We start from the raw sequence: 72,089 nt of genomic DNA, 5'->3' as shown, positions 1-72,089 counted from the left end.
GAGAAGATATATTTTTTTAAAATAAAATTGTGTTGCATGATTATTCCAATAATTTTTTTCATTAATATATTTTGAAAAGGGACATGACATTTTGTCATGCTTTTTGAAGACACAAAAATTAAAAACAGTACAGAGGAAATACATAACAGTGCAAGAGGTCTTTCATTATTTGACTTTGGGTCTGAATTATTTTTATTTTATTATAGTAAGCATTCTTATTAATACAGCTACTAAAATTTTTTACATAAAAGAATTTTGGGGAAAACATACATGGGTTTAAGATGAAAAAAATACTTCCCTCATGTATTTAATAGGTAGACATTCACAAGTTCAAATAATATGTTTTTTCCTAAATTAAAGCCTTTTTTTTTTTAGTTTTTGGATCAGTTAAAATATACGCTTACTTTTCTTGTCTCATTGATTTTTGGATGTCTGTCATACAACTTCAAAAAATAATGTGGTATGATTTCAGGACTGTAGTCCGGTGAAGTTTACAAATTAGAAGTGATCTGTTTGTATTACAGTTATTGAACACTAGGAAGAAATATCTTCTTTGACATATTAATGAAGTGGGGTGAGAGAAGACAACTGCAGGATTGAACTGGGCTTGGCTGAAGAAAGAGGAGGTCAGGAAGGAATTATGATGATTAAAAAGTAAAAATTATGTTGAAAAATCAACTGAAAAACTGATTTTTCATTAAAGAAAAAAAAGAACATCCCAATCTTAATCTCCTCTCCTTATTAAGACATCCATCAAACCCACGATCTTCCCAAGAGTCAGATGCAGAAGACTGGCTTCTCTGTCTGGAACAACACTTACGTGCCAGGGCATGATACAAAATTTCCTGGATTGCAAGACCTGTTTCTCAGATCATATGTATGTAACGGCACGTGGCATGGATGCCTTGTTTTCCTCTCTAAGAAAACCAGAGCATGTGGTCATGACAGCCCACTGCTTATGTAGTTTTAATTCAGATAGAGTCAGAACATAGCTGGACTGCATCTAGGGATGGAGGCAGCTGGAGCTGGGAAACTGGCAATACTCCTGAATCCTGCCATCCATACAGTTACAGTTAATAAGCTTGGATTCACTGTTTTTTGGCTGTAAATCTGGATTATGGCCAATCACTGTGCCAAAGCTAACCAATAAATGACATGAAGTAAGTTTCTGCCACTTAGACTGCATCACGCTGTTTGCTTTGGTTCCTTACAGAGAATCCTAGATCTCTCAGATGAGTTTCAGTGCTATTCTCAGTTGCAAGTCTTGTTTTGGTGATAAACTCCTCAACAATTACATTTACTAGAATCAATGATAATTTCCTCAAAGACTTACACTCTTGGCTTTTTTGGGCATGTTATCCAGTTATCTTATCATTAAAAAAATAAATAACTTTCCATTGAGGAACAAATCCCCCCACTCTTTGTTGTCAGAATCTGCAGCAGAAATGTATCTTACAAAATTACCAATTTCAAGTAAAGCACAACTGCAACTAGATTTAAAATGTTTATCAGCTTTTGCTTCCATGGATGAAAATCTTAATCTTCCCAGTAACTCATAATTTCTTATTAATATTGAACATTCAAATTAAGTATTTTTTCTTACCTTTCCTCAGGTATCAAAACTCTATGGTTAGCAAAACAATCTTTGCTAAGATCATTCATAATAAACCAGTGACAATTACTGTAGGAGGCCTTGACAATAACAGAAGTCCTCAAAGTTTGTTTCAAAAGCTCCCCATTGCAAGTGTACAGTTTTAATAACAGCATAAGTGGACTCCCTAGGAAAAGGGTTCAGAATTGTCTTGACTAGTTGTTAGGACACTTAGCTTAGATCTTTCAAAATTACCTATGTCAACAACAGGGAAAAAACTTCATGAAGAAGTAGAAGTCTGGTTCCTCTTTCCTATTGCACACTTGGTGAATCGCAGGCTTTTTCTTTTTCCTGTGATAACTCACACCACCAAACTGAAACTATATGTAGTGAAAGAGGGAACAACCTCATAATGAAGGACTTCAAATATGCATGGATGTTTGTGAAGGGGAAAAAAGCAAAGCTAGCTGTCAAGGCCTGGAGAGCTCTCCATCACTGTAGGAGTTTTCCTCTCGTTGCTCAAGGCCACCTCTTTTAAAAGGCTCTTTGAGATGCCTCAGCCAGATGGGGAGCTCTTGGAGAAAAGCTGGAAGCCTCAGTGAAGGCTCCCTCACCTTCCCTCGTGAGCTGCTCTTTAAGGCTCTCCAGGCTGGTGGGTGTCTGAGTCACATTGCATCTGTATTGCAACCATTTCCATGCTCAGCAATTTACCACATTAATCTTGACCTTAACCCACAGACTGCCTACTCTGGCCTTTGACCTCAGCACCTCGGGCTCACTCTGGTTCCTGTCTCCAAACCTGATCCTGACCCTAACCTGGAGGCTGACTCCCTGGCCGGACTTCAGCCCTCCCTGTCACCATAACCTTGCTGGGCGGACATACAGCTCTGGGCTGGTCCTGGTCACCATCCTCCTCCCAGCTCGGCTCCTTCACTGGGTGCTGTGGGATGTGGCTGTCATTACAGAGGGCCCAGACCTGCTGGCTCTGTGGCCACCCTTTGCTCCCAGTTCTCTCCCTTGGCTGCACCCTAACCATAAAACCTGTTAGGAAAAGAACCTGGGGGAGTATGTCTTCTGACAATAGGAATTGAGTGTTTAGGGTGTTTCAGCATCCTAAAAGTGGATTCCAGAGAACAGTCCACGCAATCTCAGTGGGGTTCCTCAGATGATGGCCAGTTGACTTCCTAACTTCTCAAGGACAAAAGCTATTACACACGATATTGCCTTGAGAATCCAAGGCAGCGCTTTGGAAAAAAGACTTCAGGTGGATGTAGAGGTTCTTAACACTGGTCATGTTAAACCACTGGTGATCTCTTGGCCAGATGCAGTTTTTATTGTTCAGCATTGTTTACTCCATATTGAGCAGAAATTATGGTAAGGATATGTCCACTTGAGTTTAAGGTGGCAAAAAATCTTGCCATGCCACAGCCAGTTCAAGGGTCGGTGTCACTTCAATACAGAAGTTTTAAGACCCTAATATATTTCTGATCCTTTGCAATTTCACTAGATTCAATAGCAAAGCCTGTAAAGGTATAAATGTTCATAAGAACCTAAGCTCTCTGGAATTTCATGTTATCTTTTATTTTATAAAAATAGTCTCAGAAAATAAATACTCCTACAGTTTATACACCTTCTAAAGTTAATCAGCCATATTCTAACTAGGCATTTCTTTCTCTTCTGTCATGTATGTATGATATGTGTTCAACATTAATGAAGAATATTAATTAGGTCATTAGACTGAGAAGTCTGTTAGAAAGTTAGACAATGCAATGAAAATAACACTTCTCTAAATTAATTTCTCTGCATGAAATATTTTTATAACATGAACCATCATAAGATTCAAAAATAAGGATTTTTTTGTTCATTTCAACCTCAAGTAATACAATTAATTCTGTTATTTTCATAATTTTATGCTCAAGAGATGCCATTTATGAGTTGGGACTGACAAAATGTCTGCCTCTAGTCATCAGTACGCTTTAACTTTTCTGAAGATAAAGTCTTCCTGAAAATTAGATTTGAAAGAAGACACCATTCATGCAAATGTGTGACTGTTGATCATCCTGTTTTTCTGAATACCCTATTCCTAATCCATAACCACAAACTGACTGCATTCTTCTGTGCCTGTCCCTCACCATCTGAGGGAATAGCTTCAGTTTTAATATATAACATCAAGTCATAGACAGGCAAACTTATTCATAATATGCCTGATATAAGCCAGGTCTTACCTTATGAAAATTGTCATCAATTGATACCACAGAAAGTCTTTGCATACAAGACAAATATTACAATTTTTATACAGTTTAGTAAGTTTTAAGAATGTATTTTGGAAGTGTGATCATAATTTAGTTCTGCTTCTGGAATAGGCTTTTAAGGTCAATAAGGGACGATATATTCCAGGGAAAACAGAAATCTCATTTTTCTCCTATGAGATAGCTAGTGATATTTTTGAGAGGGAGGCCTACTTGTTTCATATTAAAGTATGAAATCACCTTGCAATATACACTTTAACTTTCTGGTCACAAGTTATTTTTTCTTTTGCTGTGCATGAGGAGGAAAGGAGGAATCACCACTACACTGAAAAGTGATTCCACAAACAATCTTTCTGATTTCCTGGAAGTACTGTGTACTTGCTTGGACCTGCACCTGACCACTACTCTTCTGAAGCATTTCTAGTGCTCTGTACCATGGTGGCAGGGAATACTTCATCTGGGAAGAATGAATCTTGCTTTACTTACACCAAGGAATGGGCTAAATGAAAATTGAAAAGAAGAGCAGAGAAATAAATGAAGAAGCTTTTTCAAAAAATAAATAATTAAAAAAAAAATTCTATTTATTCTCCCTTTGAAAGAGAGAGAATTTGATGTACTGCAGGGTTTGGTTGCCAAGAGATGAGTAGTCAAAGCTATGAATCTGGGGTTACCTTCTGTTTTAGTCTAAGATGCCAGGGGTTGGCTTGCCGTGAATGTCTATGCTTCCCTCTCTCATCAGTACCCAAACACAAAATAGTGCCTTTCCGCAAGAGACTTGTAACAGCTATGTACCTGAGAGTCTCTTGCATGGTTCACTTCCTCGATTCCACACCTGATTTAGAGACTAGGATGAAGAATGAATTTCTCTGTTTCTCATGAGCTGGCATATCCTAGCCCTGCCAAGCCTTTGGTAGTTTTCACCTTTCCTCATGCCAGATCGTTTGACTTTATCACATCCTGAAGACCTCTTCTATTGCAGAAAGTTTGTGGGTGTCTTAAATGCTCTTTTTTTTTTTTTTTTTTAATGTTCTTTCCCTTCAGCCAAGTTACCAGGCTATTTCATAATACAAAATGGAGATAGAGAATGTTCTTTTGGCTTCCCCTACCGTCTAGTGCAACCCATTGTAACAAGGAAGTAAAAGACTCAGTGTCCTGACTGGCTGAAGGCAAACAGGGTCACTTTGCCAGTGTCAAGTCTGTCTTGAATTCTCAGAAAAGATGAAGAAAAGAATCAGGACTTGCTAACTCCCTGTCTGTAGAAGGAAAGCTACCTTCTATAGGATGTCAAAGATTAGCAGATCTAAGGATCTGACCAGATTGTGGGATTACCACCAAGGCAGAGTAGTTATTTCAAAGTGTTGCCAGTAATAAACACTAGAAAAAATCAGTTTTCTCCACTGTGGCTAATTCTTGGGTCTTTGGCAATAGCAATGGTATGGAAACTATGAATTACGGTGTTTGAAACAATGACAATGAGATTCATACCTCAACCTCACCTGAGACAGAACAAAAGAAAATTTTTGAATGCAAAAGAACTTTCTCTGTGCTGGTAGTAGAGAGTCCTGTCCTGAAGTGCCGGCAGTATTAAGGCTTTTTTATTATTATTATTACCGATTTGTTAACTCCAGGTTTAAAAACTTAACCAATTTTTGTTAAAGTTGCCTTCTGACATCACTATTCTATGTAAAGATTATACTAGAGCAATCTAGGAGTCATAAACTCCTTCTCACTAGAAAATTAAATACACAGCTGCCTTTATGTGTTTACCACCTGAGATTAGGGCAAGGAATTCACGTACCTGGCTCTACATCAAGTGATCAAATATTTTATAGCTAACCAAAGACATTGTGATTTTATAACGTGAGCTTTCAGATTCCTTTCACATTCAGTAATAAAGGAATTACGTTGTAACTGTCCTAAGCCAATCATCTTTCCTGGTCAGTATAGTGTTTAAATAGATGTCATTCTAGATAAAGGAATTTGAACATGGGAAAATCTGCTATGTAACTTACAACTACAAGTGAACACTGTTGATAACAAGATGCATATTTTCTATCTTCACTTTGTTGTACTGTTTTTTGATACGTCTTTGTCAGCTTTCTGTTACGGAAGAAGAAAAGATTAGCTGTAAACCTTCAAAATGATATAAAATGGAAATAAACAGATGTATATTTGTAGTCTTCTATTCCATCACTGTTGTCCATAAAATTCTATGGTTTGGATCTTGTAAAATCCCCATGAACAAAGAAATAATTATCTTATTCACATAACAGTTGTAAAGGGCTTCAAATTGTGGTAAATGTGGAAAATGTATTTTAAGCCAAACCTTCAAGTATGAATTCTTGGGATTCAACCTGAATGCCAGAGCCCTGACCTTTAACACTTCCTAGACCAAATGGGAAACTATAACAAATATGTGTCAAGAGGTGATGACTCTTCTCTCTGTCATCTTAAGAAACTTAGAAGTATATCTGCCCTTCCAAGCATAAGCATTAGTACATCAATAACAAGTGATGTCCAGATGAAGCAAGCAAATCTTTAACTAATTAAGAATTAAGCTGTTTCATATTGCTTACTATTTGGTTAGCTTTCATTTGGCGAATGCTTTCAAGATCTTTCTCCTTCCTAATTTTTCTCATTTTGGAAATGTTATCTCAAAAATAATCATAGAAACCTACTTTTGATCATCATAACATTTGATGTTATGATGATCGTAACTTAGACTTACCAGTTGCTTTTTTAAGAATAAAAAAAAATACATCTGCTTTCAGTCTAGAGGGCTATTAATGGAATACGGATGACTAAGTAAAGAGGTACTTACATATAGAATACAGCCTTGTCTGAACAAACTGTTGGGGAAATCTCTAAGAAAACCCCACAACTGGTTTAAAAAATGTGGAAGTTAAGTCAGTTCAGAAATTTGTATACATTAAATGCACATCTGAAATAGAAAATGTCACTATATTAGTGTGGATAATATATTTTCCTTTTTGTGGGGTTTATATGAAGCTACAGGCGTTTTCCATGCCTAACAGTAATGTAACTCCAATGCTAGTTTTTCTTTTTCCTAGAACTATGTCAAAGAGAGAAGAAAATGGTAAAAAAGAAATACTTGTTTTATTCTTTACAATGTGACAGAAAATGCAACCAAAAGTACTGAAACACTAATGCAGGAAAAAATACAGTAAGTGAATGCTAATGGTCTTTCATTTAATATTGGCAAAGTTAGAGATAGGGATCCACTGCAAGAACACAACGGTTCTTTCAATGCAGAGAATTTATCAGAAAATGCAGCATATCAAACACATGGTGTCAAGTATTTGCTTTAAGACTACAGAGAACCACCCAAAAAATCAATAGCGTTTATAAGCAGTTTACAGATAAATCCTGGAAATAAAATGATCTCGTCTCAGTTAAGCCTCTAATCTATGATTATTGTACCATCAAAACAGGTCTTCCATTTTCCCTGGGTATAACTGGATACAAGCAAATTTGTAACCATGACTGACTCCATTTTGAAAGAATAACAGTCTGCTATCATAAATCACACTGCAACTAAACTTTATTAAGTCATTACAATTTGACTGCTGGTGGGAGAAGCGGAGAGACACAAAAAATGTCATTTTAGGAGTGAAAGGGAGTAAAATAAGCTGAAATTGCATAGAACTACTGTCAATCATGCAGCTACCACTACAGCCATTCTACTGTACTTGCAGAGCTTGAATAGTCTTTTCCTTTTGAGCGGTTAGTAAATCCATCTAATCAGCTTTTTCCTCTCAGTGACAGCTCTCAAGCCTGGCCAACTTCCCTTTTTGCTGACAGTTACAGCTTTTTTGTCTGCTTCTAAGAACAATTTTCCATAAGTGAGAAGCAGACAATGGTTGACGTAGTGTTGACAAATCAATAAAATCTGTATGAGGCCACTTAATCATCACATTCTGCTGGTATACAGAATCATATGTACATATCTTGGCTATCCTAGGAGCATAATTCCATAATAACCAATGTTTATATCTATAAGAGTCCATCTATTATATGTGAAGTAGAAGTTACATATCAACACTCACTGTAGGTTACAAATATCACAGAATCACAGAATGGTAGGGTTGGAAGGGACCTCTGGAGATCATCTAGTCCAACCCCCCTGCCAGAGCAGGGTCACCTAGACCAGGTTGCACAGGAATGCGTCCAGGCGGGTTTTGAATGTCTCCAGAGACGGAGACTCCACCACCTCTCTGGGCAGCCTGTGCCAGTGCTCTGCCACCCTCAAAGTAAAGAAGTTCCTCCTCATGTTGAGGTGGAACTTCCTATGCGCAAGTCTGTGCCTGTTACCTCTTGTCCTGTCACTGGGCACCACTGGAAAAAAAAAAGTAAAATTCTATTACAGATAGTACTTAATGAAACATGTTTAATGACTTCTATGAAGAATGACAAGCTATCTAACAGCACTCTCATATATGTGCATAACACATTAGCTAACAATTTATGTCAGAACTGCTGGCCAGCTAAGATGCCATTTCTTATTTCCTCTACATAAATGTAATTATAGGTATAAAAAAATCATAGCAAGAGATTCATGTTTACAGACTAACTAGAATCACCAAATTAGTGCAGATGTTTGAAATGTTATTAATGGATCATTTACAAACTCTTTTTCTACAGCACAAAAACTATCATCTGCATTTTATGTCCCATTTTAATACCATTATCCCAATGTTCCTCATCAATATCAGTAAGTGCAAGAATACTGTATTTTGTATTTAGAATGTAATTTAAATCTTCTTCCTACTGTAACTTAAAAAAAAAACCCAAACGAAAACCAAACTTATTAATGGCTTCAAAACAACTTACCACGTTTAAAAAAAAAAAAAAAAAAAGAGTCCAACCCTGACTGTCAAGTGTCATAAAATGTTATCGGACAAATCGGTTGGAAAAAGTCTCAACAGCTTTCATTGCTCCTTTTCTTTGTATTGCAATGCCCCCTGCAGGTACAAAAGATTCTGTGTTTCTCCATAGCATTTTCTTTATCTCTTTGAGTGCAGTATCTCACCTGAGAAACACGACTACCAAACCCCTTCCTAATTGCAATCCTAAAATACTGTTTGAATCAAAGAACGAACTTATAAAATAGAAAACGAAGGTAGCGAAAAAAATAGCTTCTATACACTGTATCTTAGATGGGGAAAACTATACGCAGATATAACACAGAGGAAAAAAAAAAAAACCAAAAAACAAAAAAACAACAAAAACCAAACACACCTTACAGAGGTTAGTGAAAACTTGTCTCCTGTCCTGTACTCTGTAGGTCACAAGAGGTTTAAACTGGAGGGAAATATGATGGTCCTCTAATACAATTTGAATACAAAACCTCTGGCCTCCATCTTTAATGAACTGCATGTTGTTATTATTTTTCTTAAATGAACACAAGAAAAAAAGTAAATGAACTCTCTCAGCAAGTTAGATTTTGTGATCTACCCAACCCTGCCAATATATGTTAAGCATGAACACAGACCACTGACTTTATGTGATTACCATTATATCGCAGAACATACTTTGACAAATGGTGGATGCTCATACCTCTTTGACAGGTTTCAGTGCGGGAGCTATGGAGCAGACGATGGAAAAGGCTTCTGACACGCAGGTGGGAGCCTGGTGCCACTCAACAGCAGTTTGCTGGTATGGTTAGAGTGATTACTGGTCTGTTCTAAGTTGTTAAAACTAGGTAAATTGAGGGATTTGTGGACATTGTTCACAGACTAGTAGTTTGATTAAGGAAGCATGTAAGAAAGGCGAGAAAGCAAGGAGATTTCACCGTTGTTGGCAGGTAATATTTGATTACATTAGTTGTTTCACGTTTCCAACTGTGTTAAACTCTGTAAAGATGTTGAGCAGAAGCTCCATGAAGTAGTTACAACATACTCACACCAGATCGGGCATAGCTGAGACAAGAAGGAGTGGATACAAGCGGATACAGATGTTTCTCCATTTTTGTGGAACATACACAGTCTCAAGGTAGGGACACATGAATCTGCAACACCACGGGCAGCACATGAGGGTAACATAGAGGGGTCTACAGGTGTGGTCTCTTGGCTGTCACCCATCCATAAATTTGAAATATGTAACTAAAAATAATAAATTGATGTCTGTACTCTGTGAATTGTTTTCCCAAAGAAGATGCTTTCATATAACTAGTACTAAAGTCAGAGAATAGTAATTCAGTTCTAGCTGAAGCTATGTAAATATATTATAGATTATAAAAAATGAATAACTAATGTTCCAAAATACTTTTGTATTTACAGGTAGTTTCTTCTAAATTTAAATCAACTTGGCCTTCAGCAGCACTGCATTATAACTTTGGATGAGTAGAAGAGTGCGTTCCAGTTCTAAAGCTGTGATTGTAAATTTTTTCCTTCAATTATATGAATAGCTATTGCAGCTGATTAATTAGTAGTGACTGGTGGAGTTGGTCAAATTCTATTTTTTTACCCCTTAGACTTATATTACAGACTTTGGAATTGAAAATACAGGACATTCATAAAACTAGATGACAGAAATCTCATTAAGGAAGTGTCTGTAAACAGATTTATCTCAACCTCAGATTCAGTGATCTCAGGTTACGAAGTGAGGGGCTACAGTACAACTATGGTGAGATATATAAATATATATATACACTGACATATAGATGCACATAAATGCATATATATGGGCATGTCCTTCAGTTCAGAACTATTTCATACCTGTACTAGGCTGTATCTCCACCTTGAAAATCAAACACAAAATGTCCATGTGGAATTCTCTTATCGTTAACCTTTTTGACAGTGACAGATTCAGTAAGGATTTATACTCCAGAAACAGAAGAGCATAAGATTTAGGAAAGGGGGGAGGGGAACAGTTGTCACATGTAAGTACCTTGCCTACCTTCCAGCTTCCTCTAGGATCACCTGCTTTATCTGCTTTTCTACTCACCTTTCTTTTATTTCTGTATTTCTTCCAGTAGGTCTTAAGATGGTAGATGAGGATATTATTACATAGAATCATAGAGGCACAGAATGGTTTGGGTTGGAAGGGACCTTAAAGATCATCTAGTTCCAACCCCCCTGCTATGGGCAGGGACACCTCCCACTAGACCAGGTTACTCAAAGCCCCATCCAGCCTGGCCTTGAACACGTCCAGGGATGGGGCATCCACAGCTTCCCTGGGCAACCTGTTCCAGTGCCTCACCACCCACATAGTGAAAAATTTCTTCCTAATATCTAATCTAAATCTACCCTCTTCCAGTTTAAAACTGTTACCCCTCATCCTATCGCTCCACTCCCTGATAAAGAGTCCCTCCCCATCTTTCCTGTGGGCACCCTTTAGGTACTGGAAGGCCACTATAAGGTCTCCCCAGAGCCTTCTCTTCTCCAGGCTGAATAACACCAACTGTCTCAGCCTGTCTTCATACCATAGGTGCTCCATCCCTCTGATCGTCTTTGTGGTCCTCCTCTAGACTCGCTCCGGCAGGTCATCAACATTTTTCTTTAGGGTCTATAAAGAGGTGGCCATTTGCTACGCATACCTAGTACCCCAGGTTTTGTTGTGTCTTGGGACCAAATTACATACCTTGGTAATCAGTGAGGTTTTTGGCATGACTTAGTCCTTGCAAACTGGATGCCAGCAAATGACATTAAATTAGTTAATTTAACATGTATCACCTATAAGGTTGGTTTTCAATTCAAATCCTAATCAGAATAATTAAAGAAAATAACATACTTGAAGCAGTACATTATTTCCTAAGCAAATACAGAAGGTTAAATCAAAAGAAATTTTTTATTGGCCTGAAGAGAACTGGAAATTCTGGAATGAATTTGCTGCAGACTTGGTTTAACAACCATGTCTCATCTTATGGTTTCTCTAAGTACTCTTACACCATAATATAAAACCACATTAAAAAAACCACAAATACAAAAATTTCAGAATGAGATGTAAAGGCTGCCCAACTATTCTTTCTGTTCAGCGCTGAAGGGACACAGGAGATTAGAAGCAAAGCTTATTTTAATGCTTTTTGTGATTCATGTCACTGAATTTGATTCTTCTGATTGAACTTTAGATATCTACTCAGACAAATACAATGCTAAGCATCTGAAAGGAAGGTGTTTAGTTGAAACTTGTTCAAGGCTCCCTCTGCAGTCTGCAGGATATGGCAACCCATCCTGTGGCAGATGTCTAGAGGTCAATGCCATTGGTTGTTACCTGCAGATATCTATCCCTTTCTCCAGCACAGCAATCCAGGAGAGTAACAGTAAATAACAAGCAAACAGTGTTGGTTTTCAGTGAAAATTTTGAGATATAAAAGTGGGTAAGTGGAATCTTCTCACGCAATAAGAAGAATGTATGAATATAATTAGATATACAGAGCCTTTAGTGTTAAAGAAAATCACTGAATAATCAGAATTAATGGATATACAACAGCTGCATGGAAGGAATTACATTAGGTTTGTAAAAGTTCCATCAGACTAAGAGGACAATGACAATCAGTACATAAAACACAGTTAAAATTGTTGCCTAAGAAATGACCAGCATACATACACTTTTGCTTAGGGAATTACTCATAGAAAAATTGAAAGGAAGATAGCATATTAAAAATTCTTAATCCATAGGAATAAACTACAACTATATTTATTTAAATATTGCAAAGTGAATCATATAGAATAACTACATGTGATCAGGAGCACACAATCATTTCAACCTGTTCCTCTGGAATGTGAAACAGCTTTTTTAAAAAAAAAAATAAATTTTTTTGTTGTTTATTTGTTGGCAGGACTGGATTGTGAGTGATGGAGGAGTTAGAAAGAAGAAAGACTCCCTTTTCAACAGTAACACAGATCTTCTGCAAGTTTTAGGGAACCCCGTAACTATGGGCTTCAGCTTGCAGGGAACTAGATACAGAGAGCAAGAAATCTCTCCCACTTCTGTATATCACTGAAAGTACTCAGAAACTGATGACAACTAAGAATTTATGGGGGAGGTTGAAAGCAAAAGCATGATGAATTTACCGTAGATTAATATCCTTCCATAATCAGTGAATAAAAATGGACCAGAGGCTATGTTTGAGTTTAGCAACTACACGTAATTAACCACAGCACCAATATTTTGCTGTAATTCTGGAAGTCTTTGAAACTAAATCCTTTAATGTTCATGTGGGTGAAAGTGAAACAGGTTCCCTGTGTAGCACTGACAGTATCCAGGTATGTTGTTGCCTAAGATTATAACCGCTTTTGGATAATAAACACTTGCTTAAGGTCTTTAATGATATAAATTAAACTCCAGACTAATTTGGTTGTGTTTGATTTCCCTAACAGTCAAAAGATTGTGTCTGTGTTACTGAAAGAAGAGCTGAAGTAAACAAAATTAGTGACTTTTACTTTCATATGCCTGACTCATGGAGATATGCTTCTCTATTGGTACAGAAAATGATACCGACCATCTTCTTTATTTTCAGAGAAATCCAAAAGCTAGGGCTACGTTCATAGCTTAGGCTAACCTCTGCTTTTACTCTGTAAAACACGTATGACATCAGTGATGGTGTTTGATGTTCAAAGACGAGAGAATAAGGTGAACTTGTAACAAGGGCACTAATAAACTATCAGGACTAAGTTCTGTAAAGTCCTAATGCTTTTCTGAAAAACACTAGAAAAACCTTAATCCAGAGAAGTCATATGTGCTGATTTATGGCTTACAAATAGCTCAAAGGCGGTGCTGTTCCATTAGCTGAAAGAAGAAAGATACCTATATACATTTCTTGAAAAAAACTAGCAGAAAATGCAGCACTTGACGTTCTACTTCTCACACATTCCCCTGGAGTAAACTCCAACAATATTTGTCTGAATTCAGACTGAAGGCATCTATCCATCCATACTGACTGGAAGTGCTAAAAATTAATCAAACACTTAAGATGTTTCACTCTAGCTTTATAAATACTGAATATCAAGATTTGGCAGCTCAACAATAATAACTGGCGTAAGTAGGACTCTTGCTCTATAATGGTGAAATAGCACTGGCATTTTGGAGTGAGTTACTTTATTAAAAATTATAAATCTAGTTCCATAATATCCTTTCCTTGGTTTAATTTAAAATTAGATCTCTTTTTTATTCAAAGTAGAAAAGCACAGAAAGCTGGAACTTCAATAAATGTTATGCATAGGTATCCCCTGTCAGAACATCTGGTGATATAGCCCTAAGGTTTTATTTCTACAATAAAACAGCTTTTCTTCCTACTGCAGTGCAAGGTCCAAGCTGCTATACTCTTACAAACGTGTCACACCCAGATCAATTTCTGACATCAAAAATGAAATAACTGCTATTAATTCTGCTGTTAGTTGATCTTCTTATTAAGAGGTGGTGTGTTGGTTTTTTTGGGTTTTTGTTTTTTTGTTTTTTTGTTTTTATAGATACATATTTAATGTTACAACTGAATCTCAGTTCTGTTTTTCTTCAAAGTTTGGTTTTATTTTGTCTTACAACTTTACAGTACCATGAAAGTTTTTCAGTTCTAGACCACAGAAATTAGGCAGGCAGAGATAAATAGTACAGAAAAGGGAAATACAATGGGAGATATGCAAACCTGCAATCAAATTTATCCCAAGAACATTACCACACAGATTGAACTAGTCCAAGAGCAGGCGAAAATGATAGAGGTTATTCCCGTTTGAGAATATTTGCACCCTCACGTTTTAAGCCAAGCATATGCAAATTTCTTCATCTCGTACAGCTCATAATTACAAGATAAGGATGATCTCCTCCTGGATTCAGCTGATTTGAAAGCATAAATACCCACAAACTGACAAAATATAATCTGTCAATCTTAATTTAAAATTTAATAAATCAGACTCTAAGCAATGATAAGCAAAATCCTTTTTTAGTAAAAAAGCCTGAAGGAAAAAGTCCTAAAATTGCTTTTAGTAAAAAAAGTAATATACAAGAAGAAGAAGATTTTTGCCTCACATAGTTGCAAGAATGTCATGGATTTTTGCTGAATGAACTTCACCTTTTGTAGCACAAAGTCTACGTGGCAACAGGCTGGATTTACAGCATTTCACTCTCTGACAGCTTGCACTTCAAAAGCTTCCAGTTGCATGTAATTATCTGAACGTGGACTGTCATAACTAAAACTAATCAAAACAGTAAATGAGTCATATATATATAGAGAGAGAGACAACTATGAAATTGTAAACAAACAGCAACTGAAAAATTTGATTTTTTTGAGAGGTTTATCTAACTCCTATCAGACCTTCAGTCAGCATATACCCTGATTTAAACAGAGTGGCATCACAGCGTCTGTCCATGAAGGTCTCATCCAGATTGCAACAGTACACGCATTGCCGTCCTTTCTGCAGTGACAACTGCTTTACCTTGTGGTTTTGTTTGGCTGCAAGGGGAAAGAATTATTTTTGCCCTCAGATACTTTAAGGTCAATTAACACTTCTGCAAGCACTAAAGCAAATTAAATGTAGCTGAAGGTTGGGGTTTTTTTATTTTATTTTTACACATTCATGCAAAAATGCAAAGAATGATCATTGTATATAGTATAATTCCAAAGCTATAGTATTATTATTTATTAAAAAAACTGAACTTTACATTGCTTAAGGAAACAGAATGCTTCAAGGGGCCTTCAATACATATTTGAAGGCTGCATACCTATTAAAACATCTTAAAATGTACTTTTCCCTGCCACCTGCACTGACTGATCAAGAGAAAATAAAAATGTAGCTCCTTTCTTCCTCAGGTTCTGTGGATTCCCATGCAGTCAGAGAGAAGTAGAGACAGCCCATCTTCCCATCTTCCAAATCCAGGAGCTATGTTTTCACCTATTCCGTACATGAAAGAGGCACGTAAGCCAAAGTTCCTTATATGTCTCTTTTAAAAATATGTAAAAAGACATTCTTTTATTCCCAACCTGTATAAGATGTTCATTAGGGGTTCTAACACTGCACTGTCATTACTTCTCCTGTGTATTCTGTAAACATATTTACCTGTAACTGGCTGTCACAAATGGGTGATTTAGATGGCTTAAAGAAGCACTGTCAAAGGTATTAGCAAAATTGGTTTTAATATGATGTTGTAAAAGTACGACTTAACAAAGTTCAATGGCAAGTTTCACTCTATTACTGTATGGCAGAATCATTTGAACAATGATTCAAAACTACCAAGGCACAAATCAAGAAGACAAGGATTAAAGTTACCACGACAAAAACTGAAGGTACCAAGGCTCAAATCAGTTACCAAGACAAAATCAAAGTTACCATACTACAAGGTTATGCGCAGTATTGGTCACTTAACAAAGATCTGTCATTGTTAAAAGGCCTCTCTGCCTCGAGAAGCAACTTTGAGAGGCGTCCCAGCTCCAGGGGAGATCATTGCCATGCAGCCAGGCTGCTAAGCCAGGAGAGCTCAAAAAAGGCTCACTTAGCCTGTCACGTTTATGGAATAAAGCGATTCGTAGTCAAATTACATGGGATGGAAAAGGTATGCATGAGACTCCTTGTACACACAACTTGCTTCGTTCCTTAATAAATGAGTCTTGGAAAAGCCACCTGCTATTCATATGTTAATTGCATGATTGGTGTTCCAGGCTTATATGCATCGATGCCCACTGTGTCAGTCTGCTCCTTTGTGGGTTTTCAGGGAACAAATTGAAACCAGAGGAGTTCTTGTCCCATTTACAGGTTAGGCCTTTACACTCCTTGGAGCCTGTACGGAACCACCGCTCGTCTGGTTAAGGGGTCAAGTGCATCTGTCACACCGGCATTTCTCATGAGGATTGTGGTCATGAAGATTGTCATGTATTTTAAAACTAGCAGGATTTATTTGTTCACAGAACAATGGTGACAGAAGAGACTTTTTTGTGTGTTTTGTCACTAACACTTCCAGCAAGGAGAAATGCTTTGTCCAGTAAGGACAAAGAAAATGCATGAAATGAAGTATTTCTGATTAAAGAGTTAGTTTCATGCTTAACTACCTGAACTTATAAGATGCTTTCAACAGTTCATGCTGAAGTTATTCATAAAGTGATTTTCACCCATCTCTAATGATTCCAGAAAAGAATTTGCAGTTTCCGTTCAGTTTTTTTGCTCCAGTTCAACAAATACTCAGGGAAATCTATTCACTGGTTTTTAAATTATAAAAGAATGAATTTAAAATTCAATTTTTACCAATTAACAAATTCACTGAATATCTAAACCATGATCAAAACCAAGAGGATATACCCTAAAGTACAGTTTCTGAAATTATGTTCATTTCTGGAATTTTTTATTATTCTACTGTGATTTCTAGCACTGGACTTTTTTTTGTAACAAACATTTAATAAATTAAATTGCTTGGATATTAGTTTACTATCAAATATGAAAACATTAAAAAAAAAAAAAAAGAGTGAGTGCCAGTAACTTGTAGCAAAATATCCCAATATTAAGACATATTCAGATACCACTCACTTAGAACACATTGATGCCAAAAGTCACCATGGACTATTTAAAAGTTGTCATAAAATAGCAAATTATATTGAATGCATTGTGGTATTTTTAAGTGTGTTTGTAAGGAAAGAAATATTTTTAGTTTGAATTTCACCTGTAAAGAATTCCTTCACTCTGAAATTACTTTGTTATTCCCAAAGTGCTATGGTCTCCCCCATGTTTCCCAGAGGTGACAAGCCCTACCCTGGTATGAGAAGGGTCTGGGCTGAGAAGTGAGAAGTCCTTTCTCTCACAGGCAGACCTCTTTGCTCCTACTTAGGATTCCTGAGAACCAGAGTCAGAGAACCATCATGCGACGGCAGCTCCTGCTGCTTGCTGCCACATGTAGCCTTGATTCAGAGAGACTTGACCCTTTCCCTGCTCTACAGTGGAAAACACTGTGAGGTTGCTTATACAATGCCTATGAGGCCCCTGCAAAGGCTCCTGAGGATACACGGCAAGAGAATACAGTCAGAGAGGTTTGCCATGCAAAGACACAGGAATTTTTCAACAAATTCTTTTTACCTATAGCAGCAGAACCATTCAACGAAGTCTTACCTAGAAAAAATTCTCAGGATGCTATTTCTGGTAGAAGAGCGTGGCCTCCCCCCAGAGTGACTTCATGTTAGACAATGGTCTTCATTCTAAACCCAGCTCTGCCCCATCTGGAACAGATTTCAACTCAGATGAGCTTTTCATCGCTTAGCTATTTCAGGTAGGTGTATTTCCAGAGTTTGTGTTGGAGCTGAGCTATTTAAATGCCTACTGAATTTAATTCATGTATCAAGAAAAAAAATTTTATGGAGATCGGAAACTATGACCAAAGAGGATTTTTTATGTCTAGAATTCACATCTTAGAAATATTTATAAAACACTAGCACTGACAACATAATTCAACTGATGGAAGCAGAGAGTTCTTTTATCCTTTTCATACAAACCTTATTTAGACTGTCACAACTTCATCTTTCCTATATTCCCCAGCAGCAAGCTTTCCACTTGTTTCAGGATATCTTAAGTCAGGCAGAGAACTGGATAACATTTCATCAAACCCCCTGCTTTGTCGGGTTAAAATCTTGATCTCCTGGTAGATAATGTTATCAAAATAATCACGCTTTGTTCAACTTTACCTCCCAGGAAAATTCAGCAAATCTGTCAGAAAATGTTAGCACAGCAGTCATCTTTAGCAAAGATATCCCAGAGAGTGACAGATTCAATTTTCCAATTTTTTTAAAGACATCAGATAGTTTAAAGTAAACATTACTAAACTCTGGATATTTCACAATTTTTTTCTGTCTGGCTTCAGTTCCTCACTTAATTCCTTGAGTCTGGTAACTTATTATTTTGTAGTCATGGTTGGAAAGCAGAGGACACACACAAAACACTCAGCACATGAACTTCATGCAGGTTGCTTTGAATGGCTGAAATTTTACATTTACTTTTGCCTCCTTTTTAAAACTATTTGTTGCATGAATATATTTTATTTAGACACATGTCTATTACAACATTTCCAACTCATTTAAGCAAATGGTTACTATTATAGTGTGGGCATCATGTCAGACTGGTGGTAGAATCCTAAGAAAGAAGTGGTCCTGCAAACAAGTCATATTTATAGCTTTGTTCTATCTCTGTTGTAGAGTACAAATTAAATCTGACCTTGGTGTACTACAGTAATGTAGAAAGATCTTCAATTAGCCAGTGTTTGTCTTATGCAAATGTTGTTCAATAGCTTTTAATGATACTGCTAAGTATCATTACAATAATGTCTTTTGCTCATTTTACAGTGATGGAGATAATTTTAGCTCATAAAGTTTACTGGCATAAAATAGGAAGTGAAATATAGAGTTGAAGGAGCTGTGGAGCTAAAGCAGAACTCGGAACAGACAGATCTGATATTTTTAAAAAATTACCCAAAACCATATGTGCCAAAACAGATCAAAATAAAAACAGGGATTCAGATAATTTTGCCTTCTGTCTCCTTCTGTCTACAGAATGTCTTATTCAGTCTCACTCAGCTCTTTCCTATTGCCCCGCTCAGCAAATTTTCTCTTGCTTTGCATTGAACATGCCACAATTCCTTGCAAACATGTTATTTTTAGATAAGAAGAATGTTTTGTCGTAGTAAATCAACAAATAACATTCTTCTTGCAGTCTACTACTGTCTCAGCCAGAAAAGGAGACATGTAAGTTAAATGTTAGTGATGCTGTAGTTAACAGTATCTGTACAACACATGTACAATAATATAACAAGATCACGTGCGCTTGGGGTGTGTTGCCTGGTGAAAGAGAGGACAAGTCTCTTCAGTCGCTAAATGCCATTCGTGAGCACTTTGAGGCTGTGTTGACCCATCGCATACTGCCTGTATGCAAAGAGGAAGCTGTGTTTTCACAATGAGGGGAGACAATAGGTCATACGGAGATTAAAAGTGGACCAAAAAAGCTGAGGTGATCATTCATGTCCTTACTCGGAGAGTCTGGCTTTTTCCTCAGTTACTTTTCTGTATTTTTACAAAGATCAAATCCCTGCCTAAGTACAGGAATCAAAGTCTTATCTGTTCTTTTTACCTTTCTATGCACAGAAACAGAAAACAAAGAAGAAAATGCTTTAGAGTGTTTTGAGAGCTCTGTTTTAACATTCAAACATTTTTTATGTCTACAGACTCAGTTATGACCTTTTTAATTATGAATCAGTAGCTACAAAGAATTAATGAGGCCTAACTAATCCACTTCATATTCACACCATTAGTTTATTTAGATAAATTTTCTTCACTGTTCCTATGTGGACAAAAGCTTAAAAAAGACTAATAAATTAATAGAAAGCATATTACAAAAAAATAAACCGAGTGGTAATTTGCTTAATTAGTCACTGAAAGACAAATGTTGTTACAAGCAACACTATGTTTAGAGATGTCACATGCAAAATGTAGTGGATACATAGGAAATACTCATAAAGAGACATGAAGTACGCATACTCATTAAGTTCACCACTGTAAATGCTTTCAATTACTTTAACACACAATATATAAAGAAGACAAGATAAAGCAATGGGAAGATGAGATAAAGGGTCAAAAGAGGACAGACGGCAAAAGGTGGAAAAACAGATGAAAATTAATGACTTTGGTAACTGCATGTACAATCTGTTATGCAATAAAGGGAAGTTACCAATAGTATAAAGATTTTAAAATCTTTTCCAATCCACATAAAAATTGTTTTTGGAAAAGTAGTACAGGGCTGGGGAACGAAAATATAACTTCATAGAGAATCAGGTAAAAAAATTTAATAACTTATCAATCTGCTAAAGCTGAAGTATTAGGGGCTGTGAAAGATGTAAAAAACCTAACTACTTGCATATTGAACTGGAACTTGGTAACCTACACATCAATAATGATGATTATGAGCTGTCACTCTTTACAAACAAATCTCATTCCTGTACTGAATCTCAGCTACTCATTCAACAGAAGAAACAACAAACCAACATCTACAGAAGGGTTGTCAGAGGAAGCGGTAGGGAGAAGAACACAAAATCACAGAATCACAGAATGGTTTGAGTTGGAAGGGACCTTTAAAGGTCACCTAGTCCAACCCCATGGGTAGGGGCAACCTTCACTAGACCAGGTTGCTCAAAGCCCCATCCAACCAGACCTTGAACACTTCCGGGGATGGGGCATCCACAGTTCCTCTGGCGGCATGTTCATGGGCCTGGCAGCTGTGAACCTGAAGGTAGGCATCCACGCAGGCTGTGAAAAGAGGAAAAAGATGGAGTGCAAAAGTAGACATTTTAAATAATGTGTTAGGAAATGAAATGAGACAAATTGATAGCAGATGGAGTGATTTAACAGCAATGTGCCATTTCCCTTCTAGAGTGTCCATTTTTCTCACTGAATTTTCTATTTAATGGCTAATTTCAGGTTTTGTTCTCTGGCTTCCAGACAGTAATTCATCTCACCTCAGAATTTCAAGTGATGGCGGACTCAGCATTTGGCAACCAAGTGAGTCTACACCGTTGCCAGGACAGAGGCTTCTTCTGCCAAACTTCAATCATTTACCTCTGAGGCGGTTTTCTTAGACCTTCTTCAATGTCAATAAGAAAAATAAGCAGTTTTAGAGAATGATTCACGTAACATATTTTAAACGTCTACTCTGGGTTGAAATGAATTCCTTTCCAAAAATGTCTATTTCTCTTCACTGACCAGTGAGGCAGCTTAGAATGACTAGCTCAAATATCCATGTCTAGACTGTAGCCCATGTCTGCATTCCTTTGACGAATCCCACCCAAGATGTCAAAAACTGAGAGGGAAAACTGTCTGTTTATATGAAAAGAAACAAGCAAAAAGTCATTGGGCCTTTTGTGAGCTACGTGGACATTTTTAACTGTTAATATTAAACAACATGCATACCTTTGGGATACAAAAAATCCCTTTATTTGGGGGAGATTAAAGAAATAGGAGCAACTATAGATTGCCTGACAAGAATCTTCATTGTCACTTAGGCTTTTGGCTTCAGCTATAATAAAATCAAGCAAAAATAGAATAGAAAAAGAACAAAAAAGCAAAACCACGATCCCTGTTGTGACTGCTCCAAATTTCATTAAACATTCCTATGTTTTGTTCAATAGGTCATAAGATTACTGGGAAATTTTTAAAGACAATTTGCAAGATATGACACAGGTCTGTTGCATATTTGCAGATTTATAATAATTTCTTGATATTTTTTTTCCCCAAATTAATCCCTTAGCGATATTGAACAGATTTTTTTATTATTTTTATTTAGAAAAGATTTGCATTTCAGATTTCCCCTTGACTTCTTGGCCAGATCAAGGTTACTATGAAGTGGCAAGTGGAAAAGGCAAATGCCACTTAGGTTGACAATATTGATCTATAAAGACTAGACAAACAGCAGTGCCACCTACTGTTTAGACTTTAAATACAGAAGCTCCTAAGAGCTGGGTCCAGGTACCTTATGCATGATTTACACACTATGTGGGAAGTTCACTTGGAGAAGGAATTGCTTGCTGTAACTGATAAAGCACAGCTTAAAAAAATAAGTTTAAAAGCAAAATTAAAACTAAATAGCTGTGCATGGGTGAGATCACTGTCTTCCACTTCTGTCTTATTTTTTCATGCAAATTATTCCAGTCAGGGAAATAAGAAATTTTAAAAAGTTTTTAAATTAAGGGATGAAGTGGGAAGGCAACTGCTTTCACAGTCAAATGGCCCTTTGATTTTTTATATGATTTTGGAACATTGCAGCACCACTTGGGAGGGAGAGAGAGACATACACTCTATGTCTCTCCCCCTCACTCATTCACAACACACACACAAGAAATGGACTTGAAGACTGAGGTATTCCTGAAATTAATGATTTGTTCTCATTCATACAGACAACTTACAGAAAATTATGTTATTTTCAGATTAATTGACAAAGGGCACATAAAATACTAGCAGATCTTATTTGGAGGAAATGTTTGTACTGACATGTTTAATAAGGTATCCAGGAGCAGCTTTAGCCGTAGGGGTAGTGGGGTCCATCTGCACGAGAACTTCATAGCCCCTCAGTAAATCTTTGAGCCTGATTTCATTCCTGTGTCGGGCTGAGGCACGGCACAAGCACCCAGCACCGCAGATGCCAGGATAGGAAGAGCATCGTGCCCACACATCAGCCCCTGGTGAGGATTTCCCTGCTATCCCCCCAGCCCCCTACTCCCACCAACAGGCATAGGGCATGCGGGGCTCAGCATGGAAAGTAGCACTAAGGAAAATGTTACCAGGTCCTTTGGGAAGTAATGGCCATTTGTAGTGGTGGAGGTGTTTTTCCAGCTTATAACAACTAACTGTCCTCCACTCGTATTAGTCAGGTAATGAATATCCTCTGGTGCTCTTTCTTTGTGTGTTGTTCTCTCAAACCTTGGTCGCACTACACACAGGCACACATACACACACCAGCCTGTTACAAAATCTTCTGTTGAGATCACCACCAGCAAAAAAAGCCTTAGAGGGGCTCCTGGAAACACCATTCTAGAAAGCTGGGAGTTTTAGATTCTCCATCCCTCTTGTAAAATGATTACAATATTCCAGTAATATGCGAGTCCCTAAATATAGGGTACGTGCTAATTGTTGAAGTCACCTGACACTGAGGCTTCTAATTCAACCACCTCGAGTCAAAGAAGAGAGGCCATTCAGAGGATGAGTTGCTTCATCTTAAGATATGGTATGAGCTGATTTAGCTTACCGCAGACATATGTCAATATTTACCTTACATTAAACAAATAAATGAAGAAAAAATTCTGGCCAAAATTAATAGGGCAGGAAAACCTTTAATATGGATCTTTCAAAATGAAGAATTTCAAGTCTCATTTCAGAGCAATACTTTAAAATTTATGACAGTTATTTTTAATAAAATAAATTACACCTTGGCCTGCAATTTTTGGTTTTATGTAGAAAACAGGAAGTGTCTCTATTCACTATCATTCCTTTTGAACAAACTCCTTAGCACACTTGCTATGCATGGCAAAGAAAAACACAGATTAGCATTACAGGCTAAGTGTCAGTCCAGATGAATTTTCTAGTCTGAAGTGGTCAGTTGTATACCACAAAAGACAAGTAAACTCTTATCTTACTTCCTGTATCAGTGGTACGATGATAATCAATGTTAAAAACAACTTTTAATATTATAACTAGACCACAGAATCATAGAATGGTTGGAAGGGACCTTAAAGATCACCTTGTTCCAACTCCCACTAGACCAGGCTGCTCAAAGCCCCACCCAGCCTGGCCTTGAACACTTCCAGGCTAGATGCCCAACACTTGTCTGGGCAGCCTGTTCCAGCACCTCACCAACCTGATGTATGTGATAATACAGATATGTAAAGGCACGACCTGGACTCCCAGAGGCCATTGGGAGATGTAAAGTGCTGAAAGGCTGGCCTTGTAGAGTATCTAGGTGGCAAAAGAAGATCAAATGTATGATTTAAATAATGCTACTCATTTCAATCTAGATAGATGAGGCCTTTGGAAACTGAAGAAGAACTATCTTCTCTTTGATATGTAGAAGTAACTTGAATGTGTCATCTTTGGACTAGATAGCAGCTGTGAGTCAACCCAGGGGAAATCTCACCCTCTTGTCTTTTTGTTGCTGCTACTCAGTTTTAATTAAAAGAATGCTACAGATAAAGCACAGACAGGTGCAAGGGAATAAAAATGAAGAGTATCTTGCCTAGTCAGCTTGATCAAAGTAAATTTAAGTGGCACCCAAGTAATAAACTGAGGGCAGAGGGGAACAGGCAGAAATCAAAATAAAGACAAACTTTAATTAATACAAGCATGAAAAACTAGTGTTATATGTTCCTCATAAACAATATTGTACTGTTTTATTTAAGGAGCCTTAAATTACACAATGTCAGTAAGTCGTCACGATAATTATGTGTTGTTTAGTTAACTATGTCAATTATATCCTCACTTGCTTCTCAAGTCAACTACAGGCTGGTCAGTCTTCAAGTTACATCATATAAAGCTGGTATGCACCGCTGGATGTGACTAAACTCAAACAAATGCCTCCAGGCTTGGACTGAACCTCTGGTAAGGTTCAGCAGATCTAACCAACTACCATGTACCACCTGTATACCATATTGTACAGTACCTTTTTGTTCAGAAAGACTGAAACTGTTAGCCTTCTGCCTTGAATGATTTGCTTGGCTTAAATTAACTAAATAGGAGAACTGTCTCACATTTTATATATTTTTTGTTCTGATTCCTCCACCTGAGAGGCCATAATACAGGGCTGCATCTGGAAAGTCCATTGTTCAATGGACTTCTGGTAATCTATGTTCCGGCTTTCTAAATTGCAGCTTAAGATAGGTTCTTATTTCATAGGATATGAAAAATAAAATAAGCATTTCTACGGACAATTTAAATTAGGTAATTCAGGGGTTTTTTCCCCTTTAGTCAGAATCCTATGACTCTTATTTACCAGTTAAAATTTTAGATTTAGCAGATAACAGAGATTTTAGATTTCTAAAATTTATTCAAACTACTAATGCAATGTCTATCCAGTTGATAATGATGGTTTTCTTCTGCTTATATACTGTTGAGAGACTTGGCTTCAAATACTGGGAGACACTGCATTATTCAGCTTATAATCAAAAGAATAGTCAGAAACTGGCACGTAGTAATTAATAATACAATGTCATGGTAATTACTATTGTAACTGAAGTTACTTGTTTTCTTAAGCAGCAGCTAAATCTACTTTCTTCTTCTTTGTCACTTTTGGATGTTCTTCTGACATGGATATATCACCATTTTCCTTTCATCTTCACACTGTTGGATCAACTGTGGTATAGCTTTCTGAAACTTTTAACTTCAAGTACATGCATCTAACTCTTCTTCCCAGTAATCAAAAATCTTTCTCTTTTTTACTTTCTCTGGAATTCGACTCTTTTTTCCTTTCTCTGGAATTCGACTCTTTTTTCATTTGCCATAACAAACCCAGAAATTAATGCAAGCTATACCTATTGTATGAAATTCAATTCTTAATTGTGGACTGTTCCTGCACTGTTGCCTTGGCTTTAGTAACGTTACCACTTAGTAACAAAGTTCACTAGCAAAGATGTAGTCCCCATGTTACATATTTGTTTCCCCCACAGGCTTGAAAAGAAGCAGGACAGGAACTGGGAAAAGCAACTAATGAAAACAAACAACTGCACCCACTGCTCTGAGAAATTATCTTCCCATATGATGCCCCAAACTGCTTTTCACCTTCATACTTATTTACAGTCAAACTAAGACTTTTTTTTTTTTCTTTTCTTGTAGGTATCATTCACAAAATATGTACCTTTTCCTGAAAATTCTCTTTGGAAGTACACCTTAGAAAGATTTTGGTCATGACTCAATGATGACCTCGATCTATTTTCACCTTGCCTTTCAACAAGGTGAACTTTTTTTTCCCCCCTATTTTTCCCTTTTTATTAAATATTTCAATATTATGTCTATATCATTTGGAGAAGATCTTTGCTAGAGGTTGCTTACTCTAATTTCATAAAATTCACCACTAGCATTACAGCTGGTTTCCAAGCCACCTGTTGAACTTTACCGTCTGAAAGACTCCTGCTACTGCTCCTCTCTCTCATGAGCCTCAACACATCTTCAGCTTTGTTAACAACTCCTTTCTCCTGCAGTTCCTTTGTAGCTAGACATTTCCACCCCAAGCCACACACACACACACCCCGACCCTTCCACCCTATGAAGTCACCAGCCTCCCTCCAAAAACAGTTGGTTTTTAATCTGGAAGCACTTATGTTCCTTTAAGCTCACTTTTTCAGGGGACAATTCCTACATTTATTTTATCTGTGAACTTCTGTCTCCTGTAATCTTTCCTCTCTGTGTCACTGTTTGGGTCACACCTTAGCCCAGCACAAAGTGATTCTGCAAGCAGAATATACGCACCTTAGAAGTAGAAAAATTATGTATTGGTTATGATACAGAAATGATCGCCACTAGGTTAGGCATTAATATGCTCACCACCTCTGCTAGTCAGGCCGGCAAGAGTCAGGAGGAGATGGGGCAGTTCCTGCAGCTCCCTGGAGCACAGCTGCAGTTGTGCCATCTTCTGACACCCTGGTTTTTCTTTATGTTTTTATACTTGCCCATGTCGGTGCTTTTCCCTCTCTTGCCCTGTCTCCAATTTCAGCTTTTTCATCTCACACAAACCTCTTCTCCAGACTTTCTGACAGCTTCCCCCCCCCCCCCCCCCCCCAACTCAGCAATTTCCTCAGAAGTCTGCTCCATGGTTACGTAGCTGTGTAGTATCAGCAATGGCCCTGGTATCCTTAGAGCAGAAATACACAATCTTCAGGACAGAGGGAGTCACCATCCTCTTTTTTAGCACCAAGATGACTGTGACACAGGAGGAAAGGAAATGGATTATAGGTGGCTACCAGCCAAACCCGTCAGTTTTCTTATCAGTTGCTCAACAGTAAGCTTCTATACGCTCCTGCCTACCCTATAAGAAAAGCATATCCTTTTCCTTGTGATACACCACTAAACATTTCTTCAGATCTTAATATACTGCAATAAATCATTACATTTTCTTGAACTTTTCAATCCATGTTATCAGCATTTGGATCTAGGCCAATTTGAATTAATGTTGCAAAAAACTGCATTAAATCCTTTAATGACACCTATCCAAAACAGAATCTTCCATCCTCCCCATGAACATTTATTATGCAGAGATCATAGAAAAGAGACATTCAGTAGGAGACATAATTTTTAAATATATACAATTCTGAGTAATACGAATAACATCTTTGTCAGCGCTAAAAGAAGTCTTCCAAGTTAAGTTTCCCTCTCAATGATTTTCTTTATATATTTCCTCGTTTTCCACGTAGGACTTAATCTGTGACATAAGAATTCACAGTCACGCTGGCAGAGACATGTTATAGTAGTCACACCAGTAACCCACTTAATCATGCTGACCAAAAATGTAACAAAGTTACAGTCATATTACCAAAAGCTCCTTTTGCTGCTGTAGCATAGCCTGTTAAGGGAACTGATTTTGCACACACCTCCGAATAACTTTTAACCTAACTATATCCATGCTCCAAAATACCTATTCTGGCAAACATCATGTTGTAAAACCACTGAAATGTTTATATAATTCACACAAGCCTTTTTTGGTGCGTTTGATTCTTAAGGAAATGGCAGAGTATTACGAAGAACAACTGTTAAAGGAGCAAAGAGTGAAATATCTTTCACTCATCATGCTATAAAAATGTTGAATACAGATAAATTTATCTAAACATGAAGATGTAGCAGATAAAAGAAGCTTTGATGCTTGAAGGATAAGGGTCTGATCAAGTCTAGCTATGGGAAAGGGAAAGAGAAAGGATTGAGGGAGCCAAAGAAGCCTTGTTTATACTTCTAAAAGGGCAAAAGAGACATGAGTGCCAGCTGCTACATTCAGGAGACACTACCTCTGTTTGCTGTCCTTGGCAATTACTTGCTCTGCCTGTACTTGTATCTACCCCTGATTAAAGGTTTAATTCTCACCAACTCAGAAAGCTTAATCTACATCACTTATTTTCCAATTCATTAATAGATCACAGTACAGAAGGAACAAGAAGCCAACTGATGTAATTGAGTCTACACCTGGCAGGATGAGAATAAAAAGTGTCCTGATGCCATGTTTGTGACCTTTGTACTTGCCATAGCCACCAACCAAACTGTCAATTTAGATGCAAGTGTGGCCCTAATGATACTACTGCCCACTACAAATTAGAACTCCATCTATAATTAAAGCAGGATTTTTTCCCCACCACTAGGGGGTGGGGACTGGCTTTCTCGTCTACAAGCTCATCCTGAAAATACGAGGCAAGAGTGCAGCATGATGAAAAGAGAAGGCAGTAACTCCATCACGAGACGGTTTGGTTGTGTAAGACAATCCTAGGGCACTGTTTGCAACTATTGCTTTTTATTTTGCATTCGGGCTGCAAGCCAGTTGCTGTTATTGCTGCTTCATCTTCAGTCTCATACAAAATTTTTACAGCAAATTTCAGTTTAAGTAAACCCCAACCACTCAAAACCACCCACAACTCCCTTTGTAAGGTATTAAAAGACTACTCCTTACAGACACTGAAAATTCAAAGGAAACAGTGCTTTACACAGAAAGGTTTCAGTACAACTTTCACCGGTTCCATGGAATTTGTTCCTGTTTTATTGCAAAGTGAAGTTCAGACTACTGCCTTCACTTTCATAAAAAAGCTGGATGCAGAACTTTTTTTTTTTCTTTTTGCAGAGAGAGATGGACAGCACTACATGCAGGCTGTTTAGTGTAGTGATCTTTCTTTGGGGATGGGTCTATTTTATAACTGCATGCATGTCACAGGTTTAATAAAAGTTAAATACTTTTGTGGGAAAAAGATTGTAGAAAACTTAAATTACCTCAAGAAATTCAGTGTTTGTCTATATGATTACAATTGTATTAACACATTGCAATGAAAAAGAGGTTCCTTTGTTTCTGAAATACTTTCCATTTTACATTTCCTATCCTGAGTAATGAGAGAAACAATGTATTTTACTAATCATCTGAAGTGGCATGTAATATCGCTAATTATGCCAATCATTTAAATTAGGGTAAGAATGAGATAAAAGCAATGGACAACAGACGTGGAAAAGGTAAAAAGAAGAGGGAAAAAAAGGGGGTTAATTAGTGGGAGACATTCTCAGGTCTGTATTTTCTTTTGGGTTTTTTTGTCAAGCTTTTACAGATCACCATTCATGTGAAAATGAATGAAAGGAAATGTGGCTATTCTTTCATCCTATAGTCTACAACAGACTAAATTGAAGCTCAAAGTAATAATCACTTGTATAAACTTAGTAGTTGAAAAGATGACTAAACTGTACACAACCACTTTAGACAACAGAAACTGTCAAGGTTCCCCCTAAAAACAGTTGTACCCCCTTCTATCCCAGACCTGTATCAGCCCCTCCCATACACCAGTAAGAAGTAAAGAGCAACAGCTGCTTGAGGTGGAAGAGGCTAATCTGCGTGATATCTAACATTTTATTTTTTTTCCCTGGCTAGTTTAGTTCTAACCTGAGCCAGGCCCCTGGGAGAGTTCACACATCTACATTCTCATCTCACAGGCATAGAATCATAGAATGGTTTGGGTTGGAAGGGACCTTAAGGATCACCCAGTTCCACCCCCCTGCCATGGGCAGGGACACCTCCCACTAGACCAGGCTGCTCAAAGCCCCATCCAGCCTGGCCTTGAACACTTCCAGGGATGGGCCATCCACAGCTTTCCTGGGCAACCTGTTCTAGTGCCTCACCAGCCTCGTAGTGAAAAATTTCTTCCAAATATCTAATCTAAATCTACTCTCTTCCAGTTTGAAGCCATTACTCCTCATCCTACCACTACATGCCCTTGTAAAAAGTCCCTCTCTGGCTGTCTTCACTATCCCCAGTTTTCTTCACCCACTGCTGGATAAGGGATCCCCCTCCATCTTGAATCTGTGTAAAATAAAGAAAAACAAACACAATCAACTTTATTGCCGCCCTGAGGTCACTCCGCCAGCAACGGGGAGACCCTACACGGCACCGGCCGCGCTGTGCGGCTCCCCGCCGCTGCCCGGCCCGGTACGAGGGCGGCGCTGGGGAGTGCCGCCACCCGCCCACACGACGTCTCCCGGCGACGGCTCACAGGCTGAGGGCGTGAGGCGGGCAGAGGGGCAGCCCGCGGGCCTTCTCCCCGGGGAGGCCAGCCCCGGCAGGCTGGAGGGCAGACAGACAGACCGATCACCAAACACCCAACACCGGGCAGCCGGGTGGCCACGGCGGGGCAACCCCAACTCGCCCGGCGACAGTAGCGCGACAGAAGCTCGCCCCCGCTCCCACCGCCGCTGGGGACGTAACTGACTCGGGGGCAACGGCTGCGCACGCGCGCAGGGGCAGCGTCACGGGGGAGGAGCCGGCGCCCCCCCCCGGCCGGCCCCCGCAAGGTTCCGCGGGCATCCGCCCCCCGTGCTCCCCGTGCCGCCGCCGGGGGAGGTAGCGCGGCGCGGGGGGGGAGCGCGTTCAGGGCTGGGGCCGCCCGGGGCTCTGCCGCGACCCGCCGAGCAGGGGAGGGGCGAGCCGTCTGCGGCCTCCGCTGGTGCCCGGCCGGAGCTGTGTCCGTGAGGGGGGTCCCGTCTGGGAGCTGAGAGGGGCAGGGCCCTGCCGCCGTGTGGCGTAGGTCGTGTTAGACCTTTCTGGGGGGGGGGGGGGGGGTTGGTCTGAAGTGGGGGCCTGCGCGAAGGGAAAAGGGGAAAGATTGTGGCGTTTGAGATAAAAATTTGAAGGGGCGCGGACGGCTTAAAAATCGCCCTCCTGCCGCAGGTTTACGGGTTGTAAGGAGGCAGTGACTTTTCCTAGTGTTGCGTTCGCTCCAGTTGTCACTTAGCGTTCTCTGGTTGTTACGTTTAAAAACTTTGTCTCGTCGTTTCAGCGCTGTTTTGCTGTTTTATGCTGGTTGTTGACTGAGCGAAAGTGGGAGAAGGAAAAATGAAACTGGACTGTAGGCCTCGTGGCACGCACTACGAAGCGGGAAAAACTGAAACTTGCTTATTTGATGGGGGTTAATGTGGAGTTGATAGGGTGCCTCTGAGACCTCAGCGGCACAGAATCACACCGGGTTTGTTTGCACTGGTTGTCAGGGCAATAACCTGCTCTGCTTTTCGTCTGAACGAGTGCATTTCCACGTTACTCTTTATGGTCAAAGTCTTGCTAGGTGTAAACCGCAGTTACATTTGATTTGTTTGTCGCTCCCGCGGTATCCTTGTGGCATAGAAGGTGACAAGGCTTGCCTCGTACAGGCCAGCGTGCTGGAGGTTTTCTTACTAGGATCTTGCCATCAGCACTTTGTTTCTGTGAACAGTTGGCTTGAAGTTGCGGGAGCGCTCCTTGAGCGTTTTTTACCTGAGGTGGAAGGAACAGTGTATTCACGTTGCTAATTATAAGGGGCAGTTTGTTTGCTTGTTCTTTGCATAATTAACCATTTTAGTCCTTCCTGTTTCCGAAAGGAATAGCTGACTTTATGGTTAGTGGTGAACACTACAGTGCCAGATGGAGGCTGGTGAGAGGGAGCAGCTGCTGAACAAAAGTTCTGACTACAGCTGTTTCCATGTCAAGTGAATCAACTGTTAATCCATCTGTGTTTTAAGTGAGAGGGTGGTAAAGGGGACCATGTTACAGTATTAAGGCCTTGATGTGCAACTACCTTTCAACTACTCTTCTCTTTTTTTCTCCCCTCCCGCCCCTTAATGTTTTTAAACAGGTTATGTTTAGAAGAGAGAAGGTTTCTACTGTGTACTTCTATGCTGTCCAAGCAACTTGTCAATTGATACTTCCTTTGTAACTCCATGCTAAAACAGCTTCTGAGGGTATCAGTTTGGTTACCACATCCAGAGGTCACTTTTGAGAAAATGTGGACTGCTAAAAGTCTTTGTAGTGCTCAAATACTGTTGCTTCGGTTGAAAGAAGGCAGATTGTGTAGCTGCATGTTTCCAAAAACTCATCAGTTCTGGATTGGAATTCTAGACTATTGCACCATAAGAGAGCCACGTAACAGAGTTAAATTCCAGGTAAGTATTTTTGTGGTGCTCTAGCTGTAAGTGATGTGCATCAATACAGTGATAATAGTGTTTCTTTTAGAATCTACAGAGCTGAGCTTTTGATCTTGCAGCCTTATTTGTGAATTGAAGATGCCTATCAGGGTGAAGGGGCAGGCAGCAAGAAGTTGTAGGAGAACCAGTGTTTCAGAATTAACTTTTTGTGTCTGATAGTTCAAACTTAGGGAGAAACATTATTTTTTTTTTCAAATTGTTCTTCAGACAATACTGCACGATAACTGACAGGCATATTAGTTAGAGTGACAGCCATTTAGTGAAGAGTAGGACCAGAGTTCTCTGGAAAACTTTTTACTAATGCAATATTGCACAAAAAAAGGAGGGCAAAAAGACAGTTTTTATTGTATTGGCAAGGGAGGGTAAAAACTTAAGAGTTTGATTTATAAAAAAAAATAATCTCTAGGTATAAACAAAAATAGTGGGAAATGATACAAAATTAAGGCTAATTTTGGACACTGGCAATTCCAAATGATAATGCTTTTCTAGATGTCTAATTAACTTAATCTTTAAATATAAATTCCTGCATGCACTTTATAAATATTAGAGCATTGTGGTTTCAACTAGTTTGGGGGGGGGCTAAGCAATTGAGAAATTCATCTACATGGTTTTACAACTATTTTAATTGACTTTATTAATCTGTTTAAGGATAAATAATGTTCATCTTATATTTGCCTGTTGTTTCTCTCTTAAATAGTAATATTTGACTGTATGATTGTAGGTTTCCAATGTAAATGATAAACAATTGGTAGCAGATAGAAGAATGGCTACTAGTGCACAGGGAACAAAAATAGCTGCTGGAAAAAGTCCCAGTGGAGCAGGTGATGGAAGCCAACATTCATTAGAAGGTATTGAACCTTTTGCTACTTTCTTCTTAAGAAGTCAGCCTTCCCTGCCCTCTCTAGACATCTTTTGTTAATGATCAAGATGGTCTAAACTCTTACTTTGAAAGTTTTGTATCACGTGATGTGTTTATTTTTTAATATTAAGGGGACTGTACACCATTTTTATAGTTTACAAAGACACATTTGATTTTCCTAAGTGTCTTAATGGATGATTGGATTGTGTACTGATTATTTTCTGTTATTGTTGTTTTAAAGGTTTTTCTTCAACTTCATCAAGCTCTTACAATGCTTATTCTGTGTGACTGTATAGATGCAAAACTCGGTTATTCCGTTTTCTTGCTAGCAACTGTGGTGACTCTTTAGTAGAGTACAGTCTACTGGATGGGTGGTTGTTTTGTGTGAGCCTGTTTCTGACTGGGAGAATGAACTTTTTTTTCTGTTATAACTGTGAAAAAACGAATATTCCTGTGTGAGTGATGATTTCTGGTTCAGGTAAATTAGTATTTTCAATTATGACCTTTATTTTAGCAATGCTGCCTAGCTAAACAGTTCTTTCCATAACTTTGCTTGTTTTGTCATTACTAGCTAATAACTCATCCTCAAATACGCTTTTATGCATCATACATTTCAGCTCCTGTGCTTCAGGGTGCTTGGTCATTCGCATTCTATGTATATTTAATTTCTGTTTGCAAAGGTTTTTTAGTCAGTTGCTTTGGGCATTTTCAGCTTTTGTTTACAAATGGGATGACATAGAGGTAGTTATGACTGGTTAAGACACTGAGATCGTGTACTGTTTATATAATTATATTGCTCAGGAAACAGCAGCATGAGAAACTGCTGTGCTATTTCTTGTGCTTGACTATTAGAAAGATGGTACCTATCCTGAAAAAGCCATATTGTACCATATCATAAGTCTGCTGTACAGACTTGTCCCCTTACATACATTCTTTTGTAAGTTACAAATGGATGAGATACTGCTGACTAATCAGAAATGTCCTCCCCAACCTACTCAGTATATTTTTAATCACCAGTGAATTCTTTTTTCACAGATCTTTTAAATAGAACTCTTAGGCTTACGTTTATTCCTGAATGCTCCTGCACTGTCTGTAAAGTAATGAGATTGAACAGCCCAGGTGTCCTTCTAGTTTCTTCTTGTACCTTTTCTTATGCTTTTTTTTTCTTGTAGACAACAGAAGCATACCTATTCCCTTAGCCAGTTAAAAGCTTTATATTTTGAAATTTTCTGATCATGTAAGATGATTTTTGAAAAGCAGTGGCAAAAGCATTTGCTATGTCCTGTTTCCATCATACCTCTGACATGTGCTTGTGCATCTTTTAAGGTTCATTGATTTATTTTTTTTAACACATGCCAATATAACTTTGAGTTAATATATTTAGTAGTCAGAACTTGGTTTAACCCTTTAAGACTATTTGGTCTGAAGTCTTGTAGAAGAGGTGTTTTGTACCATTTCTAAGATAGCAAGATTTCTGCTGTTTGCTCAGGCAGCTGAAAAAATGGTGTATGTCCAGATGTGAGTGTGCTCCTATTTCTGGTACTCTGTAACAAATTGGCAGGGAATATTCATACTGTAGACTTAATTAAGTTTCTCAATATGCCCTCTTGGGAGTTGTTATAACTCTGCTATTCTTTTTGATCAAGAGAGCAGTGATCTACCAGATCATCAAAGCAAAAGAAACTTTTGAATCATTCTGTCTCTGAAATAAACCATTCTAACTTGCAAATCAAGTGTTGCCATGATGTATTTGCAAGAATCAAAAGAAATGGGAAAGTTTATAGTCTTATAAAAGTGAGTATCTTGGTTTCCTATTTCTTGCTTTTCTGATTTTTACAGGACATTCATCTAATGAATGCTTCCTTACCTTTTTCTTCTACTCAGAGATTCCTTTGCAAGTTGAAATGACATTGCTTAACTGCTTCTGTCAACCAGATAGTTCCTTATAGAACCATGATTGTTACTCATCTGCGTCATCCTTGTAGGTTAAGTGCTTTGTTACAGACTTGTTGTAAGAGGCCCTCAATTCAATGTACAGAACCTCCTCGCAGGTAGATGCATAGTGCTGAATGAAGATATTAATGTTCTGTTGTTTCTTCTCTATAACGCTGATTATTTGCAATACTCTACTGATTTTAATATTCTGAACATATGAAAGAAGACCTGGTTGTTTCACCCAGCAACAGGTACTAGCTATCACTTAGGAGCTAAACATTACGTGATTTTTCAATTAAAAACTGGATAAAGCCCTGAGCAACCCAATTTGATTTGATAGCTGACCCTACTTCGAGCAGAAGGTTCTGCTGTCCCATGGGCAGGGACACCTCCGACTAGACCAGGTTGCTTAAAGCCCCATGCAGCCTGGCCTAGATGAAGTATAGGTCTGAGTATACTGATTTACTTTTTTTAGTCCCATTCGTATTGATGTGTACTCAAATGTACTAGGAGTTTATTTTTCATTCAATACTAAGATAATCTGTACAATAGCTTGTATGTCTTTACAGTATAATCTGTGGATTGGCTTGCACTCGTAATCGTTGTTATTTGCAGAAGCAGAAGACTTAATAAAATATACGTTTTTTTGTTTTTTTTTAAATAAACCACCCCTAAGGATCTGAACTTAGGCTTCCTGTTTGTTTTGTTAAATTCTGTCCTTGATACCTTCAGAGTTTGTCTTTCCATACATTTAGTGCTTTGTATTTTACTTTGATGTTTTCTTATTCTTTCTTATTTTAACATTAGCAACAATATGTTGTGTGCTTTTCTCTTAATAAGAAATTACTTTAAATAAGAATTTGTCTATTAATGATTACTAATAATACTAGTGAGCAAATGAGTTCCAAGGGTGAAAGAAAAAATTGCTTTGTTAGAGAATTATATTGGATTGAAGCCTGTGTGTGTGAAGGGAGTATATTGACACAGTAGCCAGCAGTTTTATAATTAATTTGATTTTTACTCTAGGTGGCTAACAATGTTGGCTCTCTAACAGCATTCTTTTATCAGTTTTTAGTAGCTACTTTTGTTTTGTATTTCTTTGACAAATTGGATCAAAATGTGCAGTTACGTTGTATATAGAGAGATATATATTTCCTGATTGAAAAAGTGATCTGTGCTAAGGAGGATTTTAGAGTTGTTTTAAATTTTGGAGAGGCTAGACTAACTGCTACTTGTTTGGTGTATTTGGTGATCAAAAGTTTTTACTGTTCTTAAATAAACTGCTTTTTGTTATATAGGTATACTATATTATGTATTCCGTGCAAAAAGAATAAATATATAGTATAAGATAAAATTATAAAATAATTTAATCTTTCTTCTTATTATATTTTATTTATATGATTATATTTGTTATATTATAATTATATAGTATATTATTATATTATAATATTATTTTAAAATAAAATAATAAATTATATAAAACTAGTCTTTTTTCTGACTGTGAAACTTTATTTCCACAGCAAAAATGAAACATATCAATCTGTCGTTTGCAGCCTGTGGGTTTCTGGGTATTTACCACTTGGGGGCAGCAGCTGCTTTTTACAGGCATGGTAAGAAGTTACTGAAAGTTGTGAAAGCTTTTGCGGGAGCTTCAGCGGGATCACTGGCTGCCACTGTCTTATTAGCAGTACCAGAAAATATAGAGGTAAATTAATAAACTCGTAGGTATAGGACATGATCATTTTCAAAGGATATTTTTGATATAATCATCTACCATTAAGTTTTCTTAAATATTTTGGTTCTTGGTTTTCTTCTTGCTTCTTATAAAGAAACAGAACTCGTGTATGTGTTTTCATTAACAAAATCTGTGACTTGTGGGCAGAAATGTTTATGAAGCAAGTATTTCTTTATGATAAAAGTCTGTCATATGAACTTTATATTTTAAGCTATGTAAATATAAATTTCATGTGTATGTATCTGGTTGCATACAACTCAACACTTACTTTAATATACTGAAATGTATATGCACTCAATCAGTGTATGTTACAAAGTTAATAATTGTTTTCTTGGCTAGAGGTAGGCTTTGTTAAGCAAATGCATAGCACCATCCTTTCGTGAAAGGAGATGATGATGGCAGATGGACTGTATCTTCATAAAGTCAGAGAACACCACGCACTGAATCATTTTTTTTCCTTGCTGTCTGTGCTCCATTAGACAGTGCAAGAAGTGGTTTGTGCACCTCCTTTAGGCTCGGTATAGTTCATGATTTAACAGCAGTAGCCCCACTGTATGCCAGGGAGGGTTAACCCTCACAGTGTTCTGTTTTAACGTGCTGCATACATTTCTGTTTGAGGGGTTTTTTTTCCTCCAGAGATGCTACCCTTTTCTCACCATTGATATGGTGTCATGTAGAGACAGAAAAGTGATATTCAGTGAGTAGTCTGTTACAGGTTCTGTGGGAGAGCATTGGCTTTTCTTTGTTTGTTTCTCCCCTTCAGTTAAGGCTGCTTTGACCTCTGAGATGCCTGTGGTGACTTTGCCTTAACATATGTAGAGAACTAGGCCTTGCCAAAATGTTAATATTTCTATAATATTTTTAATTATAATAAACTGCATTATTGTGGGTGGAAAAAAAGGCTGCTAGATTTTTGTTCGAAGTACACTTACGTTTCAGTCCAGTGAGCATCAGGTAAGTTTCTCTGGGCCTCGCTTCTTAGAACTTTCACTGTGTTTGATTCAAACAAAAGTCACAGCCAATACCACACTCTGCCACTGATCTTTCTGTTTGGTTGTTTCTGCTGTGATATGAACTTAGCTTGCAGTTAGCTCTACTTCTGTTGCTTTCAGCAGTAGGTTCTTCCCTGGCCAGTTTCCATCCCACAACTCCCTAGGTGCATTCTTTAGACAATTTGGTGTTAGGAAAATCCACTCTTCTGTGAAGAGAACCTTACTTGTATTCTCTTCAGTTGTTACTCCTTTTCTGTAGCCTCTGACTAATAGTTCAGTTTCAGTTTTGCCTGGTATAATGCATACCTCTGACTTTAATTTCCTTTAGGGTGAGCACAGCAGCTAGCCTTTTCTTAGCCCAATGAAATTTTTCTGCTTATACTAGGTTCTGGGTATGAACATTTGTTCCCAGCCTGATCCAACTTACAAAGATCTTTCTAAGTAAAAACATTACAAGAGTGTTTATTTTTTATGCTTGTGGAAACTAAGCCTATATTACAGTGAGCCTGATGGATTTTTCCGTGCAAATACATCATTTTAAATAAACTGAAGGATGCTTTTTAGTCCTTTTAATTTTTATTATTATTTAGTCATTCTCTTATATTGTTTAAATGGAAAATTTAGAGGTATTTTTTGGGAGGAATAATTCTTAATTCTCATAGAATTTAAGTGAAGGCAGTGTTATGTACTGAATAGAATTAAATTTTCATATCAAGTAATTATATTATTACTTCTATTACATTTCTAACTTGAAATATTTTATATCCAAAAATATAACTCTTCCACCATTTAATTATTTTTAATTTTTTCCCCGGAGATGGCTGTTAGACAACCTATAATTAGGACGTCCTCCATCTCCTAGTCTCAAAGCTCTAGTACAACCTTTCCTTATTTTGGAGAGAATGTAACATTGAGGATTTCTTGTTTTGACTGTTGCTGTTCTAATATGACAGTTCGCAAATGTTTTTCAGTTGTATCTTAGATTTTTGTCACTGTTGAAAAGGCATGGGACTTAAGAATTCTAGGGAGGCTTATATAGAGTTACAGATAAGTACCTATTTATTTCAAAAGTACCTTGATCGTGTTTGATGTCAGATTTGCTTTACTCAATACAAGTAGTTATAATTTCTAAACACATCCTCAGTCACTATATTTAAAATTTAGATGTATTGTTTAATGCTTCTAGCAGTAAAATTATAAACAATTCATAGCTGTAAGAAGTTTTCCCTTTTGGCAGCAAGAATTGAGAGTGTAGGTAGGGTCTATTCTTAAACTTGTAATATGGAAAGTAGTTTTCTGTCCTTCTCCTAGGTTTGGATTCATGTACCTCCCTGTTACTCTTAGCTCCTTGTCACTTTATTAAAGCATCTTAGATATACAGATAGTAGTTTTCATGCGCTTCTATGTAGGGTTTTGTGTGTTTCTTCTCTGTTAAGAGAGAGAGGTGTCTGAATGTGCCTCTTTCCAACTGATTGACTAGAGAAGAAGCCTAACTGCCTAATGTAGAATAAATTCCAAGGTGGGGTGCATGTAACTAGTTTTACATATTTGAATTGGCTTGGAACGGGCAATGGCAAATACCTCCTAGGGTAGACATGCTAATCTAACCTATGTGAAACAGAATAGCACAAATCTTTACAGTGATTATTGATTTAAGAGGTATGGGCCTCTTAACAAACCTTTTTCATACATTTATCAGAAGGCCATATAGAGAAAGTTGATGTGAGAACTACATTTCTGCCTTTCACCTAGGTATGACTGCTCTGTTATACGAATGATCTGAGAAAGTTAACCTGCTCCAACCAGCTTGTTCCTGATCTCATACTAATCGTCACTCCAACTCTTTCCTCTTTTTCCATTCATTAAATCCTGCACCTTCGTCCTCAGTAGAACACATTCACTTCTCTTTATTTTTTTTTTTTAATTCCCTGGCCACGTCAATCATTTATTTTGTTACTACCAACATACTTGTTTTTCATGCAGGAAGCTAGTAAGCTAGGAACCCCAGACTATCCATAGACAAATCTGTTATTCTGTAAACGTGTGGTTAAATAGGTGAATATGGATATAATGTATTTATTGAGTACCAATTTCAGAAAGTTGCGTAAGATTGGATTTAGTTTTTTCCCCAAGTCCCTAAAATCGTTGGAGAACTCTGCATGAAAGGATAAAAAAAGGTATATGAATACTGAATAGTGAGTCTTAAGCATTCAGAATCATAATTCATTGTTTCAGAATCTTTTTGCTAAAAAATAAATGCTACCCATTGCTTTACTCTCCTTTAGGACTTCTTACGGGTCACGCTTCAAGGTATTTTTCTGCAGTTGTTAACACTGTGCATTTCAGCTTGCACAAAAGAGTTTCTCTGTGCAGTGGAATCTTTTGTCTGGTTTTCTGCAGTTGTCTTTTCTTCCCTTGTCTTCTATCATAGTATTCCATTCAGTAAATACTTCTGGTTTTATTCATTAAATATTTGTATTTGTTAGTAGCAGGTTTTTTGCATTAGTGAGAAGAAATTGTAGTAATTGTAGGGTTTTTTTAATGCTTATAGGTATCTTAAGGTACTTGTGTCTGGTTTTAGTCCCAAAGTAGTCTTTAAAATAAAAGGTGTCTTTACACTTGAAATATAAATGATTGTTCTTGTAGTGACATGGTTCAGAGAACTGATGATTTAGCAGTGGTTATACATAGCAAAATAGCCTTTAGCTTTCCTTGATTGTTAAAGTGGTATTCTCGTGAGGGTTGTTTATTATTATTATTATTATTTTATTATTTTTTAATTATGGATCTTGTTTTCTTACAAATTAGTTCTTATAAAAGGATCAACATTTTGTTATGCATATGTTGTTAGAAACCCAGCACATATGGGAAAATATTTTAGTCTGATCTTATAGCTCTCTCTTCATTAAAGCTTTAGCTGCTAGTAAGTTTTAGATACCACAGTTGAACATACTTCCCATAGCTAAAATATCCTTAATTGTGAATATTTTAATTTGCAGAAATGTAAGCAGTTTGCCTATGGATTTGCAGAGGAAGTTAGAAAATTGGACTTCGGTGCTGTAACGCCTGGTTATGATTTTATGAAAACACTTAGGTACCTATCTGTAAGATAATTTTTGTGTGAAGCTCTGTAAGTGAGAATGGCGAGTGTGCATGTTTTTGCTGTGCTGTGGGGAGCTCAGCACTATTTCACCCCTAAATTATTTGCAAGGTTTTTAAATAGTGATGGTGAATAATGTTTAGCATTTTCTTTGCTCTAGGGAAGGCATAGAGTCTATTCTTCCTTCTAATGCTCATGAGATAGCTGAGAACCGGCTCTATGTGTCAGTCACTAACACGAAAAATGGGGAAAATCACTTGGTTTCAAATTTTGCCTCCAGGGAGGACCTCATTAAGGTAATGAATATTGCTGCTTTAAATAAAAATGCTTGAGTTTTTTCAAGGTTTAGGAGTATGTTATTAGCTGTACAATAAGTCACTGTTTTACTCAAGTAATCACTTATACTATCAGTGGTGCTACAACCATGACATAAGTAATGGAAACAGAATTTGATCCTTCAGTTTCATAAATTTTGCAAAATTTTATTTTTGTGTGTGTTTCTTCCATCTGTTTTTAAAGTCTGATTTAAAACAGACTACCTTGTAGGCAAAGTCTGTTTAAAAAGTAACCAGATAACTAACGGTTATAGTAAATGAGAATAAAATAGAGGATCTCCAAATTTTATAACAATTCTCAGAGTCTTTTTGTATCTCTTACATCATTGATACCATTTATATCATGTTTCATCGCAAAAGGAAGTAAGGAAAGAAAGTTCCTGTCTTAAAACAATAATAAAATCCAGCACTTTCTACAAGTCCTTGTGGGGAATAGATATAATGTAATGTTAAGTACCATAGATAAACTGTATTTTAACTGTCGCTGGAAAGTATATCTTTTACTGCCCATCTATTTTCTTCTGAATACCACTTTTTAAATTTGGATCAGGATTGTATACATAAACTGATATGAAATTGTAGGATGAATTCAGATGCATGTAAGGCAAATGTTCTTTCTAATAATTGATTATATCTTAGTGGAGGACATCATAAGATATAGCAGAATAAAGGAGGAAATAGAATAAGAATGATTTTCTTCTTTCTCTGTCCTTGTGGATGCTTAGAGTAAGAAAGAGATTCCTTTTAATTAACACTTAAAGGAAAAAAAAACAACACTTGTTAACAAAATCTCAAAGTATGCATGGGAAGTTTGCCTTTAATGTGTCATTTTTAAAAATCTTGACCCGTTATATTCTACACAGTCAATCAGTTCTCATAATTTTTAGGACTTAAAATTTTTGCATAATTATCTTTGCATAACTATCTCAGATTATGCAATGTTATTTCTAGCTATGCTAGCCAGCAGTGACAAGCATGGAGATTATTATTCTGTAGGTTTATAGTTTCTCCAGTGATCTCTTCTAACCTGAAGACAGTTAGAAGCTTCAAGATAATCTTGGAAACACGTATATTTTATTAGTACTTTAATAGTTCCTTAATTGACTTAACGATTTCTGTTCTATTCTTTTGTTCCATAGGCTAGCAGTGGAATGGGTTGGAATAACAGTAATAAAATTCAGAATAATTGCACATTGAAAAGTGTTCATATTGTCTGTTCTTTCAGTGTAATATATGCTTTTGTGCATGGCTTCAGCTAAGTGTGCATCGTTTATACCGCAGCCTGAATATTGGTGGCTGCCGCGGTAGCATGGCGGGTAGAGCTGCTTAGGTTATATAAGCGTATTATGCTTCTCCTAGACATGATGTACTATATCCAAGGCATGGGAAAAGGTACTGCTGGGCAGGCAGCATTTTATAGCAGCAAAACTTGGGTATCCTCTGCCAAAAATCTTTCCACTTCCATATGCAGTTGGTTTCAACACTTAGCAAGCCTTATGGTTCCAAAATTTTTCATCGTGGCTAAACTGAGTATGCGTTGATACAATTTTAAGTTCTTACTTTCTTTTACTATTCCCAGTGGACGTGGAAAGGCAGTTAATAATCTCCCACTTTTGAAATAGTCTTTACAATCATCATGTAGTAGCATTCCTAGACTTGCAGTTCTTAAACTGGAGGTGAGGGGGAAGAGAGGCATGATTTGTATGTTTGTGACAGAGTAGTGCACAGAACACTATTTTATTTAAATGAACTTTAAATTCCCTTCCAACCTAAACCATTCTATGATTCTATTTAGTTTGGAAAAGTGGGAGCCGTGAAATAGGAGTCCACACTGGTCTGTTAGTGTTAGGGAAATACTGAAAATGTTAGATAAAGATATACATATGTGAATTTTCAGGCTGTTCATAGTATTTTGGAAATTTTGAATTCTTAAAAAATCTGATTAATTAGAAGAGTAAACACTATATAAGTATTTTAGCAGAAAGACTGGATCAGCATCTTTGACAATACTCTAGATTGCATTTTTTTTTTCGGCATATGCATATTTAGTTTCTGCAAAATCATAGGTTTACTTCACATTGTGTAAAACTAAGTTTGTATGCTTTTGAACCGTAGAGCTGGAAGGGACCTTAAAGATCATCTAGTTCCAACCCCCCTGCCATGGGCAGGGACACCTCCCACTAGACCAGGTTGCTCAAGGCCCCATCCAGCCTGGCCTTGAACACTTCCAGGGATGGGTCCTCCACAACTTCACGGGGCAACCTGTTCCAGTGTCTCACCACCCTCACAGTAAAGAATTTCTTTCTAATATCTAATCTAAATCTCCCATCTTTCAGTTTAAAACCATTACCCTTTGTCCTATTGCTCCATTCCCTGATAGAGAGTCCCTCCCCGTCTTTTCTGTAGGCCCCCTTTAAGTATTGGAAGGCCACTATAAGGTCTCCCCAGAGCCTTCTTTTCTCCAGGCTGAACAACTGAAACTCTCTCAGCCCCTCTTCATGGGAGAGGTGCTCCAGCCCTCTGATCATCTTTGTGGCCCTCTTCTGGACCCACTCCAACAGGTCCATGTCCTTCTTATTTTGAGGACCCCAGAGGTGGGATCACGTTAATCAGTGAGTTATTTTGTGGTATTTTGTTTTGAGAGTTGTCACTGTCAAGTCATAAAAAAATGAACCCTATTGAATAGTTTTGTTCACATTTTGACATACCATAACAAGAAGACATTTTGAGATAACAATGGGTTTATGTAAAACTAATGCATTGATTGATTACTGCCCTATTATTTAATATAGATAAATATCTATGAAAATTTGCATTGTTTCAGAATTACTTTGTTACCTTTTCTTCAGTTCTATTCTCCAGTCTTTCTCCTTTTTTTTTTTTTTCCTATAGGTCCTGCTAGCAAGTAGTTTTGTACCAGTATATGCAGGAATTAAGCCAGTGGAATATAAAGGAGAGGTAATTTTTCATTAAGTTTAACTTCCAGCTTTTTTCTGTGTTTGTGTAAAAGCATTCTTCATTTATGATGTAATTATTTGATCTTAAGGGAAGGCAATTGCAGTACTGTATTTTGTAGAACAGTTCTTGTTTCTGTTGATACTGTAGATTAACACCATGAAAGAAGACACGAGCTTGTTCATGTGTTGTTTGGAAAATTGTGGGTGCTGAGACTGAGATGATCTCTGTAGCATGAATCTGTTTCCTTAAAGATAATGTCTAACACTTACCACAAGAAGAAAGTTCTCTTAGTAAAGATGCTTCTCATGACAAGCTGTTACCAACTCTGAAATGTTTTTTGCAACTTAAAGGACCACCATTCTGCTTTTCTGTTTAATGGAAGGAATAAGGAAGATCTTAGCAGATTGGACACTGCTGGAGTACATGTGTGTGTTTATGTATGTGTTGTTCTCATGTTCTGTACAGAGTTACATGCTTACCAGGTACCTTCAAATCTCTTATCTCTGGACAAGCATAAATAATAAACCTTTTTTTTTCCCCCTATAGTAACGTGGCTACGAAGTTTTGAGAGATATATGCTACTGTAAAGAGAACTTTTTCACAGTTGCCTGTTCTTGTTTTAGCTTCAAGAACTGTTTTGTCTTTCTTCCATAAATATATTAAGAATATTCTTGACTGTTTACTCTGTATTTACTAGAAGCATGAAAACAGATATTTATTTCTTTCTGAGAAGTGCTACATGATACTCTCTCCTTTATTTCCTCATACACATCCAAATGATGCCTTTAGGACATCTGTAATCCTCACAGCCACCCTGCCAAAAAATCCACACAAAACCACATGCATTTGTCTCTAGCAAGAGGGAGTTGGAGTTCGTTATGTCAGAAAGCTTCTCAGCTTTAGAATTATGTATACAGCAATACATATCAGCTAAAATGTTTGAAGGGTTTAAATCAGTATTGCCTCACTGCTTGAGTTTAATTGAGACTGCTTACAGCTTCCCAGGGCCTGGAAATTTTGTTGATTGGAGTCTTTATATGTTGCTTGTGCAGTTCAAAGGGCATACATGCATGTTTTAGGTTAATTTTGCCAATAGTTAAAGGGAAGTGTTGTTGTTAAATTTCTTGTGGTGGTCTTTTAATTAAGAAATTGAAATGTTGTCTCAGACTTTTGTCCTAAACTTATTTAAAACACGTTTTACTGGATGAACACTGTTGTTACGATTTGCCTGGGTACTGTAGTATTTACTGAAACACCTGCAGCCTCTTCTTGTTCTTGTTCCTGCCCAACTTTATTTTTTGTATTCAGAAGTGAAATCAATTAGTATTTCATGGAAACTGGTTCTTCCGTTACTTGAAAGCTTCTTGTCATTCCCAAAGCTTCTTACTACTCTTCTTAAGTGAGATTCAGAAAAGGTGGTTTGAGAAGAATGTTGCTTTCATTTATTGTAATTTTTTAGAATGATTAGTTCTGCATGGCTGCACTGACTTTTCTTGTACTCTGTAAAACGGTATATTTGTGGCATGAGGAATTTTTTATTTTTTTTTGTGAAAACCATTGCCCATAAATGAGTGTGACTTCCATTCTTTAGTCCAGAATACTGGTGAGAGCATAAACCATAGGATCTCTATAGCAATAGTAGTTCCATGGCTTGGATTAACGGGTAATGAGCATATGCGAGGGGGTAATAGGGGCCCTAAAGCCTGCAGTATAGAGCCGGTTGCATGGCATGTAATCTCATGATCCAGAAATGGTAAGCACTGAAGTCAGTAAGACAGAATGGATATTGATTTGGCTCTGTGAGGCCACCTATCATATTCACAGAATCACAGAGTGGTAGGGGTTGGAAGGGACCTTGGGACATCATCTAGTCCAACCCCCTGCCAAAGCAGGTTCACCTAGAGCAGGCTGGACAGGAACTCATCCAGGTGGGTTTTGAATATCTCCAGAGAAGGAGACCCCACCACCTCTCTGGGCTGCCTGTTCCAGTGCTCTGTCACCCCCAAAGTAAAGAAATTTTTTCTCGTGTTGAAATGGAATTTCCTGTGTTCTTGCTTGTGTCCGTTGCCCCTTGTCCTGTCACTGGGCTCCACTGAGAAGAGTTTGACCCCGTCCTCTTGACACCTGCCCTTTAGATATTTATAACCCTTGATGAGATCCCCTCTCAGTCTTCTCCAGACTAAACAGACCCAGATGTCTCAGCCTTTCCTCATAAGAGAGGTGTTCCAGTCCCTCGATCATCTCTGTAGCCCTCTGTTGGACTTTCTCGAGTAGTCCCCTGTCTAGCATCATATTTCAAGTTTCCTGAAAGCTTTACTGTAACAGACCAAAGCGCTCTCTGTGTGCATTTACACTCTTTTCAGGGAGAAAATTCCTTAGGCCATATGGTCCATGGCAGTATGGAATAGAGCTTACTCCCTGCTAACTGCTTGAGTCTACTGGCCTTATCAGCGCGCTTCAGGACAGTTGATCTGAATCTTGTCTGGCTACATACATCACCTGCGTACCTGTCACCAGGTCGTCTGGGAGTGTTTTTGAAATGTGTTCCAGTATGTAATCTGAAGTCAGGTTGCATGATACGTAAGGGAGTATGGTGCAGTTTTGCTGGAATAGTATCAGGAAATAGCCAAACCTCTTGCTAGTCTGTCCTTACTGCCTATAGAGAGTGAAACCCTGGGTAAACTGTTCCCAGCATTGCAATTTTCTTTTTAGGACAAATGCTTTTTGGCAAGCATTTGGCTCACACTGGAATTAGCTAGCATAGCTGTAGCATGCATGATTGGAGGCTAGACTTTTGGGGTGAATAAGCTAAATTGCATGGTAGCATAGATGTAACATCGATCTATTCATAGTGTGTTTTCTTCTGGTTTGATGACCCTAAAAATAATCTGAAGGAAAAGGAAGTGTAAAATAACATCTAAGAGTTTATAGTCTATTAATGGCCTCAAGTTACTTTTTACCTGGATTGGGTATTTAAGGTGCCCTTGGACTAGGCTTCCAGTAATAGCAGGGTAAACTTGCTCCATGGGAAATTATCTTTCTTTGAGTTGGTTAGGTGTCCTCTGAATCTCTGGCAAGGTTAATCTTTAAGACAGATGAAGATCCGCGGGTGACTGAGTTGACTGTATCTGATGATGAGGCTGTAGTTTGTGACACTGTAGTTCTTACAGAACAGCTTTGTAAAAACCATCTACTGGTAAAGGGTAGATTCTATTAGGTCCAGCCCTCATCCTCAGTTTCGTTGCCTGGTTTGGTTTTCGTTGCGCATTATTTCAGAATTTTCTCTGTCTTTGCACTGTACTTACAAAAGAGAAACTGATTCAGAAGTTACCAGGAATTTGCCTCATCAGCTAAGAAGCATTTTTCAAGAATTGGTTAATGGAATTAAAAGAATCTGGGGCATCTCATCTCTTTATTTGCAGTGTATCTATGTTTTATATTAACTATGTAACATGAGGGACTGTGGAGCCAAAATATTTTTGACTGAGAAGACGTTTCTCACAAATACTTGAAAGAAAATAAAATGACAGAGGGCATGTCAGCCAGGAATAACAGAATCGATGAAAGATAGTGCTTAATAAAAAGTATTGCCCTTCTCTTGGTAAATGTTTTGATTTTCAAATAAATATTGAAGTTACATAAGAAGGGGGGGGGAAACATAAATAATCAGATTTTTTTAAAGTGGGAGAACTTTTAAGTGGTAAAATTACTAAGCTAGACTTGTGAAAGATATTAATGATGTCATCTGCTAGTGTCTTTGGCTTGGCTTAGGTAGGGACTCCACTGTTCTTGTCATTGTAGGAATTGCAACAAAAAGCCACTTAGTACTCCAAGGAACATTGCATATAAATCAATAATAAATGACTATTTATAGACACACACGCACAAAAGAAAAAAAGCCTGGGTGTTAGAAACGTTAAGGTGTGTTGCAGCTTCACTCATAGCACAGCGATGGTGTAATAGATTTTGAGAAGTCTGGAAGATAGCTTTAAAAGGTTTAGGAATTTTACTTTTTTTTGCCCCCTTTTCTAAGGCAAAACAATTTGAATCCTAAGCATTGAGAAATATGACTTTTGTGGAAGGTGAAGGAATTAAATGGTGGATTGTAGGTACTGACATCAGGAGCTAATGTCAAGAGTCAAGCTCTAAAGCATATTATGAAATAATAGGGTGAAAAGGACCATGGAGACTACTGAATGGGAATATTTCCAGCTTATATTTTAGGAGCATAACAGAAGTGTGGAATGGCAAATTTCATCTGAGAAAGTGAAGAAAAGGGTGGGGTAGAATGACAAAGCAGCCTCCCCAGATGGTATTTGCTATATATCCATGTGTAAAAGAGTAAATCCACTTATCACGAGATATGGAGTTGACAGTGGAAGGAGGGGCAAGTGACAACAAAGTAATTTGATTGCATGAACTTAGATGAGGCACTGGGAGAAATTTATACTTACAGAATTAAGAGGAAGTTTGCTTTAAGCGAGAGTAAAGGACACAGCTGAGAGGGATCTATACCACTAAGTGATGCACCTCAGAGAATCTCAGGGGCTTCTGAAGACCAAACACTGTAACCTGAGATAATGCGTTCTGTATGGCACTACATTGAAAGCCAGTGTCTTGCTAAGAATTTGAAGACAACTTTAATTTAGACGGCATAAAGAACTTTCTAATAGTATACTTTTTGTGGGAGATTTTTTTGTTTTTTAATTTTGTGACTAAATTTCTATGACATTTTCAGTAATCTTGTGGGAAAACTTGCATTATTTTGCCATTTCGTAGCGGTCACATATAGTATCACCTACAGCAGAAAACCTGATTGGTGCTAAAGAATACTAGTAAAATTTGTCATTTGTTTGTAGTGTTCTGTGTTAACGAAACTTGAAGCCGATATCCTGGATTATTCAGTTTATCTTTGGGGAGGTCAAACCCTTAAGAAAACACTGAGGTGAATCTTATAATATTATTTCTTACAACATTTCAACTTGCCTAGCTTTCAGTGTCCGTAGTAGTCTACTTAGTTAATGTATGTTTCCTTTTTAATAAGCGGAGAAGAAAAGAACTATTTCAGTACAACTCGAATCAGATGTAAATGCCTTTTTTAGGATAAGGTGAATCATGTGGTAAAAGCGTTTTCTCTTCTTTGACGATAAAGGAAGTGTAGAATGAGTAATTTGTCTGTAGATGTATTAACTTCAGTGAGATGCATCTGATCACCAGACCTCATGTATGGTGTCAGTGAATGCATGTATCCAGTAGACTGATGTTGAGTTTTAGATTATGCATATAAGGACAGAAAGAAATATGAATGTATAAAATATATTGGAAAGAGATGTCACAGTTGTTGCTGCTTATACTGGGGTGGAATTTGGCTGTGGTCCCTGTGAAGATCAGGCTTGTGCCCCTAGACTGCCTTTAGAACCAAGACATATGTGGGGCTTTGCAAGATATTTATTAGTTGCTTTTGTTTTTTCTTCCTCGTTCTTTCCTGTACTCAACTCCTGTAGCAGACTTGATGTCTTCTCTCTCTTATGTGCCGTATTTGTTCAGCTTCTTCTTGCGTTTACCCTCCACTTTCTAGCTATTGCTGTCCTGTGTTGTGTGTGTAAGAAGACAGGAGGCTCTGGAAGAAGAAGAGAGAAGGCATGTTTGGGTTAGCTTGTGCAGTCAGTTTGCTTGCACATACAGATTGTCCAGCTCCTAGTTTGAATCAGAGTAATGTTGTAGAGGAGTATTCATTATCTAATGTAGTTGCCATGTAATATTAACAATCTTCTCGTTTCACGTATGTGTTGAGAAAAATTCTGCATGGGGCATTTTGTTAGTAGATCAACTAACAAGCCTTATTAATAGCTCAATAAATTTATTACACATGTATTTACACATTGTGCCAAATGCTCATTAATTAAACACTCTGTGTGTACATTGTCAGTTCCTTGGTTTTTATGTCTCAGGCTCAAGCCTGTGCGTGATATTCTGAGAAGGAAACTTGTAAGTTTTCTTTAGGGTGGTGTGGAGAAGGCAGGGACAGGAAGGATGACGTATGCAGTTAATGAACATACTGTACTAAGATTACTTTGAAATTTTTATTTTTTTTTTCCCAATAGAAGTGGGTTGATGGTGGCCTTACCAATGGCCTTCCTATCTTGCCGATTGGAAGAACTGTGACAATTTCTCCTTTCAGCGGTCGATTAGATATCTGTCCGCAGGATAAAGGACGTGTGGATCTTTATGTTAAATTTGCAAAACAAGATATAATGGTGAGTTGATTTTTTTAATTAAATAACTTTAGAAGAAAAAGTTGTTGAGCAGTTGAGGTTATACTTATTTTTAAGTGTTTATTTTCTGTTTATGTATCAACTAGGATTGCTTTAAGTATCAGCTGTATCTGGCTAGGCAGAGTGTTTATAGGGGGAAAAAAAAAAGACTTCTTTAGAATACCTCAAGAGGGTGAAACTACAGAACATCCTGCTATACTTGCTGACATTAACTGCTCTAACTGAATTTGAAATACAAATTTGTCATACATTTGAAATGGTATAAAATGACTTGTCACCTTATTGCTCAAGAGAGCTGGTGTTAGGATTTTGAATATTTGAGACCACAACATTTTTCCAGAAGTTACTTTGTTAGATGTTACAGAAACATTTCTGTATATTGAAATATAGGCTAAGACTGATTTTTATGGTCTGCTTTTCATCATTGAAATTTCTATCTTTGCAAGCTCCCTTTGACATGATGAAAGAAAATATTGAATAGCAGTAGCTGTCAAAAAAACTCCCAATAGAAAGAAAAAATAAAGCTTAGCAATAATTTGTACTATTTTTAAAAAAAATTATTTTAGGCATTTCTTAATATGTTTTTCTTAATTTGAGTAATGTTGTCCTAAATTGAACCGATTTCTGAATCTATAATGTTTCTCAGAGAGATTTTAAACATGGTAGTACCGATGATCATGATCATAAAGCATAAGATTATTGATTTTGTATGTATTGAAAAATATATGCAATCGCTTACTGTATATTTCTTGATTGTGATTTGTATCTAATATCTAGTGCATCTATAGGAGGGAAAATGAGCTTGTGATTAGATTAGCTTAGAGGTAGAAAATTAATTGCAGAGTTACATTGCGTCTAGGCTCCTGGAAGTGCAGGCTTGTGCAGAATCTCGGGCGACATTTTAAATTATTCCATTTGAAGCACCGTAGCTTTTAGAGCTGCAAAAATCTAAACTAAGAGTATCATTTTGATACTGTTTTTCAAAATTTTGTATAATACAGTACGTGGCTGAAGTATTAAATTAATCATAAAAGTCAAGCATTCAGAACTTTAATTATTTTTTTTGTAAACAATTTAATAATATCTTTATTCAAGAACAAAGTTATGAAGTCTCTTTACACCATCAGAGTGACGAGTTGAGATGCCGAGTAATTCTTAATTTGTTGGTAATACAAGCTACATTTATATGTTAAACGTTGCCTGGGAATGTTCCCAAGAATGTGGTTGTTTGCACTAGTAAGCTGTCAAAATGTTTCCTTGCACAAGTTTAGCGTGTGCCAGCTACCACTCTGCCAGACAGTTCTGGGAATGTTTCTGAAGTTAAAATGTTTCAGAAACTTGGGGCAGTTTTACAGGCAGTCTGTCTTGGAGGCTGTGAGTTTAGCAATTCATATGCCAACTCTTTGTGCCAGTTTGTCCTGGCGCTCAGCAGTACACCTGAACACGGTTAATGTACTAGCGTAGACATAGCCATGCTGGGCTTTTGTTTTTAACGTGGTTAATTTACTAGCGTAGACGTAGCCATGCTGGTCTTTTGTTTTTACATATGGCACAGGAAACATGACAGAACAGACATCAACACAGTCAATTCTACATAAGTTACTTTGAGCTAATTTATAATTTCTCGCTCTGTTGCAGCTGTCTCTAGCCAACCTAGTAAGACTTAATCAAGCCTTGTTCCCACCAAACCACAAGAAAATGGAATCATTATACCAAAATGGATTTGATGATGCTGTACATTTTTTACTGAAAGAAAACTGGTTTGAATAGATGGTGCTTAGAAAATTAACAAAACCTCGTGGCTGTCAAAACACAGCTACAGGTATCCTACAGAATCTAAGGGCTTGCTGTTCCAATTCCAGTTTATGGAAATAAAAATCCCGATGGAATTGCATCTGCTTCTGCCAAGAAACTATGACTTGCACTCTGAAGATCTATATGAACGTGTCGTAATGGAATCAAACTTACTTGGTAGTTGTCTTGTTTTGAGGAGGTTCAAACTTAGACCCATTTTGCTTCAGCTGAGGACCTGAGCATGGGATTTGTAAAAGCTCGTGTTGTCATGATTGGAGAAATTTGGAAAAGTCTTTTTCAATGTTATCTGAGCGACAAATCAAGGTTCTATCATGAAAAATTACAATCTGTATTGTTCACTTAATATAATAGTTATGTGTGCTACTTGGAAACTTGCAATATTACTGATCTAATACGTATCTTGCAGTGTTCTGAGGACTTGAATACTTAACACTAGCCACAATAAATAAAACATTTGCACTCTTTGATATGTGTTATTTTTTAACATTAAAATTTCTTGCATATTTCAGTGAATGTAGTCTTTTAAAATTTGAAATACTAGTTGAAATCTGTAACAGGAATGTGGTTTGAATGTAAAAATATCTTGTAAAGAAGGCTGTAAGAAATTGTTATATTTATTATGTTTTCTTCCTCTGCTAAAATGGAATAAATATATTTTCTTGAAACTTTTGTCGAGCTCATTTTTAAGTTTCTCAGAATGCTGTAACAACGTGATTGCCAAAAAAACAGTCTGTTGGAGAGAAGTTGAAGTAAGTCAGCAAGTAATGAACTTGGACTCGAGAATCTCGTTCTTTTACCATTCATCTTGCATTGGCTACCTTAAGTGGAAGTTCAGGATTTTCAGTCTTAATGCTGAAATCCTAAAATCCACAATTGTTTATTTAAAAGCAAACTGTTTGTTTTTGAAGTGTATTTTTAAGTTGATTTCTTAATGTGTAAAAAAAAAAAAAATAAAAAAAATTATAGCGTTTCAAAAAATCTAACAGAAAATCTGGGGAGGTGAGAAATAAGCTTTAAAAAAAATAAGAATCCAATATAGCTGAAAGCCTCTTCAGCACATACTCATATGTAGATTGCATCAGATTAGGATTCATGTGGTATGGATTGAATTATTTTATTACTGGTTTTGATAGTGAAAGAAATAATTAAATAAAAAAATGCTGATGGAAAGCATCTTACTTTCATTTTAGAACAGCAACTCTTTCTAGATGCACGAGGTTCTGTATATAGTTTGCAAGATTTCCAGATCTGTAGGACAGCATTTTTCCATGTAAAACTGAAATAAATTACCTTTGTGCTACCAAGACACATGTGCCTGGCTCACTTGCACGCTCCTTTATACAGAGAATAACTTAGCATGAATAGAAAGAGTAAATAATGCTGGTAAGAAATTGTTTATGTTGTTTTATCTGGATGCAGTTTTCTTAAGAGTTTTAAAGGAGAAGGTTGTTAAATGCAAAGTTCGCTTACCGATGATGCATATTGCTTTTGAGCATCAACACTGTCAGTTTGCTATGCTCTTTAATCCATAAAAATCTGACTTATTTCAGCACGCGTATTAATTCAGCACACAGGGTAATGTTGGGTGCTTTAGAAATCAACCTTCGTAGGTTTATAATAAGATGACACAAGATTTTTCAGGAAGAATAAAATCACGAAGAATAAAATCATATTAATGCAGAGATAAGATGCAGGAGTGTTCACTGTGATACGATAAAGTGGGTTTATTTTTTTGTGTGCTGGAGCATAAACGTTGAAGGAGAACAGAAATCTGTTCAGTCATAACACTAGTGTTCAGAGGGGATACTGCTGTGTGCATTTAAAGACTCAGATTTTTCAGTTACCACCATTTTATGAATGTTTTTTTGATTGTGTACGACCTACCCCAAGTAGAAGGATGCAACACTATTCTGTAAGTCGTTCAACCGGTCCTGATGAAGCATAGTAAAGCGCATTCAGAAATGCATTATTTTCAGCCAACTATGTTTAAGTCCATTTTGTTTGTGTGAAAAATGAGATCTTGTTTGTAAAAAGGGATATTTCTTGATCGATTAGCGTATTTGGGAAATATTTGCAAAAGGTAAATCGACTGTCCTATGGGAGGATAGTCACAGACTGTTTCACGTAAGAAGCCAAGGCTGCTTCTAAGCATTCAGGTGTTGTGACTTATACCCATTCTATTTCCTTCTTCCCTCAACCCCTCCGCTGTATCACCTTGAAAATATCAGATTTAAAGTTTAAAGAAAACCTGTTTTTTCTAAGCAAAGTAGCGTTTTTACAATAGAGACATAACCTTATTAAAGGTGACTCTGCTTGCTTTCTGGTTTAGTGTGAATTGGTCATGATTTCTTTGTCAACTTCGAAGCCTCCTAATTCAGTTTTGTGCTTGGATCTGTATTTGCTGACTTGAATGTTTGAGCCTGGACAGAACTTTCATTTCAAAATCTCTGGTTTTAAGTGCAGTTCCCATACCTGATAAAATAGCATAAAAATGTTTCTAGTTTTGTGGCATGTTTGTGCCATTCACGTTCACTACACAAATGAGGGGTAACTGAGGAGTGTTTGCAAAGGCTGCTTCCAGGGTAGGAAGGTGAATAAGTGCCTTTACTTAAGTCAATCTGTTTCACTGGAAAAAATCTGATCCCTTTTCAATAGTCTCCTACCTGTCTTCATCGGTGTTAGTACTAATCCTATCCATACCCCATCCCAGCTTTCCTAGTTGGAATATATATGGCTGCTTATGTTCCTAACTTAATCCTTTTTCTGTTTTAAACCCCTTCTATGAACAGTCTCGCTGGGCAATTACACTTGTACATTTTTATTGGTTAAATATTTTCTATTTGAAAGAGAAACAGTGAGAAATCTAACAAGATGAGCGCCTCTTAGACTTTGTTTTCTGTTAACAGTACTTGTATTCTTCAAGCAGTGAATATTATCCTTTCTGAATGGAAGTAAATTCAGGGGTTTATTATCACTTTTCAGGTTCTTCAGTTTGGTATGAATCTTTCACGGCTAATTATGCTGACTAAAAGCTGGAATATTCTGTTAGAACGTCATAAATCGGTTCTGCTGAAAAAGGATCCTAGCTACCTTGTTTAAGTTTTTCAGAAAAGCCTAAGGTAGTAGGGAGTCCTCTTTCAAAGAGTCCTAAACAAATGGAGTTGAAAATCCGTTCGTGATCTCTTTTGTCAAAACAAACCACAATGAAATATGTTAATTTGTAATTTTAAGAATACTTCTTAAACAGATTCTGTTGTTCTGTTCTGTTCTGTTTGGGGTGGTTTAGGTGTAGTCCTTGTGTGGCTGAAAGCAGAACCTGCACTTGTCAGAATTTCATTTTCTGGTGGACTTGCTGCACAAATAGGCTGTATAACTTTTAAAAAATACGTTAATATCTTAAAAGGCTGAAGGAAGTTAAACTTGCTAAAACGCATGCCTATTTTGTACCATGATGCTGTTGATAAGCGGTTGCAATGAAGATAATTACAAACAATACTTACAATTTTTGAAAAAAAGGCACCATTTCTGCTGAAACGTTACTAGCTCTGGTAGCTGTGTTGTCTGGGAAACCATTTTGTTGGGTTTTGTTTAAACTCAGATTTCACAAATGCTTTTGAAAAATCATTAGTACAGACACAGTCAAATCTAGAAGATGAAACAGGATAAGGTAATATTTTGTCCTGAGGATGAACATATTTTTATGATAAAGCCCAATGTTAATATATCTGTTCTGATATTACTTCAGATTATGTTAAAAATATGCTAAGGTATTTTTCTAATATTTAAATATTCCATACAGAAGTATATTTAAGCAGACAAGACATAAAAATCTTAAGAGATTATTAAAAATAGTTAATTTCTGTACCACATCTGTGTATTTCCCTCTTGGTCTATAGATAGTAAAGAGTCCTTAAGGCATCACAGATCCTTCTATGCTTAAGTATTTTTACTTATTTTAGTAAACTAGTCTGAGATCCTGTTCTATTTCAGAGATGTGCTCTATGTGATATTTTTTTGTTTCATGATTTAGGTATTAATTGGTCAGGGAGTAATTTTTTTCTCAAATGGTTTCAAATTTTCCCAAAGAATAGACTTGTGTTTGAGAATGTAAGCTGTATGTAGATACTGTTTCTCATCTAGTCAGATCAGTTACCACCATTTTTTTTCATATGCCACAAAATAGTGACAAATTTGAAATATATTTTTTTTTAGTCTTAGCTACTTACAAAGGAGAGAATTTGTGCAATTGTAACTGCTACTAGGGAAAGACAGAGAAGCATTAAGAAAATTATTTTCCTTATTTGTGAATTGGACAGCTGTGTGAGACTTCATGCTTTCCATTTTAGTTATAATCTTGATAAGGATATACAACATGACACCTACTGAGATCAGAAAATTGGAGTTTCAATGTGAGAACAGAAAACAACAGAAAGTTTCCATCTTTCCTCATTAAGCTAAAAATAAATTATGGAAAAGCTACCAACTATAGAAGCAAAACATGGAAGTACCCCAAAAAGCCATGGAAGTCTGTCTTTTAACTATTTTTCTTCTCCATAATTAATGAAGTTATGGATGACCTGCTCCTGATTTTCTCTCTCCATCCCCTGTTCATATGTAGCTACATGCGTGCGTTCTCTCAGATAGCAGAAAGCTTAGTCTTCAGTTTCCTTAACTTCGCCTAGCGACGACGGCTCAGGTTTTGCCTGAAGAAAGCAGCAAACACCAGAGCTTGTTTCACAGGGAGAAAGTGGTGCTCACCTCCGGGAACTCGAGCCAGACCTACAGTGCTGTGAAGTGGAAACCACCCTGATATTCACTGGGAAACACATGCGACGAAGGGAGAGGAGAAGAGAGGTGCTCTTGGTGAGCTCTGTTGCTAGGAGGTTACTGCGGCATTTTTCATGAGTTAGTGATCCTGATAATTTCAGTCTGAAGTACAGTTGTGTTGCAGTCGCAGTCCAGGAGCCTCCCAACAGGGAGCATTGAGTGCATTGAAACTTGAGCTACAGTTTTAACTTTCTACCCTGTTAGACTTGGACCAGGTAACAATCCAACTGTGGCTTTTTCTGGGTTTTTTTTTTGTTTGGTGGGGTTTTTTTGTTTTGGTTTTTGGGTTTTTTTGTAATTTTTCTTTACACTGTTCATTCTAGTCTAATGAAAGCTTTATCATTTCTGATATTGTAATGAAAACATGATGATCTTCTTGAGGCCTTGAACGTGTGCATGTAGCATGCTGCAGGTGTTTGAAAAGGAAATGCTGCAGCCTCAGGCTTTTGGTATAGGCATGCCCTCTAAAAAGGCACTTTGCACTGAGTCTTCAGTTAAAACTTCGATCTCTTGGCAGGCTGAGGCAAACAGGACAGCTTCACCTCTTTTTAGACCTGTTGAGGAGGATCACTTCAGTTCTTGAAATGAAATGATTTTTGAACTCATTCCTGCCTGGAAATTGTATAGTGGTCAGGATGTTGCATTCAATTAATGCTTGCATTCTTGAATTTCATAATTTTCTATTTTTCAGAAATGCAATGAATTTCTATCTGAACACGTCAATGCCCTGTCTAGGATATTCAGGAATAATTCTGCCTTTTCTAACAGCTCTTGTTTTCCTAAAAGGATTCTGAACTCTGCTCTGACCTTCAAACCTTTGGTTGGCTTTGTGTGTGAAGACTGGAAATGAAGATCACTATAAGTATGCAACAATTATTTTATTGGCTGGGACTACTAAGCTGAGCAGTAATGTTCATCATCCAAATGTGGGCACTCTATGAATGTCTGATGCCTAGACTGGTACTTTATTCTAACTGCAATACTCATCCTTTCTTCTATCTCATTCTTGATATGAACATCAGTTTCAATCCTTTTTCCCAACTCTGGTTCTCTAGAATGAGGACCTATATGGTATTACTATATGCCTTTTTCCAGGGTCCAAAAATTCCATGAAGGTGATTTCAGACCAGTTTTCCACACTCTAAATGTCTTTATACACAATACATCTTGAAATCTGATATTACTGTTAAACTCCTAGCTGAGCATATATTTGATAATGCTTAATATCAGAAGTAATTGCAAATTACTGTTTCAGTTACTATTTTCCTTTAGCTGGTCTACGTGTTTCCTGTCAGAGTATATATTCAAGAGATTTGAAAGTAAACATCAGTCCTACTAAAATTAGCAGGAGTTCTGTCTCTAGTTCCCAGAGGACTAAGGCTCCATCCTTCATATATTAGATCATGAACTTGAGACTCTTTGTTTGAGTCACTTGGAATTGAAGATAAATATGTGGTCCAGAGGGACTTGGACAGGCTGGAGAATTGGGCTGCAGAGAATGGAATCAAGCTCAAAAAAAGGGACATGCAAAGTCCTGCATCTGCTTTGCACAGAAGGACCTGCAGGTACTGGGGATAACAAACAGACTGTGACCCAACGATGTGCCTTCAACATCCTGCCCTGCATTACCAGAGCATTGTCAGAAGTTCAAAGGCGGTGATCCTTCCTCTCTACATAGCAGAGGTTACACCATATCTGGGGTGCTGGGTCCAGTTCTGGGTTCCCCAGTACGAGAAAGTTATGGACTTAATGGAGTAAGTCCGCTGCATGCCCACAAATATTATTAAGGACTGGAGCATCTGATGTATGAAAGACTGAGAGAGCTGACACTGTATAGCCTGAAGCAGGCTCAGGGGGACGCTACCAATTTGTATAAATACCTGATGGGAAGGAATGAAGAAAACGAGGCCAGGTTCTACTCAGTGGTGCCCAGTGACAGGACGAGAGGCAATTGACACAACCTGAACCACAGGAGGTTCCATCTGAACATCAGGAAACACTTTACTGTGAGAGTGACTGGTTACCCAGAGAGGTTGTGGAGTCTCCCTCCTTGTAGGTATTCAAAAGCCACCTGGACACGGTCCAGGACAACCAGCTCTATCTTACCCTGATTGAGTTAGGGGTGTTAGAATACATGATCTCCAGAGGTCCCCTCTAACCAATGGTTCTCTGATTCTTTGACTTACTGTAGGATCAGCACTTAACGCTACAAAGTGCACTTTTTAAAAAAGAAGTATAAACAGAAAAAAAATGATATTTCACATAGTTTGTATTCTAAACTCACTCTGAATTCGGTCCTGATGTTTCATTCTATACTAAGCTGCTATAAAAATCCATGACCTTGATGACTGCAATATAGCAAATAATGTCTTTTTACTATCCTTGTGATGTTGGTGTTAGATGATGGAACATATTACCTATTACTTGTTTTCAGTCCCCCAGAACTTTCAGAATATTTAACCTTTCAGACTGGAAGTTTATGTCCAACTTCTTTGGAAACACTATGTAGAAAATAGCTCAGCTGTTTCTGAGAAGCATGTGGAAAAAGTGCAGAAATCACATTGACCTTCATTTGAAGGGCCATTGATCTGAACTGGAGGCAGTGTTATAAAGTAGAAAGAAAACAGCCCTATTCGAGTATATGAGTTATCTGAATGAGGTGCTTTTTAAATGTACCTTCTAGTTATGTCTGCTAGATTAGGTAGGAATTCTTGTCATTTTTGCCAAAATGCCAGAGCTGGAAGGTTTCACTGAATGTACTGACCTCTTCGTGCTTCTTGTACTTGAAGGTGACTTTTATTCAGTGACTGTTGCCTTCAGTTCTTCTCTTCACAGAACTTCATCTTTGCCTCAGATGGACTTCACATCTTGCACTTTAAAGGATGGAATGGCTATTTCCCTCTCCTCTAAAGCTCCATGTTAAATTCCCTGAACTTAACCCATTCATATTTAACCCAACTTATAATTTTAACTTTAAAATGAAGAGTTAGACGTATATTATATGCAACAAGGATTTTATTTTTAAAAGGTTCTTAAAATAGAAAATTTGAAGTGCTTCTGAAGAGATAGTTTTGCTCGAAAGGAAGTGAGTTACATATTTACACCCACAAACTAGAGTTTGATTTACTGACTCTGGAAACCTAAATACATATGACTGCAGATGCAGTCAGTTGCCAGTTTAGGTAGAGGAGGAGGGAAGACCATTGTTTAATTCCCATAGTCCAAATAAAAAATATTAAATAAAAAAAATATATTCTTCATGACTGCGCCCCTCCCCTCCAAGTGCTCAAGCACAGTCTCTCTGTTCCTCTGAAAGTCACATTTCACTTTTTCTAAGTGTATGAGCCAGCACTTTCACCAAAGGGAATCAAATGCTCAGATCAATTTCTTAAATGGAAATTATTTTATTTGGTGTCTTTACTGATAGAACAAGGAAATATTTTAGAAAAAGAGGCTAGTGATGAAGTTGAAGCTTAATCCAGCTAGCAGTGTGTATCCGCTTCTTAATGTCCAGCCCTGAGTGTCAAGTATGTGACTTACTGTCCCCTTTTAAGTGAACAGAATTTAATCACTTTTTTACAATTACTGCAACAATTAATGTATAAGGCTGTAACCTCTGCCATTTTATTCTGTGAACTGTTTCCTTTCACATAATGTATATTTGCAGTGGTAAGCAAATTTGAAACACAACATTCAGCTTGCAATATTTGACTGAGAAAAAAAAGAAAAAAATCATTTTTGACAATTTAAATACTTCGTCAAAGTTTTAATTTCCTTCAAGTCATAGATACATAACTACACCAAGGCAGCACTTCCTCAAGTACTTCATTACTATGCAAATTATGATAATCTTTTTATATACAACTTAGTTCTATTGTTGTTGTTTACATACATTCCACAAGTATTCTAAGTACGTTAAAACAAGTTTAAAAGACACTTTTCTAATCCAAGTATTTTATATTACGGTCTGAGATATGGTGCATAAGCAGTAAAGATAAGCCGTACAGCAGTAAACATACATCTATGTAGCCTATCTACACGTCAAGATGATTTCAGTAATAAATGTTTCTTCAGAAAACATGTAAGTTACAACTTTTAAAAACACATCTAAGTGTTTTCATTCTACTGGGAGATGCATGTGCCCAATATGCATTACATGAGTGGCATAGCTGGCTGAATAGCTGCGAGTAGAAGAAGTCACAGTGATTTGCAAACACGGGGGATGTGTAAATGGGGGGAGTTAGAAATAAGGTCAGACAGTGGACTGGGAGCACGAGAGGAATTCCTCTCGGACAAACTCTTCTTTAAATCTGTCACTACAGCAGACAGATACTGTATTACAGAATTGCATTTGTAAAGCAAAGAAGCTGTCTTAACCTGGGTTAAAAAAATAATAATAAATCCAACTGTGTCCTTGTGTTTAAAGTAGAAAAAACCCAGTATGTACCGTCAGGTTTGTTAGCATTGAAAAGAGGTTTGAATACCTTTAGCTTTTACAGTGTTTTGATGACAGTTACATACATTAAAGCTCATGTCATTTGTAGCTTCATGGAGTGGTAACTTCTTTAGTTTGAAATAAATACATTAACAGATAAAAAAACCTTGAACAAAAGTTAATGAAGTGATCTATGTGTATGTTCCTTTTCTGTCTTGATAGAAGTAGCACATCACACATGCTCATGTCTCAGTTACAACTGCACGCACCTTGTTTTTTTATATCATTTTCCTTCCAATGTCACTGAGAGTTCTTACTAGTGACATATCTTCATATTCTTGATTAAACCCATTATTAACTGGTCTGGACGGCTGGTCATAAATCCATTCACTTGGCAGAGTAGCGCTGCTATCTGTGTTTCTTGATTCATTCTTGCATTTTTTACAGCACTGGTGAATCTGTTGCAATATTCCATAAAATATATTGTTAAGCAGTAAAAATATTTCCATTAGATACCTAACTTTACTGGGATAGCCATCCAGCATTCGTTCTGAATTTTTTTTAAAGTTGTGTATCAAAGTTAAAAAGAAACATGGCAAAACCTAATTTTAACTACACCTTCATGAACTGACTTAACGAATTATTATTAATAATAAATGTTGTGGGTGTTAAGTAAGCTAAGATACTAATACCTATGTAGTTATTGTTTTATAGTTTAGCTGGTTCCAACTTAACGAACACATTGAATATGGTCAGATGTGGGACACTATGATACAGCAGAACAATTATGGTACATTTTGGTTTAAAGTAGGAGAACTAATATCGAACAGTGTTAACTGATTTCAGTGAATTAGCTTCTCATATGCAGAATTCTGAGGCTTTCCAGGTTGTTTCATATTCTGGTCAAGAAATAGTCAGAAAGGGTGCCCAACTGTACAGCAGTGATTTCATTTAATACTTCTCCAATTCCCAATGCTATCTTTGGACAGATGTGTGCTGTTACTTTAGAAAAAATAGATTGGAGGGAAAAAAATTTTCATCCATTCTTTATTCTTGTATAGCATAACATAGCATAAACATATTTTTTGGAGAGTGGCCGAGGTGGGTGTCTTCTTTTGGGGAGAATCCCTCAGCGACTTCTGTAATGGCTTCTGCGTAAAACAGACACAACTGTCACACAGGTGTCATTGGGATAGCATGTTGCTGTGCCCTAGTCTTGACTTGGAAGCACAGGAAAAGTTTGGCAGAAGTAAGAAGCTAGGGAACAGATGAGAGGACTTTAGACTCAGAAAAGGCAGGTCAGACATCTTCTTGAGGTTAACAGCTCCATACAGAAGCTCCCTGAAGGTCTCAACCAGCCATGACATGCCAGAATTAAGTAGTGGCCTGTAAGGGCCACAGGGCCTTGAGTCCCACCTTCATTAGTTTACACTCTGATTTTGACACAACATACATTTTCATGACAGGAAACATTTTTAATTTAGTAAATAAATTACTTCTAAAAATTATAAACTTCCTAACTTTGTAAATTTCAGTGTAGGTCTGTGTGGCGACCCCGGCCAGCAGCTGAGCATCCGCAGAGCTGCTTGCTCACTCACTCCCCCATCCCCAGTGAGACTGGGGAGAGAGTATGAAGAACAAAAGCAAAAAACCTCATGGGTCAAGATAAAGACAATTTAACGGGTGAAGGAGAGAGGAAAAAAATAAACTGAAAACCATGACAAAAAGCCAAAGCGATAACAAGGAAATCACTCATCACCTCCATCCAACAGACCAATGCCCAGCCAGTTTCTGAGCAATGATCACCTCAGAAGCAAAAAAAAACCCCTTTGATCTTTTTCCCTACCCCAGATGTTATTGCTGAGCACGACATTATAGGGTATGGGATATCCCATTGGTCAGTTGGAGTCAGCTGTCCTGGCTGTGTCCTCTCCCAGCCTCTTGCCCACCCCAGCCTACTTGCTGGGCCGGCAGAGCGAGGAAGCCTTGATGCTATTTAAGCACGGTTCAGCCAAAGCATTAGTGCGTAATTAACACTGTTTTGACTACAAATCCAAAATGCAGCACCATGAGGGCTGCTATGAAGAAAGTTAAACTCCATCCCAGCCAGATCCAGTAACAGTTTGCTACAGCTTGCTAATTGTGCTCGCAGTGACTCATTTTAGGAGTCACTAGATTGGCTCACTTTGTATATTCGGATGTGAAACAGCTTCTGGCAGGCTTCTGCTATTGTATTTTAGCAAGGTTTGACTGTTTATGTCTCTCTCTGGCACGAGTTTACTGTCTCCCTGAGTACACCTACCTTGTCTCCTGTGTGAACATTTCTGTTTTTGATGTGGCTTTGAGGTAACATTACTTAACAACGTGTTGCTAAAGAAAACAAAACCCAAACCTTACTTGACCTAGAAGGGCAATCAGATACCGTAAGCGTCTTTGTAAGTCTTGTAACTTATGTCACTGGTGCTGAGCCTTATATAATAATGAAGTGCTTGGCTGTGCAGCAGCATCAGCAGAAAGGGAGCTGTTGCCGCCGTGCCAGGTTCAGTGACACTGAAGTAGCCCCTTTAAACTGCACAGGCTGAGAAAGAGAAGACAAGGTGAAGGAAATCCTGCCTTTCATTCAGGGCTCAGCTACCTGGAAGAACCATCTTTCTGGACCTAAAATGGCTACTGGTTTAAAACAATAATGATTCCTCAAGAGTTAAGTTTTCTTCCTCTAAGCCTGTTAAGTTTGGTAACTTGGTACTTTTTAGCCTGTGTTTTTTAACTTTTAAGGAACTCTACAACAGTGGTTTTGAGGAGAGACATTGTTGGTGAAGCACAAGGAATTTTTTTAGGTCTCCTATAAATAATAATCTTCGAATTACAGTTGCAAGTAAGAACCTTGTAAGTATAAGCAGAGCACATTGTACTGTTGAGGGTTAGGCATGAGTGTAGTGCCATCCATGCCTTCAAAGACTATGATGCTCATTTGCATCAAGTTACGGCATAGTTCAGATTTCTTCAGCTCATGTTCATTTCCTTCCAAATAGTTTAATTTACATAAAGGTTATTCCCAGGTAGAATCAAAGTAGAGCTATTCATTAATAGCTGGCCTTTTAGGTTTCGGTTCCACACAAACTAACTCATTTAAATGATTATGAAGTTTTTCCTTGAAGTGAGTAACACAGCCACAACTAGGAAAGAGGGAAAGATTTTTAAAACACCATGAGTAGCATAAGAAAGCACCCTGGGCTTAGACAATTTTGCATCCAAAAAATGTTTTCTCCTTCTCTTGCAAAATATTTTCAAATTTTCAAGTTGCTACGGCGCTGCTCTGCTGGCCAGATAAACGTCAGGCCATGGCCCACACCAACTAGTGAGTGGGAGTGGACATAAACCCTGGCATTACCGGGGATTACAGAAAAAAGTGTAATTTATATGTCACAGCTGCTTTTTTTTTTTTTTTTTTTTTAATCCATGGCTATGCCCTCAAAACATTCACAGGCAGGGAGTTTTACCTCTAAATCTTTAGTTAACAGAAAACAGAGTGACTTTTTACTTTGCCACAGGTGCGTATTCAGGCTAATCTCTTTATGATTTTCTTCCATCAGAAGATGACACCCATCTTTAAGTTTGTAGTATTTATTTCTGAAAATACTACTTACACCGAAAGCTATGATAACTGTGGTGACAAAGATGGTGTATCCAAGAAGAAGGAACCAACCCCACCAGGTCTTATCAGATCTTATACAGTCTTTGCATTTCAAATCTGAAACAAAGAGAAAGAATATTAAGTATTTGAAAAAGAAAAAAGCAAGTTGCTTTTCTGATAAGATTTCATTTGAGGTATTAGTGAGGATCGATCAAGCAGTGCATTTGTCTATTTTTATCACATTTTCTTTCACTGTTTTTCAGGCTAAAAGTTTAAGCTTCTCGTGAGACAACTGTTGTCTTCTTTTTACTTCAGACATGAGATTTTTGAACTGTTGTAAGCTACTTACAAAATGGATAGTAAACAAGATTCTCAGTTTACTAAAAGTGTCATATCCAAACCCATCCTTATTATGCAGCACACACTTACGTAATAATGAAAAAGCCAAATTAAATGACAGTTATCTTACGAAGTCTCAGACAACTTTTTCTTCTATCTTTATAAAAAACTAAACCAAACATATGCTTATGTTGCTATAGTCAGAAGACTTCATTGGCTGCTGTGTTTTTTTAGAGGCTCAGAAGAATTGCATTGGACAATTGTTAAACATAATGTGAGATCTAAAATGAGAAAGATGCTTTGTGGCATTTAGCATTTGCTAGTCTGGAAAATCCACAGGAAGAAAACTTGGATCATCTGAAATAGTGTATCTCGGTCACTGAGGTCACATTCCCAGCAGCGTTACAGAAACTGGATTCATAATTTGAGGATAGGGGTAGAGTTATAAGGTGTTGAAACTGATTTTACAGTCAAATGGAAAGAAAGTTTCTCTCCCACATATCCTTACTTTCATGTACACTCTATCTAAAAGCCCTCACACTGCTCTGTGAATTTACTGTTCATTTTTCAGTAACTGGAGGAGCAAGCACAAACTATATATTTCAAAAGAGACCACTGGCTTTTAAAGAATAAAGAAAATGACAAAAAAAGATAATGAAAGATTGTCGGGGATTTTATTTTTTATTTGTTTGTTTGTTTGTTTAGGTATGGAGTAAAGGTGCAGCAAATGTTTGTGTAAAATATTAAGAAAAAAAATTTTTTATACATATATATAATAATTAATGTTATATTATATAAATGTATAGAGTCAATGTTGTACTGCACAGCGAACTGGTTTAGATCCAAAGAAAAGTCTCTGTCCCTGAGAAGTCTGTCTGTCCAGCTGTATAACGGTTCAAACAAAAAGCATCCCTTCCCTTTCCTACTCATACGACTGCAGACTGCTTTTTGCCACCCTTCTTACAGCTGAGATGAGCGGTGAGAGAGAAGGCTGAAAGAAAATTTAATTCAACTTGCACACATCAAGTCCATTTTTGTCATTCCCAAACACTCCTTACCATGCACGGTCAGCTTGGTGCCGTTTCCACGTTTGCCCTGGATTTTCTGCGTTAGCGTCACGTCACAGAAATAGGAGTTACTGGCGTTCTGGTCGACGTTGCTCAGTTTTAAGATGGAGAATCCCCTGAGAGTGTTCTTTATAATTTGTACCTGTGGCCTGCCTGCGTCATGGCTCGACTGGAGGCTCTGCTGGTTGCGGCAGTTGGGGCCTTTCCTCCAGTACACGACTGGCTCCTCGTTCTCCTCGCTGGGGTACTCAAATACACACAGCATCCACACCGTGGAGTTAAGGAGCACGCTGGCATCTTCAGGGTATTGCATCACCGAAAGCTCTGACCCAGTGCTGTCTGTAAGGTGCAAATAAAGCACATTCAAGTAAACAGAGGTATGCTTTCTTAGGAAGGGTTGTCTTGGCCGGCTGAATACGTGGGTGTAGTCGATATACGGACGTACAGAAAGGCACAGCTACAAGCACAAAAGGTCCACTTGAGTGAGGCAAACAACTGCCTTCTGAGGAACAAACGCTGCACTCAGCTTTCAAAACAGAGTTAGACAGTCAGTAACTTTGCCTAAAGATTGTATACCGAGTAAATTCCATGTAATGTATAAGAACTGCAAGCCTGGGAGGTGACAATGTAGGAATTGTAAACAGAACTGAGGACTACATTAATTTTGTGTACAGTTCTTATTATTCTTAAACTTCTGGGATTCCTTCATAACAAAGCTTTGATCTGGGAAATTTCAGACAATATTTTCCACTTGCAAAAAATCCTGGAAAATACACACTTACTTTTACAAAGTTCAAATGTCGTTCTGCAAGTGTCTGCATATTTCCTATGTATACAATAGTTTCTGGCTCAGATTTTATTGTCTCTATAAAAGTTTGTCAGACACAGTATTTAAACAATTAAGAATGACTTGATAGTCATTGGGCATATTAAAGTTTGTATAAAAATTAAGGATGATACTAAAACTCATTTTGGTAATAATTTACTGAAAAAGCTCTCAAATACCTTTATTCTGATCAATGTGCAAAACTGAAATGCTCTTTTCACAATTCCTGGATATGTGCATATAGTACTTTTAATGAAGGATTTTTACCAGGAAATACATATTACCAATAGCACAGATAAAATTTAGAATATAATATAGATATTATTAAACTAAGGAAAAGATGTGAAAAATCTCTTTCCATGCTGTGAATTTGAAGGAGATCTAGGGAAAAATGGCAGTTACAACTGTTCTAGAGGGGGGTGTGTGTGTGTATATAGATATATATATATATAAAGACAGGATTATATTAAAATGGGATTAGACCGAAGGAAACTAAAGATCATTATTACCTTCATTAGAAGTAATTTTAATTATCCGTTAATTTTACATTATTATTTCAATACATTGTTATTTAAGTATTTGCATACATTTTGCTATGGGCAGAAATACTGTAAAACAAGGTAACACAATTACAGTGAAATAGAGTAAAAATTAAAAATGGAATAAACACAACAGTAATAAGTACTTAATGAAAAAAAAAGAAATTCTGTGCTTGTATTCAGCTACTGACTCACTGCTTGGAATATTTTCGATACAATCTCAAAACAATCTTCAATTTCTATAATTTTTCAGCTTTGGTAGTTCCTGACATCACATTCCAGGGTCTTTGGGTATTTTTTTTGATTTTTCAAGTAAAGCCTTATATGGATAGGTGATGGAGATTTTGAAAAAAAAAAAATCTTGCACATATACAGGCAACAATGACCAAAATGACTGAGCGCGCCTGAAGGAAATCTACTGCTGTGCTTTGAATAGATAAAAGAAAAAAAAGAAAGTGTGTGTGTGTGTGCGTGTGCACAAAAAGCATCGTGCTACAATACACCTCAAGAAACAAATCTGATATTAATTGCAAAGGATCCAGAAGGCTAAACTGATAATGCATTTAGACAGTCCCTCTTCCAGAGGCAATCGCTAGCCTGTCTAATACTTGGCAGGCTTCAATGTCTGCATTTCCTCCCTCACCACAGGCATGATGGCATGAGCCAACTCCTGGAGGTCACTGAAAGGCATTCTACTTAAGCAATCCTCACCTGGAGAATAGTTTGAAGGGGCTTTTCCAGGCAGTGTAGTGATGAACTCTTACTATTTCTTCTGAATAACAGAACTGCCCCTTGACACCCACTTCAGGTCACATCTCACTCTTTTTAGCTCCTTACATGACTAAATTGTATCTACATTTGAGATTTGAAATTTTAACTAATACATCACGTGAGATTATTCTACCTTTAAACTCAATTATTTATACTTTAAATGGCCACATTTAAATGCCTACATTTAACCGTGCTCTCCCTTTGTAGTCAATAAACAAAAATAGTAACTTAAAGGCAAGATTAATCTCATCCCACAATAAAGGTTTAAGCAGATAAAATGTTGGTTGTTTTTACCACAAATGTTCTTGTATTTATGGAATTCCTTTCAAATAAAACAGAGTTTGTCTTTTAAGTTTTACATCAGCATTTTTATATGGAGTACAAAAAATTGGAAAGTTATTACTAAGAACAGACAAAATACGATTTTAAAAGTATAAGAACAAATCAATAAAATGTTTTAAAACAGCTGGTTACTCCTCTTTTATACAGTCATTCTTTTTAGACTTTTTATCATTTGAAATTATACACTAATAAATGTATGTTCAGAAATGACTGAGCTGTACTTGAAAGAGATTCCTGAAAGCCAAACGTGAAAAATGTTTTAAAATTGAAATAATCCAGAAGAGTTTCTAGGACACACCTTTCATTTGGGTGAAAAATAAGTATCTTAAAAATCAGTATATCACATTGATAGCAATATTTCATTACCCACAGAAAATCAGTCTCACCTCAGTCAATGATGTAGCTAACTTTGTGAAAAGAAACAGTTGACTCATACCTGAAATATCTTTGCATTTTCATCAGGTTATACAATTAAAAAAAAAATATATAGTCCCAATTAATTTTTATGCTGTTGTTTGTGTTGGGGTTTTTTTTGGTTTTTTTTGGTTTTGTTTTTAAGTTTCTTGGTTTAAGTGAATACATACACTTTTAAAAGTACTCCAAGACCCAGTTTTTAAAAAATCCTGAAATAACATGTTGTCCGGTTGACCTATATATAGAAACATCAGTATAGACTCCTAACATACAAAAATGAACCCATATTTTTCTCCTTTTTCATTCACATGTAATTTTAATTTTGTGTCAGTCAGATGTAATTTTAATTTCTACCTACTCTTTTAAGTACTTTCATACTTTTTTTCTCATTTTTGCTTCCCTCCATAAGAGGGAATTGAAGAATTTACAAAGTAAAGCTGAGCAACTGACGCTTTCATCCTTGATTAAAAACTAGCACTGCCTTCCACACACACAAAAAGAATACAAACCAAAAACTAAAAAACCCAACAAAACCCCCCTACTTACCTGCAGAGTGAGCAAAGTAAGCTATTGTAATTAATATACAAAGCCTCATCATTTTCTTGGGATTGCTAATGCAGAGGTTTTAAAACCTCAAGCAAGATGAGTGATACCACAGCTTTCAGCAAGTAGTAAATTAAAGGTCTCCTAAAAACATGTTTTTAACCTTGTTTCTAAGGGGAGGTTCTTGTGGTTTCATTCACTGTAACTATTTCCCTTTCTACCATCACACACCCTGGACATTGCAACATATTACCTTCTAATATCATAGTTTCAAATTGAACTCCACTGGGACTATTTTTCCATTCTGAGTGTTTTCTTCAGATGACTAGGAGGAGGATCAGTTTCATATGGCAAATTTAATCAAAGCTGCCGATGTGAAAAAAAAAAAAAAAAAGAAATACTAAAACTGCCCAAGATTGGGAGCAGTGGTTACAATGTAATACAGCAAAGTTTGTAATAGATATCTAACTCTGATCCTCTTGCTCAAAGTCCCATTTGTGCCTTAAACACCACATGGATGAAGATGACTTCACTTTATCTAGTATTGGTCCAATTAGAAAAACCAAATATACCACAGTGACGGTTCAGAAGAACCATTATTTCTCTTTGCTGAAATGATACTGCGAGTCTAATTATCATCCCGCAGTCCAGGATATATGAACAATAGCTGCCAAAAACTATAGCATGTCAAAGAGGGCAGTGTAGTTACCCTGCTAATACATACCTTCTGAATTTACAGGAGCCCATTAGATTGGCTAATGTCCCTGTAGCCCCTTGAATACACTTAAATTTTAATTCAGCAAGGTTAACCCTGGGCTTAACTGAAACTTGTTGTCATCAAGCTACACTACCTACAGATTTGAATGTCTGGGTTTGACTAAGAGACAACTTCCATGGAATTATCCAGTTTTAATCTGAGGGCTTTCAGAGAGAGAGAATCAGTTGGTACTGAATGGTTAGCTGCTGCGATGACTAGTCACTGTCACTGTGAAAGGCTGTGTCCTCATTTCTATTCTGATCTCTGTCTATCTCATCACCGAAATAGCTTTGACACTTCTTCTAGAACCCTTAAAAAAAAAAAAAAAAAAAAAAAAGGAGGTATGAAAGATTATATTTATACACTCTATAGGATAATTACCTGACATCCTTTTGTTTGTTTGTTTGTTTATTAGGAAAAAAAAAGCATGCAAATCTCCTTCTGTAAGACATCTCCATCCTGGAATAAGGTATCTCATTCTGTTTCTTGTATCTGGTATGGTTAAAGCTGGACTCCTTAAAACCCCTTTATTCAGGGTTAAAATCAAATTCCTACTCTTCTATAGGAATTGTTTACAGATCCAAGGATGTTCCTCCACAGAGTATTACTGGGAGGTCACTGTCTGCTGATTTTCTACTTGAAAAGTTATGTATCTATTCAGAGTCACTGCTTTCTAGAAGGGGTACGGGTGTATCGCGCATTGCTTAGATAGCATTAAGGCTACAACCAAACCCTGTGGCTTTCCAGTAGATACTATTTAATGATGTCTCCTCAGTGATAACTTTTAGAGATGTTTGGTAAACTGATCTTAAATCACTGATTGTATACTCTAATAATTTTAATTATTTGCATTTACGTCTTAAAGAATTCCATTCTCTTAATTCACGTTCATTTAAAATACCTCTCAGAAAAAACAAACAAACAAACAAAAAACCAAAAAAACCAGTTACTTTGTTTTGTTATCAGCAGAGAAAGAGATGTATTTAATTATTTTTACCAACATCTGAATATAACAACGTCTAATTGATATGATCCTTATTGATCACATCTGATATTAATCAGGTTGAAGAGAGAAACAAAAAAAGTGCGAAGCTCTTAAAATTTCCTGATTCTAG

The 72,089-nt window shown here is 37.3% G+C and overlaps 2 protein-coding genes across 9 annotated transcripts; one reads left to right on the top strand and one right to left on the bottom strand.

The window, feature by feature from the left end:
• The first annotated feature begins 30,524 nt into the window (after nucleotides 1-30,524).
• On the top strand, nucleotides 30,525-53,145 carry PNPLA4 (patatin like phospholipase domain containing 4). 7 transcript variants are annotated; one of them, XM_054217886.1, is made up of 9 exons: nucleotides 30,525-30,863; nucleotides 32,128-32,434; nucleotides 33,198-33,324; nucleotides 36,791-36,975; nucleotides 40,997-41,091; nucleotides 41,258-41,393; nucleotides 44,325-44,390; nucleotides 50,495-50,647; nucleotides 52,304-53,145. In XM_054217886.1, the coding sequence occupies exons 2-9, from the start codon at nucleotides 32,213-32,215 to the stop codon at nucleotides 52,433-52,435; spliced, it is 1,116 nt and encodes a 371-aa protein (XP_054073861.1). In that variant the 5' UTR covers nucleotides 30,525-30,863; nucleotides 32,128-32,212; the 3' UTR covers nucleotides 52,436-53,145. The 7 variants fall into 7 exon arrangements, with proteins under 7 accessions (XP_054073861.1, XP_054073834.1, XP_054073853.1 ...); XM_054217859.1 differs by lacking the exon at nucleotides 30,525-30,863 and adding an exon at nucleotides 30,872-31,043; XM_054217878.1 differs by lacking the exon at nucleotides 30,525-30,863 and adding an exon at nucleotides 30,872-31,047.
• A 7,942-nt stretch (nucleotides 53,146-61,087) lies between these two features.
• Nucleotides 61,088-70,332, bottom strand: LOC128916661 (uncharacterized). 2 transcript variants are annotated; one of them, XM_054218617.1, is made up of 4 exons: nucleotides 70,221-70,332; nucleotides 66,774-67,121; nucleotides 65,390-65,493; nucleotides 61,088-62,200 (listed from the first exon to the last, which is right to left on the bottom strand). In XM_054218617.1, the coding sequence occupies exons 1-4, from the start codon at nucleotides 70,270-70,272 to the stop codon at nucleotides 62,021-62,023; spliced, it is 684 nt and encodes a 227-aa protein (XP_054074592.1). In that variant the 5' UTR covers nucleotides 70,273-70,332; the 3' UTR covers nucleotides 61,088-62,020. The 2 variants fall into 2 exon arrangements, with proteins under 2 accessions (XP_054074592.1, XP_054074602.1); XM_054218627.1 differs by lacking the exon at nucleotides 70,221-70,332 and adding an exon at nucleotides 69,647-69,723.
• Nucleotides 70,333-72,089: the final 1,757 nt, after the last annotated feature.

This window comes from Rissa tridactyla, chromosome 1 (assembly GCF_028500815.1).
Source record: "Rissa tridactyla isolate bRisTri1 chromosome 1, bRisTri1.patW.cur.20221130, whole genome shotgun sequence".
Taxonomy (NCBI): domain Eukaryota; kingdom Metazoa; phylum Chordata; class Aves; order Charadriiformes; family Laridae; genus Rissa; species Rissa tridactyla.
This window is presented reverse-complemented; position numbering and strand designations above follow the sequence as displayed.

What these genes read in the sequence shown, in the direction of transcription:
- PNPLA4 (XM_054217886.1), top strand. Translation starts at nt 32,213, where the DNA reads ATGCTAAAACAGCTTCTGAGGGTATCAGTTTGGTTACCACATCCAGAG. An exon ending in AAGCCAACATTCATTAGAAG is followed by an intron (nt 33,325 to 36,790) that starts GTATTGAACCTT and finishes TTATTTCCACAG; the next exon opens with CAAAAATGAAACATATCAAT. An exon ending in CCAGGGAGGACCTCATTAAG is followed by an intron (nt 41,394 to 44,324) that starts GTAATGAATATT and finishes TTTTTCCTATAG; the next exon opens with GTCCTGCTAGCAAGTAGTTT.
- LOC128916661 (XM_054218617.1), bottom strand. Translation starts at nt 70,272, where the DNA reads ATGATGAGGCTTTGTATATTAATTACAATAGCTTACTTTGCTCACTCT. An exon ending in TTACTTTGCTCACTCTGCAG is followed by an intron (nt 67,122 to 70,220) that starts GTAAGTAGGGGG and finishes TGCACCTTACAG; the next exon opens with ACAGCACTGGGTCAGAGCTT. An exon ending in CACCAAGCTGACCGTGCATG is followed by an intron (nt 65,494 to 66,773) that starts GTAAGGAGTGTT and finishes TCTTTGTTTCAG; the next exon opens with ATTTGAAATGCAAAGACTGT.